This window comes from Pyrus communis, chromosome 9 (assembly GCF_041283825.1).
Source record: "Pyrus communis isolate YQ-2024b chromosome 9, ASM4128382v1, whole genome shotgun sequence".
NCBI classification, from domain to species: domain Eukaryota; kingdom Viridiplantae; phylum Streptophyta; class Magnoliopsida; order Rosales; family Rosaceae; genus Pyrus; species Pyrus communis.
The window spans coordinates 12,842,254-12,913,083 of record NC_142573.1 but is presented as its reverse complement, the minus strand read 5'-3'; the positions used below and the strand labels follow the sequence as shown (position 1 = coordinate 12,913,083).

The 70,830-nt window shown below is 35.9% G+C and overlaps 7 protein-coding genes across 12 annotated transcripts; 3 read left to right on the top strand and 4 right to left on the bottom strand.

Annotated features, from left to right (window-relative positions):
• Window positions 1–12,343: 12,343 nt before the first annotated feature.
• Window positions 12,344–13,550, top strand: LOC137739161 (Late embryogenesis abundant (LEA) hydroxyproline-rich glycoprotein family). Its single transcript, XM_068478676.2, has one exon. It carries the CDS (start codon window positions 12,521–12,523, stop codon window positions 13,283–13,285), a length of 765 nt encoding a protein of 254 aa, XP_068334777.2. The 5' UTR covers window positions 12,344–12,520; the 3' UTR covers window positions 13,286–13,550.
• A 4,996-nt stretch (window positions 13,551–18,546) lies between these two features.
• Window positions 18,547–23,944, top strand: HSP60-3A (heat shock protein 60-3A). The gene is made up of 17 exons (XM_068479151.2): window positions 18,547–18,765; window positions 19,174–19,305; window positions 19,586–19,745; window positions 19,868–20,043; window positions 20,452–20,547; window positions 20,656–20,760; window positions 21,115–21,201; window positions 21,320–21,409; window positions 21,660–21,740; window positions 21,822–21,890; window positions 21,963–22,040; window positions 22,332–22,427; window positions 22,503–22,602; window positions 22,685–22,788; window positions 22,883–22,988; window positions 23,407–23,485; window positions 23,576–23,944. Exons 1-17 carry the CDS (start codon window positions 18,718–18,720, stop codon window positions 23,679–23,681), a joined length of 1,713 nt encoding a protein of 570 aa, XP_068335252.2. The 5' UTR covers window positions 18,547–18,717; the 3' UTR covers window positions 23,682–23,944.
• Window positions 23,945–30,578: 6,634 nt separating this feature from the next.
• LBD7 (LOB domain-containing protein 7) lies at window positions 30,579–31,648 on the bottom strand. Its single transcript, XM_068478370.2, has one exon. The coding sequence runs from the start codon at window positions 31,643–31,645 to the stop codon at window positions 30,689–30,691; it is 957 nt and encodes a 318-aa protein (XP_068334471.2). The 5' UTR covers window positions 31,646–31,648; the 3' UTR covers window positions 30,579–30,688.
• Window positions 31,649–32,519: 871 nt separating this feature from the next.
• On the bottom strand, window positions 32,520–34,248 carry LOC137740263 (uncharacterized). Of its 4 annotated transcripts, none has more exons than XR_011069155.2 (6): window positions 33,850–34,248; window positions 33,672–33,734; window positions 33,473–33,553; window positions 33,152–33,210; window positions 32,931–33,038; window positions 32,520–32,737 (listed from the first exon to the last, which is right to left on the bottom strand). XR_011069155.2 is itself a non-coding variant. In XM_068480112.2 (6 exons), the coding sequence occupies exons 1-5, from the start codon at window positions 34,231–34,233 to the stop codon at window positions 32,981–32,983; spliced, it is 645 nt and encodes a 214-aa protein (XP_068336213.2). In that variant the 5' UTR covers window positions 34,234–34,248; the 3' UTR covers window positions 32,520–32,737; window positions 32,940–32,980. The 4 variants fall into 4 exon arrangements, 2 of the variants coding, with proteins under 2 accessions (XP_068336213.2, XP_068336212.2); XM_068480112.2 differs by having other exon boundaries at window positions 32,940–33,038; XM_068480111.2 differs by having other exon boundaries at window positions 32,520–33,038.
• Window positions 34,249–34,334: 86 nt separating this feature from the next.
• LOC137739696 (uncharacterized) lies at window positions 34,335–35,483 on the top strand. Its single transcript, XM_068479367.2, has 2 exons — window positions 34,335–34,471; window positions 35,126–35,483. The coding sequence occupies exon 2, from the start codon at window positions 35,141–35,143 to the stop codon at window positions 35,318–35,320; it is 180 nt and encodes a 59-aa protein (XP_068335468.2). The 5' UTR covers window positions 34,335–34,471; window positions 35,126–35,140; the 3' UTR covers window positions 35,321–35,483.
• On the bottom strand, window positions 35,445–41,008 carry BGAL17 (beta-galactosidase 17). The gene is made up of 19 exons (XM_068479366.2): window positions 40,732–41,008; window positions 40,253–40,363; window positions 39,872–40,067; window positions 39,431–39,519; window positions 38,953–39,033; window positions 38,668–38,762; window positions 38,360–38,430; window positions 38,152–38,242; window positions 37,968–38,085; window positions 37,789–37,884; window positions 37,651–37,699; window positions 37,363–37,541; window positions 37,186–37,260; window positions 36,895–37,044; window positions 36,723–36,773; window positions 36,403–36,574; window positions 36,138–36,283; window positions 35,963–36,028; window positions 35,445–35,803 (listed from the first exon to the last, which is right to left on the bottom strand). Exons 1-19 carry the CDS (start codon window positions 40,942–40,944, stop codon window positions 35,699–35,701), a joined length of 2,154 nt encoding a protein of 717 aa, XP_068335467.2. The 5' UTR covers window positions 40,945–41,008; the 3' UTR covers window positions 35,445–35,698.
• Window positions 41,009–59,867: 18,859 nt separating this feature from the next.
• LOC137739217 (protein indeterminate-domain 7) lies at window positions 59,868–63,274 on the bottom strand. 3 transcript variants are annotated; one of them, XM_068478766.2, is made up of 4 exons: window positions 62,915–63,274; window positions 62,133–62,304; window positions 61,632–62,028; window positions 59,868–61,129 (listed from the first exon to the last, which is right to left on the bottom strand). In XM_068478766.2, exons 2-4 carry the CDS (start codon window positions 62,284–62,286, stop codon window positions 60,121–60,123), a joined length of 1,560 nt encoding a protein of 519 aa, XP_068334867.2. In that variant the 5' UTR covers window positions 62,287–62,304; window positions 62,915–63,274; the 3' UTR covers window positions 59,868–60,120. The 3 variants fall into 3 exon arrangements, with proteins under 3 accessions (XP_068334867.2, XP_088556423.1, XP_068334866.2); XM_088700297.1 differs by having other exon boundaries at window positions 62,133–62,301; window positions 62,915–63,259; XM_068478765.2 differs by lacking the exon at window positions 62,915–63,274 and having other exon boundaries at window positions 62,133–62,487.
• Window positions 63,275–70,830: the final 7,556 nt, after the last annotated feature.

Sequence of the window (70,830 nt, the reverse complement as noted above, 5' to 3'; positions counted from 1 at the left end):
TGCAGGTGGGGGAGAGAGCTAAGGGAGAAAGAAGAGTCGGGAGAGGATAGAGAGCTGAGAGGGTTAGAGGGAAAAAGATGAGTAGGTAGTCAGTGAGTAGAGGAAGTGAGGTGAGGGAGATTAAAAAAAGAAAAGAAATGAGATTGTCCTAAGAGATAGGGAGACACGGAAGAGAGGTGGAGGAATGGGGCGTAAGCCTCACATAACACACAACCCAAAACATAAAAAGAAGAAACAGGAATAAAAATTATCTCTCGTAAATGTGAAATTACTAAAACGCCATTTACGATCGTAGTTTCGTAAAATTTTAATTGTAGCTCCGATTTTGATTCCGCTTGCGCCTACGTGTTCTTTCTGACGAGCATTACGAGGGTACGCTAAAAGAATGTGGCATACATCTCTCTAAACAATGGTCAACGGAAGTCAAAATCTTTGCCTGTAGGGTCATTTCATCAATTCACACTTTTAAAATTTATAAAAGCGTAGAATTAGGGACGGGTTGTCACAATTTACCCACCTAAAAAAAATTTCGTCCTTGAAATTTGAAATCATTTGTTATACAAAAATAGTGAAAAGACAGCAGAAAAATAAATATGTAAAGAAGATATCAAGTTAGAGCGGCTGTAAGAAAGAGAATGTCATTCTGTCGCGATTGGAGTGCAATGATTCCTCTTTGATACCTTCAAACTCATACTTTCCTTCTCATTCAGCACAATACTATGGTACAATACTCTTTATAAAAACATAAAGTAAAAAATATTTATATACATATAATAACCTCACGTCAAAATACATATATAATAACGTAAAGTTAAAATAATTGTATTGAAATTTAAACTGAACATAGAAAGTTTTTCACCTACGCACTCGTTGCATTACGTACTCTAAAGATAAATGTGTAGTATCCTTGGGTTAAGCCTAAACAATGAATAAACAACTAAAAATGCTAACGTAAAAGGTATTACTTGTCCACTTGCTTAATGAACCCAACAAATAAGTTATCGATATTACAGTTTGCAGCCTGCAATACCAACAACTTACTGTTGTCACGATAAGCAAGCAACAAATTCTCAAGGGTGCAATATTACCATCTTGTCCTTCATTGGGAAATACATACAAATCATCTGATTAACGCCTCGACCACACTCCCATACTACCCTCTTGGGTGACAACGCAATTAGCACATAATTTCCTAAATTGTAATCTCGATTATTCAAATACATGTTCGTAATACTCCTTTGTCAATCATGTATTATGCATAAAGTCTCCATACAACGTCTCAAATAATGCCATACCCAAAATTGAATTGTAACCGTGGTTACACGCAACTCTAATTGGGATAGGTATTATTCATAATTATACTAAAACTGTAGAACGAATAAATGCAACATGTCCACTAAGGTCTGGATAGTTCGTTCAGACTAGCCATTAGTCTGAAATTTAAATGTGGTATTGGACAAAAATTAGTACCCATGGTTTTCAAGGAGATTTCCCAAGACTTGGGAGTGAAATGCGCATCACAGTGAGATACAATAGTGACTTGCACACCTTGTGGCCTAACAATGTAGTTCACAACACTTTAGCGAGTAGATTTATAGTGAATTTCTCTCGAATTTAGTGAAAAAACCTATGCCGAGAAGGCTACAAAAACACTCAAGAATTTGAGAGTCAAAACAAGATCAAATCTAAAGTACAAGATAATTGGATAGAATGCATAACATCTCACTACAATGGTAGTTTTCGAAATATTCGATCACCAACGGTAACGATTCGTTCAGCAGAGTATTTGTTAGGCGATTGAGAAATTAATGGTCACAACTAAAATTTAAATGTTCGAGCGATTCACCTAAACGATATGTCTACTTCAAAATTAATACGAAGTGCAATAGGGTAGACACATACCCAAGGTTGACTGGAATTTTCCAGCACAAGATGGTGAATAGGGAATCGCAGTCAGAGTATGCTAATCAAAACGTTAGAAAGTCTGATAAGTTTAAGAATGAGAAATTTTGATAAGTGGTCTAAAATGTAGTCTTTCTGGACCAACAAAAGGTGAGCTGATTGGTTAAGTCAATAGATAATCACCGAAACAGCATCTTAATATCCATATGTACAAGATACCTCGCACTGGGAGCTTATGGTGATATTTTCACGGCTTGGAAAAATCAAGCCAACTAGTTGAGGAGGCAATTGTGCTACTTAATGACATTGTTTCTTCATCGAAGATTGCGCTCAAGGAAACTGCAAGTACGTGTGACACAATCTGGGGGCTGGTTGAGGCCATTGAAGAGGAATCATTCAAATACAATAAGTGATTATAACCACTTGAACGATTTCTTAAGGATTCGTAAATAACGTCATATCAATACTCGTGAATCCCAACTGAATTGGGATATGACAGGTTGAAAGTGTTCAAGGGTAGATACATCTATTACTACAGTGAACAAAAATTACGTTTGCACAACTGAGGTAATACAAGATAGTGCAATCGCAAACGTTGATTTGGTTCTTCCATTGTCGCTGTCAGAAATTTAGCTTATTTCAAATGACGATGTATTTGAGAAGTCTAAGGTTAGTAAAGATTTTGGACACGTTTCTCCATAGAGAAATGTCACCCAATTTTCAAGTAAAGATGATAATTGTTGACTTTAGGTCATAAGTAAGGTGGTTCATTTCGTACGGTTCCAACCATTGGGAAACATAAACAATACTTTGTCATACTGCATTGGTACGCAGCCAAATCATTCAAGAAACGTCGTCATGGATTTTGAAATTCTCAATGTTATCAAAAGGTGTGCAAACAAGGGTAGGAAATAGACAACACCTTAGTTGTCACAACTTAAATCATATTCCACATCTCAGCTAAACTGATTTTCCTCGGCCAACATGAAAGGAAAAACACAACCGCTGAAAATTCACTAACAAACTGCCGACAAAATCAATAAGGCCAAGGATATTACATAATTCACAACAATTTGTGGAATACAGTTTTTTTCTACATTTGCAACCTTTTTGGAAATTGACAAGAATGTCATCTGCTGAGATCATGTCTCCTAAGAAAAGTACCAATTTAATCAAAGTTAACAATTGAGGAATTTGGTATAAACTTGACTGTAGGTGTTTAGAAAATTTGCTCTCGTTGCTGAGGTAGGTGAGAAAGTCATCAGTAAGACCGCTACGAAATTGACAAGCTACAGAAGAAAACTCGAGTTCTAAAAGTTGGTCAGGTAGACCATCAATCCGAAGTATGGGTTAGCGGTTTTAATCGTCACCTGATTGAGTTGTTAAAATCTAGGTATGATCTTAATGTTCAGTCTTTTGCCTTTGCGGATAGGTTTGAGGTTCCCCAGATAAAGTGTTTGGTTAGGTAAATTCCTAATGTGTAAGCTTTTGTAACTAAGTTTTCTTAATAATGTAGCACTCATTTGAAAATGCACAAGAAAAACTGGTGTAGTATGAGAAAATGGATTGATGGTGTACTTCATTTCACAATTTGGTGATGTCTTAAGTAAAATTTTGAGAAATGACATCAGAGATATTCGTCTTCGAAACGTACCATACTACTTCATTTCTATACGCCATGTACTAAAAGGTCTTCACAATTTTCTCAATGCTCATTTCGCTATTACAGAGGGAAAATAATTCATGCTTTAATTCTAATATTTGTCTGTGGAAATGATCGGAAAAGTGACTGGTCAAAGACGTTTTAGTTACCTAAATGGGTAATATGGTTAAAACAACTGTGAGTTTACGGTCCTCCCACAAGGCTTGTTCCTAAGTTTCCACGATTTTACTTTCTTCAACTCAAGTTGTCATTGTTAATCAGTCTATCAGTCGTGCTACTAATTAGCACATTTATGCTATTTTGATATTGTTCGTTACCCTGAAATTGTAAACCAGCGTCCTGACATAAGGGTATCACTCCCAGATACTAGTACCTGTATCCAGTATCAGAAATCATACCACTTGAGTACTGGTTGACAGTTCCTGGATATTGGACAATATCGTCAATTAGTAGCGTCACTGTAGGCTGATTACAGATTAGAGCTCGCTCGGGTGGATGGTTTCAGACGGATGGTAAGGAATTGGTCATTTGAGGTGGTTTCATTAATTCCAGGGAATATACTTACAACTTTGGGGATTTCTACTAACCGTACGTATAACAACTCGTACTTTCATGCTTATACTCATTGAAATAAACAGTACAACACTAACAGAAATTATGGGAACTAGTATTGGTTGGGATATCTCAGGGCCGGAAACAAAAATTTGCTAATAATCTACTTTAGAACGGACTTAAACCGAAGTTGATTTTCCTCCTGAAGATTCGGAATGATCACTAGTGCGTTTGAAAAGATTAATGCTATTGCGGACCAAAAGTGGATGTCCCTAGATGTTCTTCCGTCGAGTGCTACCACTTTAGCACCAGGTTGTCACTCAAGACATTTCCGGAATCTTGACGAAAGTAAACTTCATAGGAATTATGATAGATGGTATGCTAACAGATATTGCCAAGGAACTAAAACTATTCTTGGTTTCTTAACTCGAAAAGTTTAGTAATGATGTCGGGATAATGATGATGGAATTGAGTGGTAAGTCTTTGGTGATACAAAACTATTGATACATTAGCCCTGGTTCAGGGCCTTTAACTTATACCAAATTGGGATTTTCCTTGGCAAGCAATTTCTTCATTTAATGTCTAAAGGCATCATCCAAAATGATGTTCTGGAATGTCGATATGTCATCTAAGTCACTCAAAACTTAGAAAAAGTTAACACATTATTCGTGCTCGACGAGGTGGCAATATTCAAAAATTAGGCTCAAGAACTAGGAATGTTTACATCATGCGTGTGATGAACGCAATACTTCCTAAACTTATGCTCTAATACAAAACTGATACACCCCGACCCAGAATGTCCACCTGAACTTTAAATTGAGCTGCGCTAGCCGACACCAGGAAGGTGACAAAGCCATAAAGTGTAGTGATGTGGAAAATGTGAATAAATTTAAACCTAAAAGTGCCTAAATATAAGAGTGCGTTTGTGAGCGAAATGAACCCATTTCACACGTGATGTCAGAGTATAAGTAAAGTATAGTAAAGTACGATGAGAATTATACCATCAAGCGTAACCTCCAATACCAAGATTTGCCAAGAATCCTCGTCGACGTGAAAGCTCAGCACTAAATCCTGAAGGAGCAAAAAAACAAGGGTGAGTGGGCTTAAAAATAAAGTTTTATAAAAATCTTTTCGAAAACATAATAACCCCTCGCCATAAAACGAGTATAGTTTCCAAAATATACATAATATGTATAGTAAGAAAATACTTACTGTAGCCTGCGATATCTCAAGAATTCAATACGGCACAATATTTCGTAAGTAGACACATGATGTCCGTAATCACATAATCTCGCATAAGCAAACATATCATATCGAGTGCTTATTGACACATGCTGACACACGAGTTCATGTAGAGTTATTATGACATGAACATGACTGGGTGTAACAATGATATACGCTCTAGTACTACAATTACGTGAAAACTGGCGCTATGCGTAGCACATACGAGTCCTAATTGCCTATAGCAATCTAGAACAGGAGGGTACCTACAATGGATCCAAAGTGAGCGTACGGTGCGATGTGCACATACACGTGAAAGACTGGCATTGGCCCGGGTGAGTACTAACACTGGTGCAGCAAACGATGAGCAAATAACATAAATATAGTCATGCCACAATGATTAGATAATTCTAGTCCACATAATATTAACTATAGCTGTAATTCTAATTGAGGTATCCCGTATGATTTATAATGATTTCCTAATTCTCATTGTTACGTCATTTCCTATAAATGTTAATTTTAATTACGACAGTCATATATAAAATTCATTACTAGATGTATATATGGAAACTAAATAAATATATGTGTATATCAAAGAAAAGACCCACTCACAAATCATGTCGTCGAGTCGAACCCACCTTGCGGCATTGAAGATCCTTGCGATGCATTTAACCTAGAAATGAAACCATTTACGTAAGTATAGCGTACTAATGTAATTACATGTTTTTGTACAAAGTACGGCTAATAAAGGAACTATTTTAAAATGGTCGAATTTTGGAAAACGGAAGACGGATTCGGATTCGGCACGTCGAGAAACCTAAGGAGGGACCACGGGTTCCTCCACGAGCAGCCACAAGCAGCCACAAGTGGCTGCACTGGCAGCCACGCATTGACGACCAACGTGAGCCCACGTGCCTGCGAGTACCATTGTACTTGCCTTCCTCGCGAAGGCCTGTGTTTTGCAAGTTTTTTGTCTGACTTCCAAAGCTCCTATTGAGCTCGATTCTCCACCAAAATCAATGATTCAAAAGCCATTTTGAAGTTAGAAATGTAAAGAACAAAACCATACCAAAGTGAAGCCAAGTTAATGTCGGTGTTGGTTGGAAAAATGGCTTAAAGGTGGCTCGTCAATCACCCAAAAAACTAGGGAAAAATCCTCTTAGTGCGTGTTTTGCATCAAATCGTCCCCCAAACTCATTTTTAAGGTTAAAACAACATAAGAGCTTTAAATAAAAAGGATTTGAGGGTCTCGAGACTTACCATGGTCAGAGAAACGAGTGAACAATGATGAAAGTCATTGTGCAGATCCATTTTTCCCGCTTGGGTGCTCTGAGCAAACTGGGTACAAAGGTGGTGGTCCTCCGCAAGGTTGATGGTGACGATATAATGGTTGTTTAGTTATGAGGTTTGCCGGAGTACTGCGATGTGGTGGTGGTGCAGTGCACGGCTGCATTGGTTTTCACAGAGGGCGAGAGAGTTTGAGATGGGGGAGAGTGGAGCAAGTGGCAAATGAGTAGACATGGTGAAGGTGTCGGCTCACCGTCATGGTGAGTCATGGCTTGCCTCACGGCCCATCAATGCTGCAGGCGGAGGAGAGAGCTAAGGGAGAAAGAGGAGTCAGGAGATGAGAGAGAGATGAGAGGGTTAATGGGAAAAAGATGAGTTGGTAGTTAGTGAGTGGAGGAAGTGAGGTGAGGGAGATTTAAAAAAAAAGAAAAAAAAGAAAAGAAATGAGATTGTCTCAAGAGATAGGGAGACACGGGAGAGAAGTGGAGGAATGGGGCATGGGCCCACGTTGCACACAACCCAAAATATAAAAAGAAGAAACATGAATAAAAATTATCTCTCGTAAATGTGAAATTAATAAACACCCTTTACAATCGTAGTTACGTAAAATTTTAACCGTAGCTCCGATTTCAATTCCGCTTGCGCCTACGTGTTTGTAGTGATGAGCATTACGAGGATACGCTAAAAGAATGTGTCATACATCTCTCTAAACAATGGTTAACGAAAGTCAAAATCCTTGCCTCTAGGGGCATTTTCGTCAATTCACACTGGAAAGTTTATAAAATTGTAGAATTAGGGACGGGTTGTCACATAAGGGAAGGAGAGAGATTAGGAAGGGAGAAAATCCTTCTTCAAATGTTCCCCCCTACGTGCATGTAAGTCAACGATTCCTTTTTGACACTTTTAAACGAACATGCTAAATAATTAGAAAGAAATTGGTGCTATAACATATACTATTTATTAATAAATTCCATTTTATCAACTAAAAGATGGTAAAAAGACAATTTAGTTATTTATCCACAATTTAATAAAATATTTAAAGAAATCATGGATATTAAGATAATTTCTTTTGCACAAAATTTTTTTACTGATTTTTTTCTTCCCTCACTCACATGTCACATCACATCTCTTTAAATCCCAAAATATCCCACCCCACATCTCTCTCCAAATCCCACGTTTTTTTCTCTCTCCTCTCCCACATTGCTCTCCTCATTTGCTCTCATAAAATTTCCAATTTTCACACACATAATGTGTGGTATTTTCTTATATACATATATATATATAATATTCTTTAATTTGAGATCAGAATTAAAAATAAATTTCATTAATTAACAATAAGAAAAGTAATGGATAGAAAAAGTTGGGGTAGAGATAGTCTTGCATAATCAAACCCAAACTTTTGCTTAAAGTTTTGGTCAATCACTAAAGGGAAAAGGCAAGGCAAATAAGAAGAGAAAAGTACTTCAATCCCTCGGTCATGAACGTACTGTCGGTCGAAGACTAGGCATATATCTTTTGATTGAAATTAGAATATTGTCCCAAATCCCAATCATAAGTGGAAAAATTATAAAAAATACAGTGGTGTGTAAGTAAATGGGATATTTTGTTTTTGTGGAGGCTTGAAATAAATCTTCTTATTGTTTCTTATTTGGAGATAAATCAATACAAACACCAAGGACATGTTAAACAAAAGGAAATAAGTTACTCTAGCTGGGCAAGGTGATCAGGACTTAATTAATTAATTGGGTAGTGCTTGACTTACATTTTGTCAATGAGTTATATTATCAATACGTAAGTTGCAAGTATTGTTGTTGGGGTCCTTCGAGTTGTTAAGAGATCAGACATTTTCAACACATATTCATTAGACAATAAATCATACCTTAGAGGACTTTTGGAGGTGGTAGTTCGAATTTGTGTGTCATGAACTTGATATGTCGCATTCATGTAAATAAATAAATAAATAAATATATATATATATATATATATATATATATATATATATATATATAAAAGTGATGCTAGAGAGCTTAAATTTCTATCTTTTGTAATCACATAATATGATGATTGATGGTTGGACTAATTTTTTAAATAATTAAAAATAAGTCAAATCATCAATTATCACATCATGTATCATGTGATTTGGAAAAGATGATCTAAAAATTTGATCTCTATAGTATATTCATATATATATATGGCTATTGACTAATGAGTTGAAATATGCATATCAATATCTGTATTTGAACAAGCATTACAGATTTTTTAGACTTTGTTGAATCGTAAATAGAATGGTTGTTCTTGGCGTAACTTTGGTCATTATCTTAACAAAGGATTACGAAGATATTCATTATGATTAATCATGCATGGATGAATGCTTTCCCTTTATTGAATTTTTTGTAAGTGATTTTATGAGGGTAAAGTTTTAACCACGTTAGCTTGCCAGTTTGATGTATGTGTTAGGTTTGATGAAGGAAAATTTATATGTTCTCAACACTTCAAAAGCAAAAACATATACATTGTAAATTTATTCGATTCTCTACATTTAACATCGGTGCGTGTGATTTCAGTAAGAGACCGGTGCAGGTGAGACTGACGAGGAAAGAGGGAGTAGAGGTTGGAGTTGGAGTTGTTGGACCGTTGGAGAGAGAGTTGCAGCCATGGAAATCTGGAACAAGAATTTGTAAAGTGCGATAGGAGTCGTAGGGATGGTAAAGGGAAAACTGAATCATTAGGGTTTGTGAAATGGGATGGAACGGAGTAAGTGATACGGTACAGAAGGTGAATTTTAAATTTAATGACTATGCAGATGTGAGATAGTTAGAATTAATTAAATAAATCAAATCGTTATGATTTTATTAAATGCAGATAAATGCACCGATGTTAAATGTAGAAATATAGAATATTACACGTAAATATACGGAATATGCACATGTGAGTAAGTGGCCCTTTTCCACAATGGTAGAAAAAAGTTGAGCCCTTGCATGATGGCATGGGTTCGAATCTCATCGATGACTAATCTAACAAAATATGTTTTTTGACAAAAAAAAAATGATAGTGTTCATCAATTTTCTCATTTTTTTGAACTCAATTAGATGCCTCAAATATTTCCGATTTGGCTAATAACTTGCAAGAATGATCTATGAGGTGCAACTTGAAAAATAGACAGTCTGGATTGTTGAAATTCGATATGATGTAGGCGCCACAACTAATCGCAAAATTTTTGCAAAAGAAAATGAGGATCCTTCGTTTTTTTATTCTCAGTTCTCCCCTAAGTTTAATCTCAATTTTCCTTGACCCGAGTCTCATATGTCCCAAGCTTCATGCCCTTTATACGACGTTTTTCATCTACTTTTACTGCTTTCTGTCTTTTAATTTTCATTCCTACCCTCCCTAGCTGTGATACTTCATCCCCAACCCACCATGTGCTCGAATCGCAGGCTTCGATCAAAAATTGGATATCAAATCTACTTCCCTCCCTTACCTCCCCTCCCCCAACTGGCGTGCTGGATCCCCATTGAGGTCAAGTGTTGGGTGTTTACATACCCCTAGCCCCACTCCCTACCCATATGTTACTTTGTTTGTATATATTTGTAGGGTTCAAGAAGGGAACTTGGTTCTGGTGTCTACTTTATTGGTTCGGAGTTTGGCTTCCTCCAAGAATGTGACGACGGCAGCATTGTGGTCTTTGCTATTGGAGAGTATGGTTTTTATTGCTTGTTTTTGCAGCTTTCGGGCCTAAGTTTGTGTAAGTCTCCCGTTATATCTTGGGTTGCCTATCTCATTTTTCTCAGACCTTTTACTTTCTATGTAGTTGTTTACCTGGTTCTTTTTTAGCCTTGTACTAATTTTTAATATATTGAAAGTTATCTTCGTGACACAAAAATAAAAAAATAAAAAAAAGGCTGACCTTCCTATTTATGATTACTATATACAAACAGGTAGACGATAAATCTTCGTCATGGAGAATTTGTCCTCCACTTCCATGATGAACAGTGAACATCAACTTCACGCGTGCCCCACGCATACCCAGCTTTTTTGTGTGCGTGAGAGAGTCCAATCCAAAGCAGGTAGAGTGGAAATATCTGTGCGTACGTTTTCTTCACTTCATCCAGGCGCGTTAGGTGCACACCATATTTACCAACCAATTTAATGTTGTGGCACATAGATTAGTTAAATTGGCTTTTAATTATTTCATATGTGATTTATTTTGGTTTGAAGGATCTCTCATTCGTGAACTCCTCTTATTCTAGTTTGAAAATAAATCTTACATTAATGAGAAGGAATCTTGTATAAGTTTATAAATAAGTTGGAATACTGTTTATTTTACCAATTAGTTTTAGGGAATTGTTATTAGCACTCCAAAAATCTCATTTAGCACTCTAAACTTTCTATAATTAGAAAGAAAAATACACTGGTAATGGAGTGTAGAATGAGATTTTTAGAGTGTTAATAACATTTTCCTTAGTTTTATGGTGGAATCTCAACTTTTCATGGTTTTAGAGAAAGTTGTCCCGCGTGGGAAGCTCAACAGCCCCACGTGCTCCACGTCATCCCGTTTTTATTGTCCACGTATTAGGCTTAAAAATTCGCCACACGTGATGAGGCGTGTTGAGAATAAATCATCATTTATGGAAGGAGGGACTTGTGGGTTATGGCTTATAAGTAAATTGGCTACTCTCCATAAGGAGGGTATACGTTCAATTGGGATTTTAAGAGATTATTCACTTTACAAATCTAGAGGTATTCAATTAAGATTTTAGGTATTTCTCTCAAAGTTTAGGTGCATTCAACTAGGATTTAAAAGAGTTTATAACATTCCAGGTGTATACAATTAGAAATTGATTTAAAATTTTTCAAAAAGTTGGAAATTTGAGAAATTTCACAGTGTATTTGAAGCATTCTCAAGTTTTATCTCTCCCTTGAGAATTTGAGGGGAATTCAATTAAACTCCATCAAAATCTATAGATTTATAAATTCATTAAAATCCTTTTAAAATCTCAATTGAATTTACATGTGTTGTAGGGCCTACCTCTATTAGAAAAGTGGTACAAATGTGATATTAAAAATATGGTAAGCTAGATTTGTGGTTAAGAGGAGGCTGAAATGCATTTGTGAGTTTTTTCAGCCTTCGAAATGGGTGAATAACCGTGGTTTGTCATCAGTTGTCCCTTAAAAAAAAAAACAATTCTTATATTAATATGGTGTGTATATATATATACACACTAACGTACACATAATGTACACATGAATTGATGCTATAACTTAAAAGGGCATGTTAAGTTCCCCATCAAATTGATCTTGAACTTATGAAAAGTTGTGGAAACAATTCAATTTGGAATGACCAATGTGTACAAGAGAATGTAGGGCACTAGAAACGCATGCAAAGCACATCATGTCATTGGAAAATCCAAAAGTACAGTTTTAACGAAAATCAAGTACGTGCAAATTTATTTTTTTAATTTTTAGTCGGTGATACTTTACACATTATAATTGTGATAGATTCAAGGTAAGTTCAACGTAATAATGTGATATCAAACTGATGATTCATATAATTAAGTATAAAACTTCTTATCTACAAGATATAAATGAAGAAAAATATTAAAAAAAAAATTACTTTTAATTTCTTCCCCACGCGCCGAGATAGAAGTGTGGGTATGAGCTAAAGATTCTAATGAGGCTTTGGTTATATGTTGCTGTCCCTCCCCTCTTTTCAATTGCGCTATTCCACCTTACATCACCTCCCCACCCCATCTCTCTCTCGCTCTCTCTCTCTCTCTCAAAATCCCTCTCTTTCTGAACCAAGCAAACACTTCGTCCCCCTATCAAAAACTATCTTCGAGTATTCTCCATCAAAAACTATCAAACACCTTCCCCATCCTTCTCTCCCATAAACACACAATGGCTGACAGAGTCTACCCTGCAGCCAAACCCCCCACCGACGCCGTCCCCACCGCCACAAACCCCGCCTTCCCCGCCACAAAGGCCCAACTCTACAGCAACACGCGCCCAGCCTACCGCCCCCAACCACACCACCGCCGCCGCAGCCGAAGCCGCTGCTGCTCCTGCTGTCTCTGGATCATCTTCATCATCCTACTCCAACTTGTCATTGCGGCCATCTTTGGTGCAGTCTTCTACGTCCTCTACCGCCCTCACCGCCCCACCTTCTCCGTCACCGCCCTCAAACTCCAAACCCTAAACATCACCACCAACAACCAGCTCACCTCCAGCTTCAACCTCAACATCACTGCTCGAAACCCTAACAAGAAACTCGTCTTCTTCTATAACCCCATCGCTGTCTCCATCTATTCCAACGACGTAGATGTCGCCGACGGAGTCATTCCCGCCTTTGTGCATGGGAAGAAGAACACGACGCTGCTGAAGGTTAAAATTTCTAGCAGCGGCAAAGACCTCGATAGCAGCGAAGTGAGCACTTTGAAGGCTGACATGAAGAGCAAAAACGGGTTGCCGTTGAGGGTGAGGTTGGACACCAGAGTAAGAGTGAAGGTTTTCGGGTTAAAGACCCCGAAATTGGGGATTAGGGTTAAGTGTGACGGGATTAGGGTTACTTCTCTTCCTACTGCTAAAGCTCCTGCCACTGCGTCTACCTCCAACGCCAAGTGTAAGGTTAATCTTCGAGTCAAGATCTGGAAATGGACTGTGTGAGGGGAAAGTGCTTAATTGAAAAATTAAAGAAGGAAAAAGGAAAAGGTGTGTGATATATTTTCTTGTATTTTAATTTCAAAGTTTTTATTGTTCATGATTTTGTTATATATATTTCGAATTTATTTTCTGTAATTTTTGTTCTTGAGTTTTGTTATTGGAAGAAATGGAGGTGGGGGTTGATATTGTATAGTGTGTTAGGAAAGCAAGTTGTTAAATTTCTTATTATGTAAATGTTATTTTAAGAAAAAAATTGGGGTCTTATTAATTAGTATTGTCTGTTTGTTTAGAGAAGTATATGTTAGCTGATAATTAGAAGTGTGTAGCTGTACATTTTCCATTTTGTCATACTATGAACTGTAAATGTGCTGTCAGCTGTGTTAGCAAAAGTCAAATATTCTTATTAAAGGTGAAAAAAACCCATAAAATAATGGGTAATGTTAGGGAGATCAAAATTTTAAAGCAAATTTGCAAATCAAATGATGTGTTATCACCAATAGAAAATAAGCACGTTAATCAACGCTTAAGTAATAATCTAATCATCAATAATCATTGTTTTTAAATTTGATTTAAAAAATTTGGTTTCTCTAACATTATTCTAAAATAATTTGCGTGTTTGAACGAGAAATTGTAAAAATTTAGAAAAAGGGATTAATTTGAAAATGACTAGATACATTACATTTGAGAATCCAAATTAATGACTTATTGAAAGGTGTCGTATAAAAGTCTTTTGTTTAGTGTCTAGTGCATTAGATAATCCATTGATAGTAATTTTGTTATTTTTATTATTAGTAAGAAAAGCAGAGGGTGTTTTTTATTTATTATTATTAAGGAAAGTGGTAAGAGTTGAAAGGACGCATGGATATAAACTTTTATCTACTATAATATTGGACAACATGCACATTATTGATGATACTTTTACAACATATTTTTGACTTTTACGATTCTTTGGTATACGAAAGTGGTGAGTAAAATATTGAGGAAAATAGTTGAGTTATATATATATATATATATATATATATATATGTATGGCATCGAAACATATAGTTTCAAATTTTTGTTCTACTTGTTTTCTTCGTGTTTTGTGTATGGTAAAATACAATTCATCAATTTTGTGAGTAATGAGATAACCACTTTGTCGGTGTCGGTGATTGAAGTTGAATTTGGAAGAGTTCAAGGTAGGGAGGGTAGGGCCCCGATAGTATTTTTCAATTTTGGCCTGCATGTGTTTGGAAAAGTGGGAAGCACTGACTCTCTGCTGCCAAATGACAGAATTCCATACGTGCGACAAACGTGTCATGGCTCATGATTCATCATGTATCACTTAACCAGTAACTGGAAAAACTTAAGTTTGACTTATCGTCAAATGCATGAACAAATACCCTACTACTCAATTGAGCACAATATATTGTTTTAAAACTCCCATCGTCTACAAACTAATCCCTTCAAGCTCATCCAATTTCATCCAATAGCTGCTAGACTGTACGCTTAAGAGTTCTGCTCGGTAGTCACAATTAATTTTATGATCTAACAGTATTCTTTTCGACCTATAAGATGTAGATTTTTTGTTCAAATCTTGTTTTTTACGAGTTCAATATTAATTTATTATTTTTGACATGTTGTGTGGCTTAATTCAAATCTCTCACCCTCTTAATATAATTATAATTTCATTTCGTTATATTAAAAAAGCAGTCTTGGTCGGTAACTTTTTCGATTATGTTTCTTAATTTTATGGGAGAAAGAGAAAAAGAGAAGGATGGTCGGTGAAAGTATGTGTAAAAAAACTATAATTGAAGTGAACACTAAAAGTTAAATTCTAAAGCCAATTACAAGTTCTTTCAATTTCTAAGTTTTTATTTCCTCAATCCATCCTTTTATGCCTCCCCCATAAGGAGATGATACACCAGACGATCCAAATGAGATAATAAAAATAGCAATCGTTTTCCTATAATCGTTAACCGAGTTTATAAGTAATAAAAATGGTGTTTGGTGACAGATGCCAATCATAATCGTAACCTTGATTATGATGTTCTATCGAAGATGAAAGAAGCACTACCGCAACTAATTAATTCAAGTTGTGCTTTATCTTATCAGGAAGACCAAAAGGATTGTTGGAACATAAATTATACATCATGCTGCATAAAGATCCACATGATCCTTGTAGTCGATATGATGCGATGGTCCTTGGCTTATACAAGGACATACGAGAAATTGGTTAATCACTACTTCTTTCAGGAATTTGACTATAATATTTAGGGTGCTTTAGATTTTGGCCCATACAACTCATGATTTCTAGATAAAAACTCGTTTATCTTTAAACTTCCAATAAAAATCCAAATTTAAAATTTGTAGCCACATCAAATTACTATTGACCTACTAGTATAATGTATTTATACCCATACCACTCATACTTTCTCCTCCATTTTCCAAATCTCTAAATTTATGCCAAATTAAAAGTAACAGAAAAAGTAAAATATTGCATTAATTGTTGCATCCTTGCCCGGGCTCGCGTGACAGCCAACACGCCTTGATTTTGGTCGGGATGTGTCATTAATTGTATTCATATCATACCACAAATTTACCACTGTTTGTGGTACAGTTTGCATTAATTATATCCGTATTAATTGGGTGGTAAATTAATTTATTCTAATTATTAAAAAAAATTATATAATATATTTTGAATTGTCTAAAATTTCTCTAACTTGCAGGCAAATTATTTTTTATGTGTTGTTGTATATGTTAGGTGCATTTTGATTGTTGTATAAACATAGGCGTAACATAATTTTTTTTAATATTATGCATGAAACTACATTTCTTCTTGTTACAGGTAGGTAAATTAATTTGTTCCAATTATAAAACAATATGTAAATTATAATATAAATACATTATTTTGGTAAAAGAAACAATAGGTAAATTAAAATGCATAAACAAAAAGCAGTAGATACATTATTTTGAATCAAACAATAGGTAAATTGTAGATACATTATTTTGAATCAAACAATAGGTAAATTGTAGATACATTATTTTGGTAAAAAAAAAAAAACAACAAGTAAATTAAAATTCATAAACAAAAAGTAGTAGATACATTATATTTGTAAAAATTATATTGTAGATACATTATTTTGATAAAAAAAAAGGTAAATTAAAATTCAATAAGCAAAAAGTAGTGGATACATTACTTTTAATCCAATTACATTCCTTTATTTTGTTAATGACACATTTTATTACTAATACACATGTGTACATATTTTACCTATATTGTAATTTAAAATATAAGTGAATTAATTTTGAATGAAACAGCATTCCTTTAGATATTTTGCATGTATTATTATCTAAACTGAGCAAATTTTATGATAATACATATGTTTAAATAATTTACCTATATGTTTATATAAAATATTTTTGTAGTGCCACTTCAGATTTTTATTTGGTAAGTGATAAACAATTACGAGTCTTAAGAAAAGTATAGCATTAATGTTTCTTTTATTTTTATTTTTGACATAATCATCTATCTCTAATTTTTATACTATGCAATAAATCTAAACATTATCGCATTTTTTAGAATCATTAATCCCTCCCTTAAAATCTACACAATTAGAGTTAAAATTGTAATTAAGGGTATTCTAGTCATCCAAAAAAAAAAAAAAAAACAAAATGTGTGAAATCAAACCCAATTAATGAATTTTCTTATGTAGAGCTTAGTCACTGGGTTTTGTTTAGGTAAAAAGACCGTATTGGGTTTTATGTAAAGAAACTTGAGTTTTAGGGGCTAAAGTCATATTTTTAGTAATATTTACATGTATTTGATACGATAATCATCCCGACGGTTCTAATGGTAATTGTATTAAACACATATATTCATATGAGTTACATATGATCATCAAACAATGATTGTATTAAATACATGAAGTATTGTAGCCAGTCTTTTAACTTTAAGTAATAATTTCTAGATTCTTCTTTATATTTTTGTGATGCAAAGTGCATTCCTAATCTCTTCTTGCATGAGGTAACACTCGCTTTAAAAAAAAACCCCATTAGTAAATTAAATTGTACCTACGATTAAGGAAATGGCGACAGAACAAAGTTATTTAGCTATTTTTTTTTTAAACAAATGATATTATTTACTATAAGGAGTGGGATAGTGGGTTAAGCCTCACAATGGACTAGTAATAATGTGATTCAAATTCGGCTTTGCACGAGAATCGAACCTAAGACCTCTTACTAACAAATGAAGATGAATATCATTAGACTATAGTGCTAAATCACATTTGGCTTTAAATTATCCAACAAAATACTTGTCCTCGTTAGTTGGAGGCCTCCACACGGACACAAGATGAAGCTGAATTTTAATGGTTCAGTTGTTACTTCTCACCAAGCTAATTTGTGCCTGGGTGGTTCTAGTTCAAGTGGTATTCCTGCAATTACTCCGCGGAGGATGGACAAATCAAATATTTCAAATATTCTTGTTGCAGAAGAACAAGTCCTAGTTGATGGTCTTCAAGCGGCTCTTTTAAAGGGTTCATTTACTCAATGGAGGGAGACTGCTCAAGGTCCCTATGTTGTTAACGGGACCATCACTAAGTACATGTGTTGAGCACCCTGGTGTATAACATCCACAAGCTTGCTTGTAGATTCCAGGACATCTCGTTTCATCATATCTATCGGAGGTCTAATTTTGTAGTGAATGAATTTGCGGACGTGGGTCATGCTTCTCCACTAATGGTGTTTGGTTACAAATCTCGCTATTAAGGTGAGCGCAGTGACATATAATACCGTATGTTTGAACCAAATTATTCCTCTTCACTAAATACTACGATCTAGTGACAATTCTCTTCGCTCTTTACTTGTAAGTGAGAGATCTTAAGTTCGATTCTCGTTAAAGACAAATTCAAACCAAATTATTATGTGGCCAGCCTATTGCGAGCTTAGTTTATTCCCCCACCCATAGTGTAGATAATATTGTATATATTAAAAAAAAAAAAAGAAAAAAAAAAGAAAGAGATTAGCTTAGTAATGAGACTTACAAATTTTTATTTTTTTTTGAACAAATGATATTATCTACATTGAGAGGGTGGAGGAGTGAGCTAAGCGTCACACTTGGTTAGCCATAATAATGTGGTTTAGATTCGTTTTTGATGATAATCGAATCTAAAACCACTCACCTACAAACGAAGAATAATACATCTAGATTGTAAACTAAATGGCATGGCTTATAATTTTAGCTGGCTGGTAGGGTTTTCTTTGTAATTTTATTCTTTCCTAAAGGGCCAATACTCCTTAAAAAAAGGCTTACAAAGCTCAATGACCAGCCCAAACCCATATTGCCTCATCATCCTCAGAGGCTAAAACCCTACTAAATCCCCTCACTTTCAAACCCAAAGATACTGAAGGACACTCAACTCAGTTTCTCTGCAGAAGTGCAGATCCTTCCGGCCATGTATCGAATAGCTTCAAAATTAGCCTCCTCTACTTCCAGGAAACTGGTACCTGCACCCCTTTCTCTTTTATTTTCTCACAATATTTCAATTTTCCATTCCTTCTTCGTTTCGTATCGTTTGCTTTTCATTTCTTTCTTGTTCTTAAAACACCGTTTGGTTGCTGGGAAAGTTTGCTGAGAAAAAATGTTGCATTTTTAGTTTTCATGCTGTACTTTTGGTTTCTGGGTTATGAAATTTGTCCACAAAGTTTATAACTTCAGTTTGATTTCTTCTTTTCCTGCATTTTGTTAGCAACCAAACGGATCATTTGGTCATTAATTGAGTGGGGCGAATCAAAATAAAAGAATTCAAAAATTTGAGGTTTTCTTTATTTACTGTATTGTTCTGGAAGGCTTTGTTAATTGATGTTCATAAACTCTTTGTTTTTGTTGGATGATGTTATGAATTGGAAAGGTGGGCAGTAGGGTTATAAGCAATAGGAATTATGTGGCAAAAGATATCAGTTTCGGGGTTGGGGCTCGTGCAGCTTTGTTGCAAGGTGTCTCTGAGGTTGCCGAGGCTGTCAAAGTTACAATGGGACCAAAGGTATTGGATTATGATTCTTAAATTTTTTGTGTGGTTGTGTTGTCATACTTCATTACTATAATGTCTACCAGCAGACCTCAATGTATAAGAAATTTCTTTACTAGTATATAAGTTGCAAGTACAAGGAGCAAAGGTGGGAACGAAAATCTCGAAGTGGCTAAACGTTGATTTGGAATCCCTTTAGTCCTACATGTGCCTTTGATTTGTTTCAATAAAAGTGAACAAAATGGTACACTCACTAAGGTTTTATCTTCTATATCTTGCTGGCTGATTGATATAGGGTCGCTATGTGATTATTGAGAACACTCATAAGGATCCCAAGGTCACCAAGGATGGGGTTACTGTTGCAAAAAGCATTAGTTTCGAGGGGAAGTACAAGAATGTGGGTGCAGATCTTGTGAAACAGGTTGCTAAAGCTACTAATACTGCTGCAGGAGATGGTACTTTTTTCTCAATTGAAAGCCTCGATACATGTTCTAAATTATTGACTTTGAAGAGCAAATGTTGCTTCCTTTTGAAAATCCCTCAACTTCATGGCATGGTGTTAACCATCTGATTGCAGGTACGACTTGTGCAACTGTCCTGACCCAGGCAATTCTCATAGAAGGTTGCAAGTCAATAGCTGCTGGGGTAAATGCAATGGATTTGCGCATTGGTATCAATGCGGCAGTTGATGCTGTTGTTACTGATCTGAAAAGCAGAGCATTGATGATAAGCACACCGGATGAGATTACACAGGTGATGTGGGTTCTTGGATAAAAATGTTGAATTGCTAAGTCATACTTTATAGACCTTACTATTCTGAGTTGAGGGCAGGGAATAAATGGGATATACTTCAAAAACCTCCTTGTTTTCGTAATTGATTGAGTCTCCTTCCTATAAGTTTGTGAAAGCTGTGTTCTTTATACTTCTTGCCCACATTTTCTTTCCAACAATCCATAGCATTATGAGGGCAGAGTGAAATTTTGAGGCATGCTGAGGATCTTAATTGTTTTTCTATTGAATACCAGTTAATACATAGGTGGATAGTTTTCAGTGTTTGTTTTCATGCATGTTGTTCATTGATCTGACTAGATTTTGATATGATAAATAAGTTGCACTGAATCTTTTCATTGGACATTTGTGTTTGAATATGTTATGAATTAGGTTGCAACTATTTCTGCAAATGGTGAACAAGAGATTGGAGAACTGATAGCAAAAGCAATGGAAAAAGTTGGGAAGGAAGGAGTCATTACTGTTGCTGTGAGCATCTTTTTATTTTAATTTTATTTATAATAATATAATTATTTTGTTTGACAAATGTGTTAAGTGTTTGTTATGGCTGTTCCTCTAATTTGCATATTTTCGTAGGATGGGAACACTTTGGATAATGAATTGGAAGTGGTGGAAGGGATGAAGCTAGGCAGAGGTTATATTTCTCCTTATTTTATCACCGACCCAAAGACTCAGAAATGTGTAAGTTTAAATCTTTGTAACTCTACTTCACGTAATGGTTAGCTCCTAATCATAATACAACATCATCACATGTCTGTTTATTCTTTCGAAAGTAAATTATCTTTTTATTCCCCTGAGCACCAGAGAAGCTGCAAACATCTCAACCTTTATCCTATTATTCCTGTAATTAATGTATGGTCCTGGTCACATAGTCACTTTATTTATGGGTTGCCATCTTTATTGAGTTGGAGGTTTATCTCATAGTCTTAGGGTTACTCAATGTGAATTTCATATAAAGTATATGCTTTCTTCTTCCGTCTTCACCCATAATTTGATTTGACCTGCAATTGGGAAACCATAATTTTTATGCTGCAGGAACTGGAAAATGCACTGATCCTCATTTGTGAGAAGAAAATTTCAGACCTGAATTCACTTGTGAAAATACTAGAGCTGGCTGTAAATGTAAGCTTCCATTTTCTGATTGTTTACCTTTTATCCGCAACGGTAAGGGAATAATCATTTGAAATTTGTAGATAAAGATAGTTATCTCTTATTCCTCCTTGTATCCAATTTTAAACAGAAAAATAGACCACTTCTTATTGTGGCTGAGGATGTCGAAGGTGATCCACTTGCTATGCTTATACTCAACAAACATCATGCTGGAGTTAAGGTATGCTTTAGGCTTCCCGTGCAAAGTTCATCATGTTTTGGATAATACATGAAGTATACGTGTTCTTATTTTCAATTTCAACTATCAATTGGTTAGGTAATTAGATGTATCCAGATGTACATAGACATTTCTTTTGTACTGTTTCAGTTGGACATAACTATTTGATTTTTCCTTATCAGCACGATGTTTTAACACAAATTGTGTACCTTTTCATGTCAACATGCACAATTGTAACTAGTGGAATATGCAGGTTTGTGCCATCAAAGCTCCCGGTTTTGGGGAAAACAGGAGAGCTAGTTTAGATGATCTCGCCGTTTTTACTGGGGGAGAGGTAATAAAGTTCTCAAAACGTTAAATTATATAAACATTGACTTGTAGGTAGTAATGGTGTATTTATGTACTCATTATGCAGGTTGTCAGTGAAGATCGTGGTTTGACTCTTGACAAAGTCAAATATGAAATGCTTGGCTATGCAAAAAAAGTTTGCATTTCACCTCACCTCGTGTCATGCTTCACTTGTATGTCTTTTACATCATGACCAAATTTTTAACAGGTGACTGTCTCTCTTGATGACACAATCATTCTACATGGAGGAGGGGATAAGAAGCTGATTGAAGAAAGATGTGAGGAGGTATATCTGAATCACGTAGATTCTGCTTTGTAAGGTTGTTGGTCAAACATCTTTTGATAAGTTAATCATATGAAGATTTTCCAGATTAGTTATTCAAGCTTTTTCTTTGCAAAAAGGCCATGTTTCTCGTATTATACATTCTGAAATCGTCAATAAAAATATAGAATGTTTTAAGTTGTGCTATTTTGGGGAGCTGCTTAACTCTGTTATTGATAACGTCAACCCATAAATTAGTGAAGCTCTATCAAAGGTTTTTGAGCAGTCTAAACACCGTATATATTTTTTTTACAGTTGAGAACAGCAATGGACAAGAGTGATGCCATGTTTGACAAGGAGAAAGCACAGGAGCGGCTGTCAAAGCTATCTGGTGGAGTTGCCGTCTTCAAGGTAAGTTATTCACCTTTATGAATTGCACTTGTGTGTTTTATGCTCTCACACGCTAGTATATCTTTTTCTTAACAGGTTGGAGGGGTCAGTGAGGCAGAGGTTGGGGAGAGGAAAGATAGGGTAACCGATGCTTTGAATGCTACAAGAGCAGCCGTGGAAGAGGGAATAGTGCCAGGTTGGTTGATTTTCGCAGTTGGTTGGTTAAATATATTCTCATATATCCCAGCTGAATAAAACCATATGATTGTTATATTTAGGGGGCGGTGTTGCTCTCTTGTATGCTATAAAATCCTTGGAGAACCTTCACATGCAAAATGAAGACCAAAGAAGAGGAGTACAAATAATCCAGAATGCTCTTAAGGTTTACTGATCGACTGTATCTCTTGGCATTAATTTTTTTGGGGCTTATTTTAGGTTGTTTTACTGACCTCGTGTATCATCGTTACTTTAAACAGGCACCTACGTTCACTATAGTTTCGAATGCTGGTTTTGATGGTGCACTTGTTCTTGGTAAATTATTGGAACAAGATGATCTTAAAATGGGTTACGATGCTGCCAAAGGTTTGTTTTATTCGTCCTTTTTGTTTTCATTTATTTCTAAACTAATGTTTTTGCTAACTTTATGACATTTATTCACTGTGATTGAGCTGTATTGGCCTACAAAGTATTGATAACGTTCTTATTTGGTTCAATTGAGTAATATGGAGGATTCAAGCTTTAGTTGGCTAAGTTGAGGTGCTCTTAAACACTTTCCTCCCAATTAGAGGTGGATAAAATTTTAAATATGTTATACATCCATGATAGTACTCATCAGAAAATAACTTCCAACTTCCAATACTCGCCTTCGTTTTTATTTTTCTTTATTTTTTTTGGTGGTAGCTTCTCAAAGTTTCAGTGTACGCATTTTTTCCGTATGTTTGGCTGTTCTAAACGTTCTCTGCTGCTATCCCCGTCACTTAACCACTGTGCTTGTGAATAGGCGAATATGTTGACATGGTGAAGGCTGGAATCATAGATCCTCTAAAAGTCATCAGAACTGCCTTGGTAGACGCTGCCAGGTGAAATCAGTAGTCGGTTTTGTGATAAATAAAAAGCTTTAATCATGTGGTGTTCTTGTATCTCAAACCAGTATGTGTTCTCTGTTGCAGCGTCTCGTTGCTATTGACTACAACGGAGGCTGCCGTGGTGGACAATCCAGATCAGAAGAAACCTCCTAGCCGTGTCCCTGATATGGATGCTTTGGGAGGATATTGATCGTAGAAGAGATTCTCAAAAGCTAGTGGTGGTAACTTGGTCTGGATACAATACACCGGAATTCGCCAATTGGATCCGGTCCAAGAGTTGGATTGAACGGTTCTGAGTGTCGGAGTATGTATGCGTTTTCCGGTGTTCTAGAAAATTTGTCAAACGTGAACTGTTGTGTTACAGTATCTGGGGACTTCTGTCATCTAATTTTTTGAGAACTAGGAAAAAAATTGTACTTTGGAAATTCAATAGAGTTTAATTTTAAAATATAATAGTACTCGGCTACCAATGTTTTAAAAGGCGGAGGCGTGGATGAGGCGTCTCATGGATAGCCCCGCCTAGGCGAAAACCTTGAGGCGTGAGGCTTTGCCTCATGAGACCTAAATTTTATTACTATATATTATACACAATTATATATAATATATAATATATAAAATATAATACTTTGAAAAATAAATATTCATTGTTATTCAAAAGCGCACGTCACAAACAAATTGAACCCACATCACAAATAAGTTTAACCAAGCAATCAAATTAATCAACAATCAAACAAATAGAGTGGAAATCAGACATTTAGTCTTAAGTAAGTACATATTTATATGAATTATGAGAGTTTTGAGTAATATTTGAATAAGATATGTAGTCTTAAAAAAAAAAAATAAGGATAAGATAACTTATCTTTTAAAAAAATATAACGTTAAAAAAAAATTAAAAGCAAACAAATGTTTATCTTTTTTTACTGCTGGCAGAATATTTAGGAAAATATGCTTCTTTATCTTTAAAAAAAAAAAAAAAAAACTAAAACTAAAAGATGCTTATCTATTTTGAATATGAGAAAAAAAAAATACAAAAAACAAAAAGTGAACATAAAGGAAGATAGTGGGATAATAAATGACAGAAAAGTAGAGTCATTTTATACTTAAAAAGAAAAAAAAACATTAAAAAGGAAAAGAAAAGGCGCTCACGACTTCATCTTCTTTGTGGAAGACTGCAACTTCTTCATCTTCTTCAGACAGACGGCCCCCTGATCAGAAAATTTCAGATCTAGGCAACTCAAAAAAAGAAAAAACGAACGCCCATTGAATGCCTCAGGCGCGCCCCGACGAAGCCTAGGCGATTTTCGTCACACCCTGCCTCCAAGGCCGCCTAGGCACGCCTTGGGGCAAGTTTTTTAAAACACTGTCGGCTACACAACTCAATTATTTTATTAAGATTTTAGTGTCACAACAACATTATAAAGGAACTTGTAAGAAAGTTTTAGGCAGGAGTGAAGCTTCGGATGCTAGGACATTGTCGAGTTTGAAGAGTCACGATTATCATGTCTTACTACAATGGCTCTTTCCGATTGGAATTGGGCCTTACTTGGACCATGATGTGGTTGAGACGGTTGTATATTTGTCTTAGTTATTCTAGCAACTATGTGCCAAAACGTTGCGAAAGTGAGTGTTAGGGCCCACAAATGTCACACACCAATCCAAACAAGTCTCAAGGCCCAATTGTCATGCAAAACCTACATTTAAGCCTAAATACATGCTAAGGCACGAGATTGACGAGGAATATATTTACAAACATGCCATGCCAATTAAGCCGGATACTCACTCCATGCTTCCTCATGCTAATCACTACCATACTAAGCCCAAGTCACATATTCGGGGCTTGTCAAGTGGATTATGGTGTGGATGGTTACGGAAGATTATCGAGCTTACGTGGAATCAAGGTCATGGAAGAGTTTGGGCTACTTGGGAGCCCAAAGATCTAAGCCCATACCCTTTGTATCTCATGCAGGCCTCATTGAGAGAGAATTAGCCTAGTTTACCCCTTTCCCTAGCAAGCCAACTCCCTTGGTTAGGACTAAACTAGGTTCTTACATTCAATGCATGTTAAGCCCAGCAAGTTAGACATTTAATGATGACTTTCCCTTCCCAGCCTGCACAGACAGCCAACATGCGAAAGCTATGAGGCGGAAGACTGCCCTGGGAAAGCCATATCTCAAGAAGAAGCAAACTGCAGGTCTCAACAGTGTAGCTATCTTACACCAAAATGGGAATAATAGGAGGGCTAGGGAGAAAGAAGGGGAAGACCAAGCCACAAAAAGAGATTCCTTTGAAGCCTAGATAAAACCCTTCATCTACAAAATGAGGGAGAGAAGCCATTAGAGGGGGGATTGGAGGAACACACAGAGTAACACATGGAGAAATAGAGATAACATAGTAAGTGAAACCACCCAGGAAGAAGCCCATAGAGTTCTATTTAGCCCAAAAGCACACTCCAAGTCTCAAGAATCACCATTCATGCAACCTTAGTGATTCCTACAACCTTCCATCGAACATCTCAGCCATTAGAAGCCTTACTATCACCCCGAGAAAGCCCAAATCATGCAGCTAAGAATGCCATGCAACCGTGCAAACCCTTTCTCTTTCATGTAAACTGATAATCTTCTAGCTTCCACACAACGCTTCACTTGAGCAAGTCATTATCTTGATCAATCATGCTATCTTCGAGTCGTTGATATTACCGGGGTATTTCTTAAGACAAGCTATCTCTTTCGAGATATTCCGGGACGAATCCACACTAAGTAAGACAAGAGGACATTCTCAAAACCCAAGTCCACCTCAACCTAAAAGTCCCCCAACAGTGAGAAGTAGATGATATGATCGAACTTATTGTGTACATCCTATGCTGGCTAGAGCAAATACATCAACCGGCATTTTTTCACAAGTATGGTTCACGGAATGATGCATTTGTTATATGAGAAAAAACTTGTTGACCGGTAAAATTTAACATGGTTACAGAATAACCATTACATAAAATAACAAGTAAAACTTTTGTTTTTGCTAAACAGTTAGAACTTTTATTCATAAAACTGATTTCCTCTTATTACAAATGAAAAAAAGTTGCATGATAAAATTAACCTAATAGAACAACCAAAAGAGAAACACAACAAATCAAACGGGACTTCTAAGTCCAACCTAAACACAGCTCCAACTACTCAATTTTGTGTGCAAGCTTCAGTGTTGAATGATGCTTCCAAATCACATTTTGGGGCATATATTGAACCTCTTAGACCCAACTCCCTCGGCAGTAGGCTTTCTCATCGCTTCTGGGCACGTCACTTTTTCCGGTCTGCTTCCCTTAGTTTTTGGGGTTGCCGAATCTATTTCTTCCATCTCGGTCGCTAAAATCACCTAGAACACCTACACTACACAGCAACAAACTAACTCAAGATAAATTGAAGACGTAAGTCCAAAGCAAAATACTCGACGAGGTTGATGGTGAGCTCGTTGAGAATACAAACGCCTATATCTATCTATCTATATATCTGTATATCTATATATCTATATATCTAAATTAGTCTCTCGTAGGTTAGTTTCCTTTCCACAAAACAAAGCTAACTCCTATATAGAACTTAATTCCACAGAGAAAGGGAGAAAAGAACAAAAGTAAGATGTGAGAGGAGGAAGAAAAAAAAAAAAGAATAAAAGCGGCAAAGGGAAAACCAGTGCGCACCGTTACAGCGCTAACTCCTTTTTCTTCCTTCCCCCTGTTCCCTTCATCTCCGTTTCCTGCGTTTTCCGGCAACCAAACGCCAAGGGCAGTGACAGATGCAAAATTTTAAGGTCGTGGGTGCCAATGTAAAAGGATCAAAGATAGTAATTACAAGGTTTATATATAAACGTATTTTTTTAGCACAGCAAGGGCATTAGAAAAATCTGTTCCTCAATTTTTGAGCACATTAATAGCTACTCTACATTTTATGGGTGAAAAAAACAAGAGGGTTTTTTTTTTTTTTTTTTGTGTGTGTGTTTAAAAAGAAATTAAGATAGTTGTTTTTTTTTTTATTTTTTATCAAATGAAGATAGTTGTTCTATATTAGGATTTTGTGGTATTAAAGAAGTTTTTCCTATTAGTGGGATAATGTTTTGTTGTTGTTGTTGTATATTTAATTAATTAAAATGAACTTATTAACTAGGGCCCTATCACTTAACTTAGTTGGTCAAGGTAAAGTGGGATTCCATGTGTTTTATTTATTTATTTTTTTTTGTCGTAATCATTGTGTTAAAAAGCTCAAACGTAAACGTACCATTTCATTAAAATTAGTATGACAAACCAAGAAACTACGACGTTCAAATGAAAATTGAGGGTTTTATGTGGGTCTTCTTTCTCACAAGGAGTATGTTGTAAGCCTGCAACTCATTCACCCTCATTGAATGAAATTGCTTAGACTGTAGAATATATAGCCCTAATACTAGAAATGTCCTTCCTGCCAAACATTTGGAGAGTCCTCGAAGGACCTTAATAAAAGTTTTTTCCCAGACCTCGGTGGTCCTGAGACCACCCCGGTCCCTCTATGAATCTGTCCCTGCAAGGGTGAAGCGCCCCAATCAGTCGGTGCTCGCTAAGTTTAGAATTATTACTCGGTTTTTGTACTTTAAGGGTCTATTCGATTAGGAGTTTAAATGATTTTAAAAGAGTTAACAAATCTACATGTAATTCATCAAGATCTTAAATGAATTCGTGGAAGTCCATGGTTATATATTCAATCAAGATTTTGAAAGACTTTATAAAACTCAATAGAAATCTGAGTGTATTTGTTATGGATTTGAAGTAGTTTATGAAGATCCATATGTGTTCGTTTAGATTGGATGTTAAAGTATTTTAAAAGATGCAAGATTTTAATGGATTTGGAGGGATTTAATGGTATTTTTTTAGGCTTTAGGAAATCAGGTCACTCCCAGAAGATTTCTAAAGATTTCATCCAAAATTCAAATGGAGTACATGTAACTCCATTAATCTTCATGGATTTATCTTTTTTAAAATCTTTCAAAATATATAAAGCCATTTCTGATTTTTGCTTTGTTTTGGTTGATGTGTTCTTAAAAAAAACTTTTGGTACAAATGTTTACTCAAATACTTGTACTTGAGAAGTGGAACGGGTTGTCAAGCGGCCGCTACTGGTTTGTGCTTACTGTGTAGAGTGAGCCATTGAACGGTAAGATAGTTCGTAGAAGCAATCATACGATAACATAACAGAGTCGACTATATTACAGGCAGCCCCACAAAGTAACCTTATGCCAGTTTTCCTGTAACTATTGTACAATGATTTCTGTTACCATTTATGTACACACTTGAGGCTCATTTTGTACACATATATAATTGGATTCGATACATGATTGCTGCTACCATTACTGTACACATGATTGCTGTCTAGTGAGTTGGTGTTGGTGGAATATGCTTAAAAAAAATTTAAATGTTTAATCCCAGGTTCTATAGTACAAGTTGTGCACGTGTGAGTTTGAAACAATTCCCCTAATGAAAGTTATTACGTGAATGTTTTACGCTGGTCTTTTAATGTTCCCCCTCCTTCAGGTGTATGCCTGGAAGGAAAACGAAACAAATTTTCCAATCAAAATTATCACTTATCGTATATTTTTTTCTTTGTTTGTGATAGTGGCGGAGCCAGAAATTGTACAATGATAAGGTTATAAATAGAGCACTACACGTGCATGGTCTCGACCGTGCTGGGTTATTGCAGGAAGGAAGCAACATTGTGAAAAACATATCAATGGAACCCAATGCTTGTGTTTTTGGTGTCCTTAATTCTTGTAGGATGCACAAGAATACAGATATTGCAGAAGAAACCGCCATCAACGTTATCACTATGAACTCCGAAATGACCGCGAACTACATTATGCTGTCGATTATATATGCTGACTGCAGGAGATGGGAGGAGTCATCAAAGTTGAGGATCTCAGCGAAGACAAAGGGGTTGAAAAAAATCCGGGGCGAGTTGGATCAAGGTGAAACGATAAATTCTTTATGTTCTCGGCAGGGGACACTATGCAAGTAGGCTTTGAGTTGATTTGAGGTATCCTTCAAGACTTGGCGCTTCAGATGGAGAGTGAGGGTTATTTGCTCAATAAGAGAATGATTCAACATAACTGGCTACAAATGTAAACATTTCCAAATGATAAATTGGATTGCGTTATTCTTGGAGACTTCAGTTATATTGTCAATATCAATGTCACCATACTGTATGCATTGTTGCAATTTGCCACCCCCTACAAAGAAAACTAGTCCATTAATTTGTTATGTTGTTGCGGTATGCCACTTAAAAGCCTAACTCCATCTATTCTTTCGTCCAAAAAGTTGTGAGTGATTTGCACTTGACCTTTTTATTGATGTCTAGAATATCGGTACCAACTTAGTTTGAACATTCATGCGTAAATCACATGCAACTTTATGAATGGAAAAATTGATGAAGTTAGCCGTAGGTGGCACAATGCAACAAAAATTTAACTGAGATCTGTAATGTTTAAGTGGTGTTGGTTTAATTTTCCCATTGTTTGGAGGGCCAAAATCTGTTTTTAGATGTCCTAAATTTTGGGTTTAGACCTGAGCATTGGACATGGTCTTATTCTACAAAATTAAAAACTTCTTTATGGGGGAAATTGTGCATTCTCACATCCGTTTACCAAACCTAATAATACCAATAGGAAAAACACTAATTAATTAAAAGAATTGAGCTAAAAAAAGATGACTGGTTCTGAGTGAGCTCAACAACTGGTAAAATATGTGAGGATGAATGAGAAATTCTGATCGTGTGCATGTTAAAAGACTTTTAGATATTCGTTTTTATCAAATTTTAGAATTTGAACCACTCAAAGGGGCTTCGAACGCTTCCTAGGGGGTCTCAGAGGGGGTTCAACCAATCATCGAGGGATTTTGAGGGGTTAGTTGTCTAAATTTCTCTTTGTAACGCAATTAAGAATAATGTTAGACAACTAACTCTAATAAATTTGGATATTGAACAAGAAAAATAAAAATAGGAACAAGGTCATTTTATTGACTCAGTTCTTAAATCACAAAGAAGAATAGCTAACTTACAATTAAAAAACACCTAGGGATTTCTAGCTCAAGGGGTAAAACAACCTTACCCTCGAACCTAACCCAACTATCTACCTCAATTTAAAAATAAAAACTAAATAAATAAATGAATGAAGTTAAAAAAAAAAACATTAGGATGACATGAGTAATTCTGTGTTTGTCACTAATAACCTTTGTTGATGATCGCCATTAATATCGATCACCTCCCCATTATTTCTCTCATGATCGTCACCACAAGCAATCTGATCAACGAACGGCTTCAAATCCTCACATACGTTGGTAATCCCATTCATCCCACCACCACATTGCTTGATATCCAAGCAAGACACAGAATCCTGCATGGCCCACATGCTCAAGTCTTCATACAAATGTTGATGTGGATATGGATGTGGGTCCCCATTGGTACTGTCACTATTGTTGTTGCTATTAGTATTGTTTTGAACAAACACATAAGGCACTCGTTGTTGTTGTTGTTGTTGCGGTTGTTCTTGTTGCAGTGCAACCGCATGGTGAGGAGGCTGAGGTTGTTGAATGTAATAAAAATGCCCCATTGGGTTGCCGTACAAGCTCCAAGGATCCACTTTAATGGACGGATCGCACGCGTTTTGATCTCCGATTTCCGGCATTTGAATCGGGTTTTGATGTTGTTGTTGATAAACTTCTTGTGCTTGTGCTCTGCATATGGCTAGCTGGTGAAGAACAATGTCAAGCTCGGCCTTGTTGTACTCGATCAAGCGCTGCAGCTCGCAAATGATTCTGTAGCAACCGCCAACAGGGTCGTTGGCGCGAACGTCAGACTGGAAGATGATGGTGCGCATGGCATCGTCCTTGTCCGGCTGGTCAAGGTGTTTGATGATTTTCTTGATGTTGCTGACACCGAAGAGCTTGTGAGCGTTAAGAAACTGGCGCTGGCGGTCGTGGGGGAAGTAGGGGGCTAGAATGCAGTCAGAGGCGCACTTTCTGCGCTGGTATTTGCACGCAGCGCAAGCCTGCGTGTTGGCGTTGGCGTTGCCTTTGGTTGGTGGTGTTTTGGTTGTTGTCGTGGAAATGTGATGAGTGTGTTTATGGCTATGGCTACTGCTACTCATGATAAATTTCTTTTCTTTTTTGGGGGTTGATGCGTTGTTGGTGCTGTTGGAATCGGATGCGTTTCCGGCGGGGGTGGTAGAGGCGGTTTTTTTTCTTGATGAGGCTTTTTTTTCTGGGGGGTTTCCCTTATTTTCTCAATGGAAGTGAAGATGGAAGGGGGAATGAGGGATGGGGAGAGATGAGAGGAAAGGTGGGCACACAAGAGAGACAGAGAGGCAGAGATCTTAACGGTTTCTGTTGGGAAGTTTTTGATATTTTTGGCTAATGAAATGTGATTAATTTAGGTTGGTGTCTTAATCTGATCATTAGCCAAAAAATAGAAAGAGGTTGTTGGTCTGTTTTTTGGGTAAAACCAGATAAGCATTGCACAAATCAGAACTATCACACAATATGTGCATGCAAGTAATCTTAATTTCAATAAAATTTATGATTAACAAGTTAATAAGCGTCAAGGTATTGAAAATATTACTATACGTTTCACACACGGTCTAACCCCTTGTGAGCGTGCTGGTGTTTAAGCGCGGCCGCACATAAGAATTTCTCCATGCGCAATGTATGTTAAGTTCAAAGCTTAGAGGAGTGTGCATAGGAGTCAGTCCAGGTCTCCGGTCTGATGAACAAAGTAGCAAACTCGAGTGAAATTATAATCGGCTTGAGTTTGACAGTACATAATGCGAAAAAGATGAGAGATTAGGGCAAGTTTTGCGTATGTTAATGCATTTCAAATCAACGTTGGCACCGTGAGGGAGCATTTTGACATGAGGTTTTAGACTAAATGTTTGGGATTTATGTTCGTGATTCGAGTATAATCGGACTAAAACGTGCACAAAAACAACGGCAGGAGATTTGATGGCTTACGAAGGAACCAAAAAGTGTCGGTAAATCTCCATCTCATTCCATGAAATTGTCTATAGACACAAAGAGCAGGGGAAATGACAACACAGTGGCTAAAATCAGATACAGAAATCAGCCTCAATGTACAACAATAACTTTAACAATCTGCTCAATAACTAATGAACATACGGTACACCAGAAAACAAAAACTATCCAAAGCTCGCCCATGCTTCCTTTAGAATTTCGGCAGTTGTGACCTGAATTCATGTTTCAAAATGGTGGTAAGTAGCTTGTCGCATAACGCTTTGGAGATCGTAAACAATAAACACACAATTCCTTATTCTGATTTCTGAGACGGGTGAAGTCAGAAACAGCAAAGAACATATATATAGTTACTTGATCGAAATTCTGAAACAGCAGGGTGCTAAATGCCAAGGAAAAAAAAATTACGAGTTCTACTTTTAAAAGGAAGGAAAGATGTCATTGCAATTCACAAACAGCTACGGCTCAGACTTGAGGAGGTCTTCAACAGATTTTCTGTACTTGGTCATCAAGTCCCTGGAATTCAATTCGATAACGAGAACAAAAGCAACATGTCATATAATTGAATCCAGAAACCAATATATTTACGTAGTCTTAGTACATCCAACAGAGCACTCGAGTGTACACACCTCCTCTGATGCAACGATTGCTCACTTTCTTCCAACTTTCGCTTCTGTCCCTCAACCGTCTGCAACCAAAAGCCACACAAATCTTCAACATTCCACTCCAATACTAAGAAAATGCTACCATGCTATAGAGTGTGGCATGTTCTGCTACCAAATTATTAACCCGAATCATTGGCCATGTTTAAATTCATGAACCAAATGGACTGACAACATAACATGCCGGATACCTTAAGCAAGACCACATTATACATAAAACTATCACACTAAACAATGTCATACCCCATTGATTATTCTGCAACCAAACAATCAAAACAACTCAATTACCATAGCCTTGGTGCCGATCGATCCAGATATGGAGTTGAGCAGCTGCTGGCACTTCTCAAAATGGTTCTTCAGATCGCTAACCTATCAGAACCCATAACACAATTCATAAATTCAGTCCTAAATTCATCACAAAACTTCAAAATAACAACTTTAACAAAAAAAAAAAATTCATATAAAAACCCCAATTACAAAATAATACCAATGCATCAGACTGCTGATCCCTAGTTCCATTCTCGATCGTGTCAGCTAATTTCTCCACCAACTGCATTATACCATACCAAACCCAACAAAACTAAGCAAAAATTCACAACCAATACGCATTTATGATTGTACATACATACATATATATAAATGTTAGGGTTTTTGAATTTGGGTACATGGAAGAGATGGAAATGTGAGGCGAGCGACTGGTGATGCTGCTGCTGCTGCTGTTGTTGCTGTTGCTGCTGTTGCTGCTGCTGCTGTTGTTGTTGAAGAAGAAGACGCTGCTGCTGCTGTTGAAACTGCTGTTGTTGTTGCTGCTGCTGATGATGGAGGTACATATGGTCCTGGCTCGACGGCGTAGAGGGGTTACTGTGAGTCGGCACGCTTGGGATCATATTCCAGCTTCCTCCTCCTCCGCCGCCACCGGAGTACGAATGCTCCATTCTCTCTCCGCCGTACAGATTCTCCGGAAATGGAAAAAGGTTTGAACTTTGATTTGTGCACCGCAGACTGCAGAGATTGAATTGAACAAGAAGGAACCTGGTACGGTTCGACATGTCGTACGATTATATGATTAATTGGGCTGATAAAGATTGGGCCTTTAGCCCAAATGCAGCCCGGTGCAGAAACTACGTCGTTTGTAGGAGAGAGGACTGAGGCCATTGCCTTTGTGAAGAGTTGGGAGTTGTATAAAACGCGGGGCAGCGTTTGGATTTCTCTCTTCCCCAAATTTTGCTTGCAGACAATAAAAAAGTTTTCAACTTGCGCAGGAATCGAGCTTGTTTTCTTTGGGAGGTTCGTTTTCTACCTCCATCATGTATGTATGGATGAATGCATGTATGCGATGTTGGTATTGGGAATTTTGTGATTTTGGGTGATGAAATTTTATGATGATATGTGAAATTACCATCTGGGTATTTGTGATTTGATTGCTTTATGCAAAAGACACCTCCTTTTTGAGGTTAGGAATCTGATTGAAAGATGGGAAATTGTTGCAAGGAGAAATGTTGTTGACCCATTTGATTTCTCTGTGATTTTTTATTATTTTTTTATGTGATATTTTGCATTGAGCTACATGTTATGCTGCAACATTATGCCAAGTAAAATTGCAGTCTGCAACAAACACTATGCCTGCGAAAGTTGTATGTTGATGGACTCTTTACCATTTTGATGTTTCAAGTAGTTTGAAGGCTTTTGTGTTGCTGAAAACGCCTCGTCCAAGAGACCAGAAATCTCTTAAATTTCGTAACATGAGAATATTTTCTAGGAGTAGGAGGTCCATGAAATGAAATTCTGCAGAAGGTTAGCATTTATAGAGATTTCCATTTGGGAGATGCGTTCGGTAATCGTGCATTCATGTATCAATTCCTGGTGTGGAATGCATAATTTTCAAGTTGAGGTTTTCTTTGGCCCAACAAGAAAGAGTCTAATACCGATGGAAATTTGCAGGTAACGGGATAAGATATGGGAGTAAAACCAACGGTTGCCCTGAGAGCTATGTTAGTGGGAGGGATAGCTGCATTTGCCAAAGTAGCTGGTGCAGTCAAGGCTGCCGGTGGTGCCAAGGTGGGTGCAGCAGCAGCTGCCATGACAGCAGCAGCAACTGCAGCTGTAGGAACAAGACAAGATGACGCGAAGAAGTAAACGGAATGAGTTTTTTCTTTAGATGTAATCTGTAATTTCTGTAGCATTTAGTGTTGGCTGTCCCAGTGCGTCCCGGGAACAGATTTGCTACATTTGATATGGAATTTTTGAATGTAAGACAATGTTGAAACACTTGAAATAAACGAGATGACTTCTTAATTAATCTCTAGTTACTCCACATACAATCTGTACAACACAGGTTTCTTTGATTTTCTTGTTTTTCCTATCGAACATGAAACCTTGTAAACTGCCACTCTGTTAATTATAATCGACAAACACGACAGTAAAATTTTTCCAGAGGACCAGCATTTCTAAATGGAGATATACAGTCCGGTTCTCCATGTTTTCATTCACGAACATCTCATGTTAACAGTGGCACTAAAGCTGATGCACATTCGATTTCCCTGGACCACAAGTGAAGTCTGGCTGATCAACAAAGCGTACCACAAGCTCCGGGTTTGGGGACTCTAACTCAAATATGACCTGTGCGATCGTAAAACAGAAACAAGTGGATGTTCAAGCCGAAGTAAGCAGTGAAAAAAATAGGAGAAACGATATGTTTTTTTGTTGCAGCCACTGGAAACAGAAGAAGATAACTCAGCTCAAAATAAGTGGCAGAAAAATAACTTTTGGATCTCATACCACAACATTATTCCCACGACGAAGGACAGGAGCAGGAACATAGAGGTTGCACTGCGGTCCCTTTAACTGCAAAATGCACCATATTTCAAAATCTTAAGAGTAAAAGAATTAATGTTCTGTAACCAACATACACAGGAAAATTTGTACGACAAGGGAAATGGAAGCATTGTTTTACCGGCCAAAATCTTCCGATGTTGAAATTGTTAATAGTTACTATCCCTTTACCCCAGCCACTCAATGATATGAATGTATCTTTGATTTCGTCTTCTTTGCTGATAGAAATATATCCAGCATAGAATGCTGGCACGTTCGAATCATTCCCTGAAAAGGAAAGCAAATGTTTTTAATCATCGTTTCTCTTGATTACAATTACCTAGCTTATGTCGTGGTTTTGCAACATGGTACGGGAAAGAACATGGACAATGTATTTGGGACCGTACCAGACTTTTTCGGTTTTAATCTTTTGCGCGCTGACATAGTAATGACTCCAGAATGTGAAGCCTGAATTATGGGATTGATTTTAGGAACCTCATTCAGATTTCCTATAGGTATCAAATGCATTTTCCATCTTCGGAGAATTCTCCCATCAAGATAAACAGGAGACAGAATACCCTGAAAAAGAGAGTACGAAATACCAGTCAAATATCGTCAATTACGCTAGGAAGCACCCTGCTTTTCAGATGTCAAGAGATAAACTGACAGAACTGTAATTCTAGACTTCAGTTAGATGCCAAATGGTACAATTGAGTAGTGACTTTACCTTCCTGTCAAAGATATATGGTCCATAATTTAGACGGCCCATGTTTTCAACCTATAAGAACAGAAGAACAGAATATATCAAATTAGGGGGAAAAATCTGCTGAGGCATATTTGACGTTAAGAAATGAAAGTACGAATGAACAGAAAAACAAATAGAGACAATATTCAAGTACCAACACAAATAAGCTGATGTTAGAGCGGCATTTCGTATTAGGAAGGGTTAGAGGTTGATTTGACCATCTTTCAAAAGTGCCAACATATTTTGGTCTTCCATGACCATCTTCAGAAGAGCAGATTACAAAAACTTGGGCTCTGTCATGCACCTGCAAGTTCAAACCCAAACAAATTAGTAAAACATTGTTGGCTATTTTATACACACTCAACATATAGTGGATAGATGTGTGGCTTGGACTCTGAATAATTTGAACAGGTAATTAACTTTATATAGTAAGGGAAAGCTGCACCTTTGGTATGGATACAACTCCGCCACCATTGTCTTTTGCAGCAAACTCAGTCACATATAACATAAATCCAAACATCTGAAAATAAGAAGCATTCATCTCAGCGTACTAATTATACCACATGATCACCATGAGCAATTGCAAACAAGTATAAAGCTACAAAGACATAATTTTACACACCTGTCCCGCTGACTCCATAGATATTGGGCTCTCGGATTCAACCACATCAAAGTAATGGATCATATCAAATAAAGTCCTTGTTTTAGTTACGTGAATGGATCCATATGATTTCTTCTCATTATCGGCTGGAACTGCAGGGATAGATCCTAGATTGTGTTGCTCTACGACCCTCCTAATTGCTGAAAGCAGTACAATATTTATGATAAGCAATCTTGTTGCAAATTTTCAGTATCACATAGCAAGAGGATTTCACTCTTGTATCAATGAATTTACAGCTTGCAGCGATACCTTTGAATTTTGCATTGTTTACATCCCCAGATTCCCTGATCGGTGCATCCTGGGAAAATAAGGTGTTTCAGTTGTGAGTTTATAGTTTGTAGCTCAAATTAATATCAAGTTACAACAAAGAAGAAAAATCTTCCCCACATAATCATAGGAAGTGAGGTCGGGCTTGTAATCAGACTCGTCTGAACCGGTATTTGCTCCATTATAAAACCCAAAGTTTGTTCCCCCATGTGCCATCTGGAATTTAAAATTTTAAAGTTAACGAGCTTTGCCATAAAGATTTACTTGAAAGAAGGAAAATTATGATTTTTAGAACATACATAAAGCACTGCAGAACCATTTCTTTCCAAAATCTTTTTCAAGGCAGCTGCTGTAAAAGCAGCATCAGTCTGCGCATTCTTCTCTCCCCAATGTGTAAGCCAGCCTGTGTAAAACTCTCTGATGCAAACATTATGAACATTTTGACTGACACCAACGAAATTATTTGACCAACAAGAAACTTACGAAGAAAGTGGTGGTGATTTCCCGGGGGCATTGAACTCCCTTTGCAACTCAAATATAGGCCAAGGATCATCACCAGTAGTGAAATCAACAGCTGCAAAAATAAAGGTCAGGTTATAAGCAGAACACACACAATAATGATAAACTAATGATCAAGCTATATGCACCAAGGTGTTTAATGTGTAATAGTTTACGTTGAAGTTGAATTTACCTGAAAAGACAGCATCTCCACGAATTGTTCCTTTCTCTAGTGTTTCCCTAGAACCGCCATCTGTAGTATACCTAAAAACCATTCCATTTTCTCTAAGTCGTGTAATTATAGCACCTTTCTTTCGTATATTTTAGTTGGAAATCGGAATCTAAATAGCTGGATAACGGTTAAAACTTAAAACTAGGTCATATTTATAGGCAAAATTAGCAAACACCATGAATGAATCATGATTGCTCTGTGGCATACACATCAAAATAACAATAAAACACATCTCCAAAGAACAATGAACATAAGGCTGAATGACTTACAAAATTGCATCTTCCCCAAGGTGCTTTCTAGCCACTGACACCAGGTGATGAAGATAAGCTTTGTCGTTCCCATATGATCCAAATTCGTTTTCAATCTGTCAGAAAAAAATCCTATTTTACTGTAACTTTCCAAGATTACCATCTCAAAGTATCAAAGATTTTGAACCTAATTTGACAACTTTGAACTATAACTAAGACACCTCTAAGATGATATAAAGATCAAAGTAAAGCTATCTGTTAAGCATCATGGAGAAAGGCCAAGCCGAAAATTAAAGATCCACATACCTGAACCATTATAACAGGACCTCCACTTCCATAAAGAAGGGGAGCTACCTTTGGAAGCAGGATTCCCCACCATGTATCAACCTTAAAGTTCACGTTGAGTCCCGTATCAAAACAATGAAGAATTATCAGAGACATTTGCACCAAGAGAAATGATCAGAGATATGGTGCACAAAGATTCTTTTGATGAGTAATAAGTTTACTGAAATGTGCCACGGTGTTACAACGCCGGAATAAAAACAAAGAAACAAATCGGAAACTAAGAATAAAACCACAAGAGGATAGAATCTAGTAAAAAGTAGCAATTACCATTTCTTTTTATTTCATTATTTGTTTATTTTGGTAAGTACTTGAATATCAAACTGGAATCACCAGAATTCAGAAGACAGTACCTTTTAATGAAAACTTATATTCACTAGACTAGACCAATTTTGAACGAATTTAAAATGTACAAAAAAGATAATCCAAAAGGAAAACATACCAACTGAAGGAAAATGGGATCTGATGATCGTAGTCTGGGAGCTGGATTGATGGCAAGTAACCAAGGAGGGAAACCTCCCAAATCCCACTCTGCAATATGAGCACAAAATTTATTATCAACAGTTTGGTTATATCATCACTAACACAAAAATTAATGGCAAATAAATGATTAACAAATGCAAAAACAACAGGGACTGAAATATCCGAATAATTTTCAGACATTCAAGCCTGGCAGTAGAACAGTTAGAGCTATGAATTAAAAGACCAATTAAAGGATTCCATTTAGGTTCAATACGAGAAACACTCCAGTAACAAGATGCATAGTAGGGTAACACACGGGCAGATGGCATGTATATATTTAACCTAAAGAAACTCACCAATTTCAAAATCCCCTTAACAACAGACAGATATCCTAGATCTGACACAGTCAGTCACTACTAACCTGCACATATATATGGTCCAGGTCGAAGCATTACAAGAATACCCAGCTTCTGGGAGAGTTTGAGAAATGCAACCAAATCTGCAATACCGTCAAAATCCAAAATACCAGCTCTTGGTTCATGTAGGTTCCAGGGAACATAAGTTTGAATCGTATTTAATCCCAATGCCTTTGCTCTCAACAACCTATCTTCCCAGTACTGCATCAATAAAATATAATGTCCCAGATCACCACACCAATATTAGAAAGCCTTCACTAAACATATGCAGGAAAGCCACCAGGGACATAATTACTAGGATTCATTGGCAAGCAGATATTTCCTTGCAGTATAAGGTCAAATAACATATGCAGGAAAGCCACCAGGGACATAATTAAGATTAATACCTCAGGAAGAACCCGGAAATAGTGCAAGTCACCCCCAATGATCTGGAAAGGCTGACCATCCTTCCAGAACTTGTCCTCTGAAATTTCAAACTTTTTGGCATGATCCTGATTCTGAAAAAGAATCAACCAAAGTCCTCAGTCCTCAGTCCTCAATCACTAGATGATCAACTGTCACCCGGATATTTTTTATTTTTTTATTTTTTTGCTAAACATACAACCAGGAAATTCTTACTATCATCCCTCAGTTCAAAAAGTAAAATCTCAATCTCAAAAGTCGTGTTTATAGTTTCAAAACTTCAAGTGGAAAAAATTAAACCCAATTGGGCAAACATGTGCTTGGATTGTCAATCGGTTCAAACTTCAAATGCACTTTCCTTTTAACCCAAAAATCAAACAGACCCGGAAATCAAAACCCAGAATCTATTTCGACTCAATTTTCCAACTTCCAAAAAATACCAGAAAATTTTGAAAAGACTTACCCTTTTGGTGCTGGGATGGTGCTGCAGTTGTTGTTGGTGGGGAGAGTGGGAAGAGAGAGGAGGTAGAAGAGCAAAGACAGGGACAAAGATGCCAAAGGCTATTAGAGAGAGAAAGATGAGGAAAAACCAGGTGAGTGTCGTGCTTCTCCTCCTCACCATTGTTGACAATTTGGAGCTTGACGCTGAGGTATGATTCTTCTTCTTATACTTCATTACCTATTGGGGGACAACTGGGTCTTACTTCTCACATGTTTCACTTAACCGTCAAGTGTGTCAACAGTCAACTTACCTTAACCGCTAATGCTCCGTATCAGTAATTCCCGATGGAATGAGTATCCTCTCCGGATACTCAAGATGTTGGAAATTCTTAAATTATGTATGTTCATCGTATGTTATGTTGTCAAAAATTATTTTAAATTAAATATAAATAACAACTAACAAAAACTGGTCACACGATATACAATAAATAATTTGAGAATCCTAAAAATTGTGTTTGTTCATCGTACATCGTGCGGTTATAAATTATTTTAAATTAAATATAAATAGCAACTAATAAAAATTGGTCGTACAATATATGATAAACGAACATAATTTGAAGATCCGGAGAGAATCCTTCTGGTTCCGTATGAATTTTTTTATTGGACAAAAGAAAAGCCTTGTTCTTTTTTATTGTGAATCTTTTATGTTTTTGTGTCTGACATTTCAACTAATCTTTTTGTCCTTTGGAATTTTGTTGCAAATGATATTTTATATCATGAAATATGCCATTTGTATGGGTTCGATTTGTGTTTCAAGTTGATCCATCCTACACCTTAGCCCTAAAATGACCACTATAAGGTCATAAGGCAAAGGTTAGAGCATTTTATTCCGTCTTATTAGCTCAAAATCATCACACCAATCTTTATCTTTATGTTCGGTTTATCACAACAGAAGAAGAAACATGTGGAGAAACTCATGAAGGAAACTCCACGTAATCAATTCACCGCCCTCTGTTTTAGGTGTGTACACGAAAGTTTAATTTGTGTGTTTTTATTCGTGGGATTGCTGAAAACACTTGTAATCTTAAGACAACAATCCAAATTCAAAGAATTCCGCTAAATAATCCTATCTTATCTTGAGTCATATTTATAGGCATGAATTTCCAACGTTGGAGGATAATGACATTTCAAGCTTTCCATTTTATATGTCTCTACATTTGGATGAAGGTGTTCAATCCTATATCCTTAAAACGCTCCTCAGTTGTGGGTTTGATGATGATAATGTTTGCGATGTACTAATGGTGGACAATAGCAACTTTTCACTTTTTGTCTTCCAATAGCAACAAATTTTAACTACATACTAGTGTAATTCATATATAAGTGGGAGGTCGAAATTTTCACTTTCGTGAATGATAAATTAGACATCAATTTATTATGTTGACTCATTAGGTGACTTACCCAAATTCTTCACCTTCTGATGGCTAGTTTAGGATTGCTGTGTTTTTTCTAAACTGCTCATATTGTGCTGTGAGAATAAATAGTTGTAAAAAGGAGTAGGTAAGTGTTTTGTAAACTATAATGCTAAAAGTGCTTTTAGTAAAATATTAAAGACGGCATAAGGATTGTCAATAAGAAAGTTTTATTAATTGGGACTGTCCACCTGCCTCCTATAAAAATAAAAAACAAAAAATGAACATTTTTTTTATAAGCATGGGTAGAGATGTTTCTGCTTTCTGCTGCTTTACATCTATGATTTTGAAATGGATACATTTTTTTTTCATTTACCAAACATAAATTTAGCCCTAACTTTTTTAAAAATTTGCTTTTAAAAAAATTTAAGCAACCCCAGACCAGTCCTAAATCTTGTCTCATTGAGACATATAGTTAGGGATGGCAATGGGGTTGAGGATGCCACCTCCATTGTCACGCCCCGATCCCTAGATATGTCCAAGATCGACACTTGATGTCACCAAGTACCTATACGTATCTCTTGTCTCGCCTCTGAGACATGACCAAAACACAATCAATTCCACCAAACAGTAACTTTTCTTTTATTTCATGGTTGCATCTAACTTTTATGTTAGACTGCCTACGTGGGATCAAGTCATTTGTCGTTCACCCCTTCATTTAAGCTCTAAAATTCTCAAGGCATTAATGGCAAGAACATAGAGTTTCAGAATCACATAAGGGAGCCAATTGAGCAGTCTCGCTAGAATTTAGTCTACATAACAAAATCATATGTGAAAATAGATTGTCATTCACCTATATCACAATATTTTCCTATACAATCTACAATCAACAATTAATTGATGCAATCAACCAAAGAGGCACAATCTTAACTTTTAACTACGTTAATCAATCCAACAAAATCACATATCATTTCATGAAATTTAGTAAAGGAATTCTCCATAATTCCCTACCTAGATTCCAAGCAATAACACGTAACTGTTTGACTCGAGTTTTTTTGTAAGATCCCACATCGCTTAGGGGAGTGATCCTTATATGTATATTCTCATCTCTACCTAGCACGAAGCCTTTTGGGAGCTCACTGGCTTTGTGTTCCATGGGAACTCCGAAGTTAAGCGAGTAGTGCGCGAGAGCACTCCCATGATGGGTGACCCATTGGGAAGTTCTCGTGTGAGTTCCTAGAAACAAAACTGTGAGGACCTGGTCGAGGTCCAAAACGGACAATATCGTGCTACAGTGGTGGAGTGGGCCCAGGATGTGGTAGACCCCGGGCCGGGATGTGACATTGTTAAACAAATCTTCAAACCCGCCCCATACCCATTTATTGTCCTCCATAATCACTTCATTACGGTCTAGTATCCATGGATACCCAAACTTATGGAGATTTTTGTCATCCCCACTTATAATTGACTCATCTGCTACAATACTATGGTTTAGTGATATTCTTTATAAGTAAGAGACCTTATGTCCTACTTTGGTGAATAAAGGCTCAATACTAAATTATTATGACCTACACATTTAGTGGTTTAGCCTAAATTCCGCCATAGTTGACCCATCTATTTTAACCCAAATGAGCTGGCCAGTCAAGCTGGGCCAAGTCTAAAAGCATGGGCCGAAAAGAACTAAAGATTATAGACTAAGCCTGTTTCTTATGACTTGTAAATGATCACCTCTTTGCACAGGTTTTGGGATCAGTCGGCATTTGTTATTCCAATTTTGGGGCTCAGTTCACATCAAATACAAACCCTCGCATGTTGCTTCAGGCTTTATGCTGGAGCTAGAAAAACTGGAGAAACTATATGAGTAATGTTAGAGATACTGCATAATTATATTATATTGGTGTGTCATCTGTTGTGAGAGTGATGTATAAAATCAACATTCAATGAGATAAATTCATTAAGTGACGTTACATGTATACATCACTTGCCGTATCAGATGGTACACAAATGTGGTACGGAAATGTGAGTCTCCTAGTATTTTCTAGAAATTATTTAGCTTCTAGTTAAAGGCTAAAGGCCACTCCTGGCTTCTGCCCCTCCAAGGGAAGCAAGACAACAGCCCAACCCCAACCAAAGGCATTGAATTCTACCAATGCTTGGGCTTGAATAGGCTGTGGCCCATCTTTTGTCCGTCCATTTTTCTGCACCAACTGTAAACATTCATATACTCAATTATTCGTTTGAATATATATTTCATTCGAGGACGTCCACAAGAAATCAAAATTCAGTACTTATGCTATTACTAAATTGCGTGGTCAGTTAGATTTTGCTCATAAATGGATGCAGTGTTTTCCAAATTTAGACCTACTCTTCACGTGACCTTTCTGAAGGAGGATCCCCCTCGCGATTTTGTGTTGTAATTTAGTCCGTTCTTATTTATTTATTTAATGACAATAGCATTAGTCTGCAGATAGTGATGATATGGAAAATATAGCAATCTAACAAAAACTTCGAATTAAAAAACCCCAGCCACTAGAGAGAAAAAAAGCCAAAGATAAAACTTACCGCCGCGGACTCTAGCTTTTGGTTTTGGGATCGGTAGTGATCCTTCTTGATCACTTCCTTCTCTTTCTTTTCCTCTTTTTAGTAGTGCTCACTCTCTCGCTTTGTCGATGAGAGCTTTTGTAATGGTTATGCCTTATTGCTCAAGTCAAGATCTTGATTTTGTGGTTTATGCACTTAGCAAATGATTATGCGGAGGAAACTTGACATTTGTTGGAGGTCACTCATAGCAAGGGGGTTTTGTCAACGATTGCAAGATCATCAAGGGGTGGTGCGGCCTTTTACTCTTGGGGTCATTGCAGTGGTTTGAGGGATTCACAATCATGGTTTTTTGTCATTGTAAAGTCTTCACGTAATGGTATGGTGTTTACCTTGTGTGTCTTGACAGTTTTAGGTCCAGCTCATAGGGTTTAGGCATTGTGAGCTTATCTTTCTTGTTGGTGGTGTCTCCCATGGTTGAGGAATCGTACCTCTGAAGAGTTTATTTTGTATTGTGACTTTTTTTTTTTTTTTTTTTTTTTTGGGTTGTGGTTTCATTTTCTGTTTGCCTGGCAAATGACTATGAAGGAATCTTCGTACTGTCTCATAACAGGGTTTATTTGCCAAAGCGCATTGTCTTTTGCAAGTTTATTAGAAAGTGATGCAATTAAGGTATTTGCCTCATGGTTGTTATGTCACATCCCAGCCCAGGATGTGGTGGGGGCCTGGGCCAGCCCAACCTAGAATGTCCACTAGAATCCCGAATCGAGCTGTGCTGGCTGACACTTAGAAGGTGACGAAGCCAGCACAGCTCGATTCGGGGTCCTAATGGACATTCCGGGTCGGGGTGTGTCAGTTTGGTATTAGAGCCAATCCCTGGCCAGATGTGTGCCGACGAGGATGTCGGGCCCCTAAAGGGGGAGGGGGGATGTGTCATGTTATGTTCCATTTGGTTAGATGTATGTGGGCTAAGTTTTATTTATCTTTCTATTGCGTTTGTAATTATGAAATTGTATTCCTAATCAATGATGTTCCTCATTTTATTTGATTATGAAATTTTTATTACCTTAAAAATTAATGATATGAGAAAATGTCTCCTTCGACTTCAGTATTATCACAGCTCAAAATACGTAAACATACGTAGCCAATTGATTATATCATTACAACTCCAGGAAGAAAATGAAAAGAAATATGTGAGAAATTACCAGCTATGGTGACGTAGGTAATATGGCGAGATGAATTAATGATCGTTGAAAGACGCAAATCGAGCATCAAGAACAAGGCTTTGCAGATTTGGGTTGTTCGGTTTGGGGCTATGATCCCAAGTTTTAAAGAGAACAGCGACGCGCATCAAACCCAATGTTTTAATGTACATGTGGTGTATATGTTTTTCAACCAACTCTTCATTTGTAGTATTTTATTAAGGTTTTAAGTTTTAAGGATATTTTCAGAATTTTGTTAATTAGAATTTGGTGAAGAGGCTTTATAAATAGAAGTCCTAAAACTCTTAGAACGTAGGTTTAGGCATTGAGTTTGTTATCTTATTAATCTTAACTAATTAATAAAACACTCATTATCAACCAAAATCCTATGAAATTACCAGTTTAACCCTCTAATTAAAACATAATAAGAATAAGAAATATGGGGCAGAAATGTAATTTCACACAACCAAATTTTGTTGTTTTCTTTCAAAGCCTCACCTACATGTAATTCTAACATATCTCTAATTAAATAAATAAAATAAAATAAATAAAAAACTTCCCATTTCCCACATTCTCTATTACTTTCTTCCTCTCTCCTTCTATTTCAAAAACAAAAATAAAAAATTTCTCACACATTTTGTGTATGCCCATATGCTAGTTATCATTTAATATAACTTTGAGGAGCGATTCTCATACCGTTGAATATCCTTCTCTGTCAGCTTCGTCATATGGGATTTTCACATCAATCATATGTGCTTCATTACCAAGATAACTAACCATTTTTGAACTTCAATATATCACCACTTGAGGATCAGTTTAAACCTCCACAAAAATAAAGAAATGAATAGATGTAGGTTAAATAACGAAAAGAAGATGTGATGTCCTTTTTTCCTTGTAGATAGTTAGGGTTTAGATTTTTTCTTCAACCTACTGAGTTTTGAGTAAACTCTTTGGGAAATGTTATTAGTACTCCAAAAATCTTATTCTACACACTCCTCACAAGTGTATTTTTCTTTCTAAATATATAAATTTTGGAGTGTAGAATGAAGAATTTGGAGTGCCAATAACAATTCCCAACTCTTCATGCACTAACATTTCTTTTAATATAAATTATGGTAGAATATCGATTGCACTAAAAAAACAAAAAAGTTTAACTAAGCATTCATTGTATTGTCATTTATATTTTCATTAGACCTGTTGTTATTGCTAAATAAGTAAAAGAGAAATATCCATCATTACATGTGCAACAAATTCAGACCAGTTTCCAACCATAATTCAACAAAATGATTGTTCATGAGAAGATTGAGTAGTAGCTGGCCAGCCTGCTCTTTACTTTTTGAAAAGAGAATATAAGACAGATGAGGATCTCTCTCTCCCTCTCTCTCTCTCCCTCTCTCCGTGCATCCATGTGTGTACTGTGCATGTTAAAGAAAGCAAGCGACCCAGAAAAGCATAGAGAGAAAGATGATAAGTCAAAGAAAAAAGGTGAAATTATTAACACAGGGAGCAAAACATCTTTACAACGACAAGTCAACTGGTTTTTAGCCATGCCAACAATAAAAATACGTAAACAAAAAACAAAACAAGTTAACCCATTTGCCATTCCATACATATGGTCTTGTTTGGCAGCTCGAACTGTATTGATTATTTCAATCGGATTGGATAAATAGTCATCGGAGAATATTGACTAAATTAGTCGGACGTTTGGTGCAACATCGGACTAATGACCGTATTATTTATACTATATTTGGTACTCTGCTACAGCCAAATCACCGTATTATTTATACACCGCAACCAGCATGCTCATATTATTGAATTCATCATGCTTCATCATAGATGCCAAGATTCTATAAAATAAATCAAATGCACTTTCAATTTCCCTATTTTGGATATAACCTGCAATCATGGATGCCTATTTAGCAGATTAACACAGAGATAATAAATACCCCAATTCACCAAAAAGCTCAAGAAATTGGGAAAAATTGTCCAATCCATTTCTTCAACTGGGTACGAATTTTCAACATATCTAACTCAGGATCTTTGCAATTCTTGCAAAAACCCAACCAAATTGATTTTTTTCAAGGATTCGACTCATGCCAGGAAAACAAACCCAGTGGGTAGTGTTCTTCTGTTAGGAGAGATGGGGGCAGAATGAATATAAAAAAAATATATATATATATACATGTCCATTTTTTTTAGATCTGAAAACTGACAAACCCTAAAATTTTAATTAATAGAAAAATTTATAATCAATTGCAAAATTAGGAAGAACAATAACCAAATTCAATTAATTGAAAGGAAATTGCAAGAAAAGTAGATGGAGGAGGGCATAAACTGATAGAGAAGAAGAAAGATTGCAAGAAAAATAGATGGAGGAGGGCATAAACCGATAGAGAAGAAGAAGAAGAAGAAAAATTGCAAGAAAAAGAGGAAGAGGGCAGCGGAACAGAGAGAAGAAGAAGAAGAATAGGAGCAGAGGAGAGGGCGAGTGATGCAAGTGAGACAGAGAAAGCAAGAGAAGCGTGTTTTCTACCTATCTGACTAAGGGCTGGTTTGGTATTGCTGTGCTTTGAAAAGAAAAAAAAAACTGTTTCTGTTGTGTTGTGAAAATAAACTCATTTTTGCTGCTTCACGTTTTCAGTTTTTTTTCATCTAAAACTATGAAAATAAGCTGTTTTTAAGTGTTTACCAAACACCTTTTTGAGCTCAACCTTTTTTTATTTTTATACCCACTTTTTATAAAAGCACCTCAGTACCAAACTAATACTACATAATACCGTGTTCTGGGAGAGTATAATTAAGCGGGCATGAACTGGATAAAATGGATAGGCCCGGATTATTAATCCGGTGACTATTTAATACGTACGGGCACCAAACATCGGACTCCGTATTATTAGTACTATTCGGTGTTCTATACGGCGTACCAAACAAGGTCTATATTTATATGATTATGAACCTAGAAGAGACACAAGAGACACACACTTTTGAGATATAGGAAAAATTAGGTTCTCATTCCTATTTTTCCTACTCCATTGATTAAAACCTTATTTCTTTTCAATTTTTAATCAAGGTCCTTAGATTTTAATAAACTTCACTAATTATTCTAATAATAAAATATTTTTTATTTCTAAATATATTCATCTAGTGTTAGAAACGTTCCATTTGGTATATTTATATTTATGGTTAAAATTTTTGTCATATATTTTAATTTTTAGTTCATACCCATTTTTAATTTGCAACCTTTTTTTTTTTTAAATTTGTACCAATTTTCCCTTCAGTTATAATTTGTACCCATATGTTAATTCCTTTTTGTGCCCATATTTTTTAAACTTTTATTTGTATTTGTACCCATATTTTTTAATTTATTTGTACCCATTTTGTAACGACCCATTCCCAATTTTACGGTTTATATAATTTTAATAAGTGAATTTACAAAAATGCCCTTTGAGGCGAAGTGTTGACTTTTGTTGACTTCTGTGTCGTGTCATGTAAGACTTGTTTTCTTGGTATATCCTCATAGCGCTCGTCGCTACGAACGTGTAGGCGCAAACGGAACGTGATTTGGAGTTATAATGAAGGAGATATTAACATTTAAAGTCGAGGGCATTTTAGTGAATTAATTATTTTCTAGAAAGCTCTAGATTTTTGGAGCTTAATCTGGAAAGCCACATGTATGGCCCAAATTTAAAGAAAGAAGAAATGGACGGTTGGGAGAAGAGATAAAGGAGAGAAAGGAGGGGCGGGACGCCCATTCAGAAGAGGAGAGAGAAGAGACTGGCCAATTAGGAGAGAAATGAGGGAGGGAAGGTTTAGCCAACCCAGACCCTAACTCATTCACAACCGAGACCAGGTCTCTGACTCGGTTTTTCACAACCTTTCTGACGCCTTTCATGGCGTTTTTTCGGTGAACCACCTCCATTTATCACTTGCATACAGCTTGGCGACCTTCCAGCTTGTATCTCCACCCAAATTTGATGGGTTTTGGTTTTGGTTTCTCCGAGAGTGACCTCGTCGGGTTTTCGGTGTATACAACGACAATTCTGCTGTTCCCGATGCAAATTTTGTCAACCACCACCATGGGTCGACTCCTCTTGAGGTCAGGAACAAAGCCCACACGTTGGTTGGGGCGTTGGAGTTCGACTTGAGGACAGATTGAAAAACACCCAAATTCTAGGGTTTCGGCCGGTTTGAGGGAAATTGGACCTTTTCCTGGCCAAATTGGCCTTAGCCACATGCATGAAAATTACTCCCCTCATTGAGATCTACATTCTTGTAAAATTTAGTAATTTTTAGAAATAGTTGATTTTTTCGGTAAGTCGGGGTGGCCGACTGCCGTGTACGGCTGTGTGTGGGCCGAGACATATCTTGACCTTCCTAGACTAAATTTGATTCTCCAATTCTGTATGTGAAGTTCGATTAACGAATTTCCATCGTTTGAACCTAGTTCCATTAATGTCGGCCACTTGATTCTCATAGTGATCGACAATTCGACCGTTGGATCGTCACCAAACCTTGATACGTTATAGTACGTAATATTTGAGGATATTAGAATGTATAGATCTTCTTGAATAGGATATGTAAGTTACGTGTTTTATTGATAAGAATTCTGAGACGTGATTTAATAATTGTTCTAGGCGCCGATCGTTTTTGACGTCTCGATATTTGTGCTAGGGAGTTGTAGCGCGGACTCCAAGTGAATGGGTCTTTTCCTTTTTATAGTGTATGTATAAGTGTGTGTGTGTGTATATATATGTGTATATAAATGGTAGCTTCCACAAATGCTCTTGAATTGATTCATGCACTTTATGCCATGTCTAAAATGTGTGATACTTTAAATGTTGCATTAGTATGAATTATATTTATATTGAATGATGTTGCGGAGGCTTATGTAAGCTCTAGGTGAGTATATTGTGATGATATTGGTTGCATTGCACATTGTTATGCATAAATGCATTTAGATCTCATCATTGCTGCACCCTGGTGTTAGTGTTCCTGCCCGAGGCCAGGGCACAGTCCTTCACGTGATGTTCACCTCCCACACTGCACGCTCACCTTGGATCCAAGTTTGGTGCCAGCCCTATTGTGCAGACCACAATAGGTGGTTCCGACTCGTAGGTGACCTGTGATTATTGCACAGCCTTCACATAATCGTAGCACTTGAACGTACATATTTACACCCAGCCCTGTCATACAGACCATAATAGGTGGTTCCGACTCGTGTGCTAGCATATATTGATGAGCTATAAGTCCAGTCATACAGGTTACATTAGGTGGCTCCGACTGGCATATTATTTTATTTTGATTTCACCTGGCTTACATCTTTTAGTGCTGAAACGTATGACATGGCATGCTTTAGTTTTTACTGACCTTATGCATTGGTTTTTGTATGTATATACGTAGTATTATTTTATGGAAACTATACGGGTTTTACGGCGAGGGGTTATAACGTTTTCAAAAGGTTTTTATTAAAACTTTATTTTCAGACCCACTCACCCTTGTTTTTGCGCCCTTCCAGGTTCTAGTAGCAGAGTTTTAGTACCGACGAGGACTATTGGCAAATCTTGGTGTAGACGATTATCATCGATGGTATAATTCTCACCCTACTTTACTGTATTGTACTTATGCTTGGACATCACGTGTGAATTGGGCTCATTCCCACTCATAGTGCACTCTGGTATTTAGGCACTTTAGGATTAAATTTATTCATATTCTCCACATCAATACACTTTCTGGCTTTGTTACATTCCTGGTGTCGGCCAACACAGCTCGATTCAGAGTCCTAGTGGACATCCGGGGTTGGGGTGTGTCACATTTTTAATTTGCTAAATGTACATATGCTAATTATATGCATGTATTTTATGTTTTAAAATATGTTAATAATTATGTGGGTACATTATTTTTTTGCTATAATTTTTGTGAAGAACAATATTACTCTAAAATTGATTTTTAAGTATTTATTATATTTTAAAAATATTATTTGAATTTGTTTAAATTTCATAATTGGTTGGACATTAAATGCATAAATGCATAAGTTAAATCTATTAAATGAGGCTAAGGACCTCGATCAAAATATTTAAACAAACAAGATTTTAGTGTAACAATTAGGTTGATTAAAGACCGGAACCAAAATGACCATTTGATATATATTTTAATATCATTTTGTAGCGTTCGTTTCAATGTATTTTAATGATCCGAAACCTTTACATTTTAGTACATCATTCATAGATCAGCTTTATAAAGATTGGACAAATCCAAAAGTATTATTAAGACATCATTTGTAGTGGAGAAAATAGATGAATAAGACTATAAAGAAACACTGATTTTAATTTATCTACCATTTGATTTTGGATTTAATCAAATTTTTTTGTAGAAATAATCTTTGAGGAAAAACCTAAAAGATAGAGTGTTTGTATAAATCTATATATCCACATCGGATTTAGTCGATTTTTCAAAAAATGGGGACTAGTTGTGGGACTAATTTCACATTGAACTTTAATGATCCGAACAGTCTATTTTGTAAGTCTTGATTTATAAATCATCTATGTAATAATTTAATTCAATCTGAGACCATTTGCCCAATTAATTGTCACAGTGAAATTTCACTGTTTCTTAATACATAGTGTTCGTCAATTTCTTCGAATTCAATTAGATGCCTCAAATATTTCTGATTTGACTAATATTTTGTAAGGATGATCTATGAGGTGCAACTTAAAAAATAAGCAGTTCGAATTGTTGAAGTTCGATGTGGTGTGGACTCCACAACTAATCCCCATTTAAAAAAAAAATCCCTTTCAATAAAACCAGCTCCAACCCTTAGGTTAAAACCTAAAGTTTTTAACCCAGAAACGGTTTTATTGATCTAAAACTTTTAGGTTAAATTTTAGTCTGGGATTATTAAAAAATGAATTTAGGACAATTTCTTTTTTTCCTTAAAGTAACTTTTAAAAAAGAAAATTATGTAGACTATTCTAATTTAATTTTGTATATGAACATTTTAACTAAAAATATTTAGATTCCGATAAATTATTGAAAAATCACTAAACCGACACCATGAAACTTGTAGAACACTATGAAAGAATATGAAACACATGAAAGATTTTTTAAAATTATTTTAGTCATTGAATTTAAATTTGGACCGTTAGATCTTTTTTTTAACATTGGATTTGATCAAATTAGATCTTAGCAGTTGGATTTAATGAATTTATAAATATAAACCTAAAAAATACATATATATGGTGGACCAGCCCAATAACTAGGGGGGATTCTTGCTTAAATTTGTCTCAAAAATGAGTTTTGAGTTAAAACTCATACTTGGCTTAAAAATTGAAGCAAGTTCGAATAAGTTAAAATTCATAGTCTGCTGCAGCTTTTTTTGTTGCCACTTGGGGTGGGCACTTAGAACCGAAAACTGAAACCGAAACTGAAACACGAATCAAATTGAATCGCACTGAACGGTTTGGTTTTGCAGTTTTGAAATGGTTTCAGTTTTGAAACCGAACCGCAACATAGAAAACGGTTTGGTTTCGGCTTTGGCTTTTGAAAACCGCACCGAAACCGAATCGCACCGCAAATATTAATTAACATTTAATTAAATGTCCATATTAGATTTCATGTTTTAATTGGTTGTTTGTTAGAATCTATACACTTTGTATGGACTCAACCACACTTGAATGTCATCATTCATCACTTTCTTTCGTTCATTAACTTGAAGGACCCTAGTTATTTTATACCATCACACACACACACATATATGTGCAAGGGTGGACTAATCTTGTTATCAAGAGTCGAAAAATGATCTAATGAAGTCCACTTATTTGAAGCATGATATCACATATTCTAGTATGAAAGTTTCGCTCACGTTTCATGAATTCAAAGTTATTGAACTTGTTTTATGTTATACCTTGTATGGGACATCCTTTTGTTGCACAAACATATTTTAACATCACAACTTCATGCAACATGCTAATTGTTTACATAATCAATGTCTTTTTCCTATAGCTACTCGGAAATGCTTATTAATATGTTAAATTGCAAATTGTACATTTTTTCTTAAAAACCAAACCGAAACCGTTTGAAACCGCACTGAACCAAACCAAACGGTTTGGTTTCATTTGGTTTTGGCTTCAAAACCGCACCGAACCAAACCGCAAAAAATTTTGATTTTGGTTTCGGTTTCACTCAAAACCGCATTGAACCAAACCGTGCCCACCCTTAGTTGCCCCCACATCTTATATATTTTTTATTTTCTAGCTAAGTTGAATCCACCAGACAAAAAGCATGCACCAAAGCATCCAAATTATGGAGAAGGATTATCTCCCCTCTTTTTTTCCCTTCCCTTCTCTATCTTCCTATTTGAACGGTCACGATTAAGCCACGTCAACATCTTATATTAATTTTTTATAAAAAGAGAAAGACAAAATAAAGAGTATGAGAAGAGGAGATGAAAAGAGATAGAAAGAGGAAGGAAGAGAATCATAGTCCCTAGATTATATACACACTAGCTGCTTAGCTGGGGCGCCAGTCAGGGCAGCTTTCAACCAAAAAACAAAAAAGCTAAGCTATAGGCAACAGCCTTAGGCATGAGACCGAGGCCCACCTTCCCTACCTATTTAGTGAAATAACAAACATTCTCTACTGCATTTCTCATGCTCACAGCAAACATGAAAATGGAATTAATGTTGGTATATGTGTCCTCCTCTCTCTCCCCTCTCTCCCTCTCTCCCCCTACCCATTTTTATAAAATATACATTTTGAAGTCCTGCATGAGGAGGTTAAAGAGAAAGTTAGAGAATAAATGGATCACATAACAAATCTTTCTATAAGTTTTTGAAATACTAGAAATTTGATAGAAACTTGTTTTTTTTAATAATAAGATGAATAAGATAAATAAGATAAGTAAATTACAACTCCAAAATTTGTTTAAATAATCTTAAAAAAAATTAGTCTTGAAAAAAAAAAAGCCAAAATGGAAAATTACAAAAATTTCAAAATCAACTTTAAACCTTAAAAGTGAGTATTAACCTACTAAACATTATTTAAATGATAAAATTCATCTTGTGCTATATATATAGTTGTGTGTTGGACTCGTCTAATCATTTCTTTTCCAGAACAGTATTTTAAATGGAAACAGACACCAAAAACTTAAAAATTATCTATTAGAATCACTGCTCACACCAAAATTTCTTTTCTAATAAACTCTTATATTATGCTAGTCACTTTTCTGAAGTGTCAAATCTGAAATAAAAAATGACACATATTATTGTATCCCTAAACCCTAAATCATGTTGACGAGACGAGTCTAACTCCGGGTTCGTAGGGGAGGGCTTAAGATTTATGGTTCATGGACTTAAGAGTGTTATAACCATAACCATATATACATATTATGAGTTTGAACTATAATTTTAGGTAAGTGTATAACAATCGTATTGAAAAACTTGTCTCGTTGCACCTCATTGCCGTGTTGATGCTAACCATGCCTAGATAAGTGGGAATTGGGAGGAATTTTTTGTTAATCTAAATATGTTTACTTTTTGAAAACCAATGAATAGACAAGTACCAATTAGACCACTCTCAAAGTAGTCTACAAATTGACCTAAACAATTTACAACGACCTTTAGGGATGAGAATCTCTTAGGTTTACACCTTTTGATTTTATAAAAATCTACTTTATCTGATGATAGGCTAATCATATCTTAATTGATTACTCAACTCAACACATAAAATATTAATTCTCTCTCTCTCTCTCTCTTCTCTGGGGGTCGCACGTGGACACACACAAAGGAACACCAGTAAGATTCATATGAGTCCTTCGCCGCATGAACCTTGAGCCTCTGGGGAAGTTGTATCAGGAGGCAGTCAATCGTGGCTGGTTTGTTAACAAGCCACTTAAAAAGAAGCACTAACTTATCATGCACTTATAAATATATACCACAAACCAGAAAAGGGAAATATTTAATTTCTTTGAATTATTATCTTAATAATGGCCATACATAATTAAGGCTTGCATTGAAAATATTTTCCTTGATTGATATGTGCTTACGTACAAAGATTATTGAGGTTGATTAATATAAGCACTGATCATAAGTTCTAATTATTTACTGGCTGTTGCTATCTAACACAATACAATATCATCTGGCAATAAAAGATCATGAAGGTAAAGTCTGCAGGCTACACTTATATAGAATTATATTCCTTGCCTGCAGGTCACATCAAATTTTCAATTTCTTTCCACTTTTTGACGAAATATTCTCTCAATTATACTATGTAGAAAGGAAAAAAAAAACCGTATGAATTGATCCCACTAATGTAACTGCTGAACCTTAAATCATAACACTCAAAGTTTCTTGGCGAGTCCTGTCAATCGTTTATATTTCTTACTTGTCATGTTAAGAAAAAAATCAAATATCACTTTTCTTATATTTACGAAGAAGTAAATATAATGACATATTGATTTTCTACGTTAGGACATAAATATGATCATTTTTGTGTGTAGTTTGCTAATTTGTAATTTATTTTTTTAAAATTTATGCATATCCAAAAACCAATTCTCAACTTCTCTAATATCTCTTCAGAGATCATTCGTTGGTTTCCTCCTTCCTAAGATTTTGTTAAATGAAATTTTGATGGATCTGTTCTAAATGAGTCGACTGTTGCAAGTTTCATTATTCGTTTTCAGATGGGTTCTCCCATAATTGCTAGAGCTAAACCTCTTGGTTCTACAAATTAATGTGCTTTTAACCAGCTGCATCGCTCCGTCTAGGCCTTCCTCGAGCAGTTAGGGCTGGTTACTAGAAAATTGTAGTGGAATGAGACTCAAAGATTTTGATTGATTGTGTGAATGGTGTTTACTCAATTCCTTGGAAAATTGTAGTGGAATGGGGACATCCATAAACTTTCCCATAATTTTGAGTGTATTAGCTTGTTTATGTTTATCGGGATGCCAACTTTTTGGCTTATAAATTTTCTGTTATAGGGCACTCTATTGTTTCCTCATTGTATTATAAGGAATGCCCTACACTTTGATAATTGTGTTGTACTGGTTGCCAAAGGTACTATGTAGAAATATGTGTGTGTGTGTAAATGAATGAATAAATATTTTAGACATCATGCAGGTGAAAATTACTATTTGATGAAGATAAACTATACAATTAAAGAAAAAATAATTTGTATATTTAGCAAGAGAAATGCTAATTAAGGAAACTCTCATAAAGTGAAATTCTCTGACATCTTATATTTTAACATCAATTTACATGCTAATATTATAAAATATTATGTCAAAAACATAATACAACGACGTGGAGGGCTCCACTTTCTAGCATTTCTCATTTTGCAAAGAGTGATGTTCCCTCGGGATTGAATCCCACTTGCATTGCACCCACAACAGGTGTCAAACAGCATCTCTCTTTTGTGTGTTGATATGAGCAGCACAGCAGCTGCAGCAATATCTAAACCAAACGAAAGCTAAGTTGCTCAGGTTTTACATGTTACATGTACAAACCCTTTCTGCCTCTCACATTTTACGAATCTTTCTGTATTGGAGAATCCAATGCTTTTTTGTACCCATAATCCGTATATCCCCCCTCCCTTACCTTTTCCTAACATGCATATATGCGCATATTCAAAGTCTCCTACTTTAATTAAAATAATTAGATGCATCGTTAGAGAGAGAACCAAGACGTAAGGGAGGTGCCGACCATATCATCTGTAATTAAAGCACATCTCACAGGATATACAATTCCTTAACTGTATTTTGGTCAGACACTACACTAATCTCACTTGTTGTGAGAGCTCGCTCAAGCAGCCTTACCAAAGCTGTTTTTTTTTCTCTCTTCCTGATTTCTCAGAAGTGCTCTTGTGGGTTAACATGCATTGAGGAATAAGGATTAAGCTAATATAATGTGTACACCTTTGAATCATTAATTAATATAAACTTAAGTATATGATCCAATGATTAAGACAAATAATTCCTACTTTTTACAAATTTTGAAGTGGGTCCACAAATTGGACCACCATGATTTTGGGGTTAGTGGCTAGTATAGTTTATTATTTTGCCTTTAGTGGTGAGCACCAACAAAATATAGGAGAGTGAAATTTAACATAGAAGAAAAGTATACATACCTACTCAATCTCTGCATGGTACTCTTGTTTAGCAAAGTAAATAGCTAGCTTAGTAACAAGAAAGTGACTCGATGCACTAATTTCAAGTCTAACGCACACTAATTTGTAGTCAAACCAACTTTTTATTCAACATATTGTTTTTAATATTTGTGGAACCCATATAAGATTAACTGATTAAGACTAATTTAAGAAAGTTAATAAGGAAAAATGGTTAGCTCCATTCCATCGCATGGATTAATTTTCCTAAACATTAACATAATTAACATTTGCATTTAATGAATTCTTGATAAGAGCAAGAATCATTTGTAAGTAAGAGATTTTAAGTTCAATTTTCACCAAAGACGAATTTGAACCACATGATTGCTAGCGCCCATTGTGAGGCTTAGCCCACTCCCCCACTCCTTACTATAGATAATATTGTTTTGTTAAAAAAAAAAAAAAAGACTATGTACGTATTCATAAATATCGTAATATGACAGGAAAGGCTAACAATATATACATAATCCAACGTGTAAATTGGGGTTAATCATGCACGCTAATGGTTGATTCGTTATGGATAAAAAAAACTTGGTCCTTTGAGAATTAAAACCCTAAACCCTAAGAAAAAACAATAAAATTTTCAGCAATAAATCCTTAAATTGTGCCTGACATGAATGGAATGGGGAGTAAAGGATGTTCTTATTCAGATCAAATATAAGACATCAGCGTTTTGGATTTTTCTTCAATACGGCTTCATCACATTTTATAATTGAAAATAGAAGATCTAAACAGTTGTGAAAATCAAATCTAATGGCTAAAATGCGCGTAGCACTGAAAGATATATAGAAGCCACACACTATGTTCATTTTAGGCTTATTTTTAGTTACGTCTCTTGAAACTCTATTTTTATCTCACTTTGCCCTTTGTAACTCAAAAGTCATTATTTTACTCTCTGAAGCCTAAAATTCGTTCCACTTTGACTCGTGGTCTTTGTCTTGTTTCTGAAACATATAGTTCGCGCGCCTCATAAAACATATGTTGGACCAACACCCAATAAAACTATGTCACATGTGCAATAAATTTGATTATAAATATCCATTATGTGTTAACAATCGAGAATATTAAGTTTAAAAGAGAAGAGATTAAAAAAAAAAAAATTGATTAGCCTGACGCACCTAAACCAAACCCACATAAGAAATTAATAGATCTAAGGCAATGTGGAGCGAATTTTGAGTTCTATAGAGACACCATTTAAGTTTCAAAGGCCAAAATGGGATCAAAATCGAGTTCCAGGGGGCAAAGTGAATCGAATTTTGAGTTTTAATGAATAAAGTGATGATTTTTGAGTTACAAGGAGCAAAGAGATTAAAATCGAGTTCTAGGGGGCGTAGCTAAAAATAAGCCTTAATTTTATAGTAAATTACCAATAAAACTAAGGTTAGGAATAGGAAAATTCTAAATACAATAATGTATAAATATCGTTTAACGATTAGATGTGACGGATTGAACTTTTCTTCATAAGGTATAGACTAGTAGATCATCAATGTATCCATACACTGTCGTAGGGTAGAAACCCTAAGAAATGATAGACTTAAAAATCGAGGGCCGAGATCATAAACCCCTTTTTTTTTTATCGATGGGAAGTAAACTTACTATTTTACATACTAGGAGTATATTATTAATTTGGCTTTAGACAAGTTGATTATATAGTTGTGCGATGCTCCTTCTGCCTCGGAATTAAATCGTCACTCCCGCAGTTTAATTTAATTTAATGTGGATTATCACTTATATACAAAAAAAGATAGTTTAATATGAACCATTATATTATTGTTTTGACAAAACCTAAACCCTATCATAAGTAGAAGCACATAATATGATGAATTACAATTAAAAAAAAAGAAAAAAAAAAAAACTGAAGCAAAGGCAATAGTTACGTACTTCGTAAAGAAAGCCACATGAGCCATCAAAATGTTGGCATTTCGTCAAGTTTGATCACGAGGCCTTTAATTCCCTTTGGGAAGAAGATCGAGTCTTGAGAGAGTAATTAACAAAGAGAAAATTGACTATATAATTAACAACCCAAAATTATAATTAAGTAAAAAACAAAAATAGATGTCTGGTCATGATCCGTATGTAAGAGCTTAGCTCAGCCAATAGCTAGCTAGCTTAACCTTGCCAAGGTTTTTGGTGGTCACGGGAAGCAGTATTAGCAACAGCAGCAGCAGCATTAGCACTTCTGACACAGTTTCCAATACCAGCAATGTTCAGAATGTCACTGTGAGACAGTGCTCTCAGTCCCAAGAAATCTCGGGTCAAACCTTCACCGTTTGCACCGCCGTCGTCGCTACCACTTCTGTTGAAATGGGTCGAATTGGTCGAGTCTTTTTTTGCATTGTTCAAAATATTAGGGAGGGAGCCGAAAGCCTCCAGCTCAAAAGCAGCCCCTTCGAACCCAGTTCCGGAAGACAGAGAGTTCATCATATCATGGAGCAGAGACGCTTGATGATGTTGGTTTTGATGGTGATGATGAACACCTGAGACTGCAGGACCAGTTGTGCTATTAGTAGCATTGGCCCCTGCTGCTGCAAAAGCAGACACGTGACCACTGAACTCAGACATGTGACCCTGGCTGTGCTGGTGGACCCTCACCATGGGCTGTGGTGATGCAGAGGCTGCAGCTGCTGCTGCTGCTGCTGTAGTAGTACTATGCTTGCTGCTCATGGTTGCACCCATCTGAGCTGCCTTCTGTAGCAATGCAGTGGCTGACATGTGAGGGGAAGGTGCAGGGTGGAAGGGTGGGAGTGTGGGGCCCAAGCTGCTAGGGCTAGGGTTAGGGTTTTGTGATGTGCCATTATGGGAATCATCGAGGGATAAATCCTGGTGGTGGGTTGGGGAGAAGAGTGAGGAGGATGAGGAGAGGTCAATGGTGCAGTTTGGTGGGCCCAACCAAGGTGGTAAATCTGGCCTTAGGGTTGTAAAACTCTGCTGCTCTTTTTTCAGTGAAAATCCATGGATGTCTTGATTAAATTGGTGCCCTAATTGCACTTGGTTAAGATTCATCTGTTGTTGCTGAGAGATGAGAAGATGATGTGGGTTGTTTGCTGAGGTGATGGCTCTTGCACTCTCTTCTGCTAAAGCATCACAGAAGGCTCTGTGAGTGATGAAACTATCCCTCCTGTTGTGATGAAAATCCCCAAAAGCAGACAAAACACAATCAAACAAAAGCAAAAAACCATGTTATAAAAGTGCTTTTGCATAAAAATACATTTTTTGCTGAGAGAAATGTATTGACTTCCTTCCCACACACTCCCTCTTTTGCTCTCATTTCTTTCTGTTTTGATTCATTTTTTTCTATTTCAGATATCCAAACATAGGACAAGACTGTCCACATCAGGCCAGGTGCATTAAAATGTTTCAATCTTGGTTCACTAAATGAACCAAATAAAGAATGTAACTTGATTAGTACCCAAGTAACTTATTTGAAGTAAATTTACAATTTTGAAATCTGGGTTTCTGAGAAATCATCTTTTCTAATGACCCATTAATTCATAGATGAAGATATGTGTCTGATTAGCTATTGCTTGGATTAATTACTAATTAAGAGAGTGTTCTTGCACTTTCTCATGAATGTAAATGCTTGGAAAGATGAGGAATTTGAGGGTAATTAATCAGTTTACCTCGAGAATAGGGTTCCACAGTCACATCTGTACTCCCTAGTGCCACAGGTTTTGGAATGAGCTTTCCAATCCGATTGAACCGCATACCTCTTTGAGCACTTGTCACATTTCCACTTCTTCTCACCGTGCTTTCTGCAAAAGTGCTTCTTGATCCCAGTCAGGTCCCCAAGAGCCCTTGAAGGGTCATGGTGGACACAGCTGGCTTCTGGGCACACATAAACCTTCTTCCTCACCTCCTTGCTTGTTCTTTGCTTGAGCTTCCATGGCAGGTTGTGCCCTCTTCTGTGAAGCTGCAGATTCTGGTCTCTCTGAAACCCTTTGTTGCAGATCTCACAGATGAACCTGTTTGTTGCCATGAGTGTCTTGGGGGACAAGGCTATCACTTCTGCATCTGGGTCTGATCCAGAAAATCAAACAAAACATCCAGAAATTAAAGAAAAGATAGAGATTAAGAGGTGATTAATATTAGGCTTTGATAATAATTTGATTAATTAATTATACCTGGATTGCCTGGTAAATTTCTCTTCTTTTTGAGAGCGGGTTGAGCTTGCGGTGGTGTGGTAAAAAACTGCTGAGAAAAGTTGGTGCCAATTTCATTTCTGTTGCCAGATGAGACGCTAGCAGCTTCACCTGATGCTGAAGTTAGATTGGACATGTTCTCATCCACCAGCTGCTGCGAGTATTGTTGTTGGAAGAGCATCATTTTTTGTTGGGTATCAAAATTCTTGGATTAATAGAAAGCTGGCATCTCTAGGTCCCCCATCTACATGTGTGTGTGTGTGTGTGTGTAAATACATATGGATCTTGATTTCTCTGATTGATGGTGAGGAGAGTCCAGGATCTGATTAAAAGACAACAAAACCAGGAAAACAACTAGGGAGAGAGAGAGAGAGAGAGAGAGAGAGAGAGAGAGAGAGAAGAAAACCTAAGATGCAAAAATGATGTTTGAAGTTGTAGTCTTTCAAACAAATAACACCCACTATGCACACACTCACACCTTGATTGTTTCTTACATATATTTGTTTGGCACCGACCCAAGAGACAATTTTTGTTTTTCTGAAGGTTGAGAGAGAGAGAGAGAGAGAGAGAGAGGAGCAGCGAAACCAGATCCTGTATGTCTAGGTAGGTAGCTACTTTTCTCTCCTTCAATATAGTTCAGTAGCCATCTTCTTGAAAACACCAAGAAAATCCAAACTATGGCCACACGATTATATATGAACACAAAAGATAAAAACTGAGAGAGAGAGAGAGAGAGAGAGAGATGTGGATGATAAGAGAGATACCTCTGTAATCCTGAAGCCACAGTCCAAAACAACAAACTCACAAAAACCACAACCGAAGGGGAAGCCAACCCTACGGCCAAACCTCTGACGTCTACACTTTCTGTCTTTTCCTCTGTTCTCTTTCACACAAACCCCAGAAAGAAAATAAAAATCTCTCCTCCCTCTCTCTCAAGTCACTCACTTCTTTATTATTTGTATGCACAACGAAATGCTTTTTTTAAAGTTTATATTTTTTTAGAACTAAAAACCCTTTAAACTAATCAACTACTATGCTCTCCAACCTTTCCCTTCTATCTCTTATAAATAAAGTAAGCAGGAGAAAAAGAAAGCATAAAAAGCAACCTTGTAAAAAGGAGTATCATTTGTACATTTATATACACATATATATGAGAGAGAGAGAGAGAGAGAGAGAGAGAGAGAGATTGATTTTGAAATCTATGTTTTACATCATGGGCAGTAGACCCTTTTATCCCAAACTTTCTACAATTACAGTGGTATGATTGAACCATTGATTAATTTGTATCAGGGAATGGCTTAAAAAGCTCTTTCAGCTTTTTATTTATTTATTTACTCTAATTTTCTATTTATCACTTAAACTATTACTTACCAAGATAAAAGATGGTTGAATATATACATGTCTGTCATTTTTGCATGGTTCGAAGAATAAAAAAATATATAAGATCGATGCAGATTTGATCAGGTTATGAATCTCCCCTCCAAGCTAAAGCTAATACACAGCTGCTATTGGCCGCCTGTTTTGCTTTATCGTAAGATGCACTACGCATATTGTCACAAGAGCCGTAAAACGATGGCTAGGCTACTAAACTAAAAAAATTCTCATGAGTTAAAAACTAATTGGACTAATTCAAGCAAAGAGCTTGGAAGAATGATCCTATAGCTATAGAAAGGCATAACTGTTGACTACAATGTCAAGAGAGAGCTAGAGAACAAGAGCATGCATGACCCTAATTAATGATATTAATTGACTTTTAATCATGTGGTAAGATGTGTTTATGTTGACTTGAACCAAAGTGTAGAAGGGATGATTTTCTTCTTCCCTTGTAACGGGAATTAATGATTTTATAAATATCAAGAAAAATATCACAAACATATATAACACATTTTCTTTTAAATTTAGTAATGGGAGAAAGATGATCTAACACAAAAAGTATATATATGAACATTGGATAGTAATGCTAGAACATCAATGAACTACATCATCTTTATGATCACATAACATGGTTAAATTATGTGTAATTTTATGTCACTCTTCACATTTAGTCCTCCATTTAGTTTCTAATTGTCACTTCACATTGATCAACGCTTTTCTCACTTGGGACCCGTGATAAGATGATGGATGAGCTTGATATGGACAAGATGATGGATGAGATTGATATGGAGTGATGCAAAACTAAATAATGGGTTTTTGCATATTTATGCAAATATGTAGGGAGTTTTTTTTTATTTTTTATTTTTATTTTTTCATAAAACACGTTTACGTATTTGTAATCAAAATTAATTTACAAAATTGAATTCTGATCACATGATACTTCTTTGTTTACTGAATTTTGTAAAATAAAAATATATGTGAAGTCCACATGAATTTAGGAATTCAACTCCTCATTTTGGAGGAATTCAACTCCTTTATGAGGGAGGGATTGAATTCCAAGGACATGTGGAGAATCATAATGAATTTCTTTTACCAATTATGTCTTCACTTGGTTTTGATTATTCCAACACTGCCCTTCATTCCACAAAAACTCTCAGAGCTACCATTATTGAATACTAGCATATGGGCACACACAAAGTGTATAAGAAAATTTTTATTTTTGTTTTTGAAATAGAAGGAGAGAGGAAGAGAGTGATAGAGAATGTAGGAGTGGGAAGTTTTTTTAATTTATTTTTTATTTTTTTATATTTTATTTTAATAGAGATATGTTAGGATTGCATGTAGGTGAGGCTTTAAAAAAAAAAAAATTTAGTTGTGTGAAATTACATTTCTGCCCCATATTTCTTATTCATTTTCTATTTTAATTAGAGGGTTAAACTAGTAATTTCATAGGATTTTGGTTGACAATGAGTGTTTTATTAATTAGTAGAGATTAATAAATGTTTTCTTTTAATTTGACTATAAAATAATTTATTAACAAAAAATTATAAAGTAATTTATTAACAAAAAAATTATAAAATAATTTATTTACCAAAAGAATTATAAAATAATTTGCCAACCATAAAAAGGTTATGGGGAATTTTTTGTAAGCCATGATTATCCATCCCTTCCCATAAAGGTTACGGGGAATTTCACCCTACCCCATGACCACAATCAAACAAACTCACCAACTCAGAGCATCGATCGAACCGGGACCTCCCACATTTTTTTTTGTTTATTGAGGAGCGTAGTCCGCGCCCTTATCACTGGGGCACTTGCTGTGGTTTATTCCGATGCAGTTGAATTAGTAACAACTTATATAGAATTAATATCATTCCTATTCCGATTCTAGAAAGTTTTAGTAAACAATTTCAACAAGAATTTGATTCTAACTCCTCCCTATTCCAACTCTTCCTCAATTCAATTCCTCTCATTTTGATTAAGGATTAGCAAACGAGCTATTAGTACTGTTTAGTTTGTTTTCAGTATTATTACACATAAGTATGGTTGAGGTTGATATGTGTTTTGTAGTCTCTCTGACATATAATGCAGATCAAAGAGAAACTACAAGTGAACATAAACAACTCACCACTATAGAAATCCACCAAAGAGATAAGAGTTTAGGGATAGAAAGAAGACCCTCTTTCCTAAACAAGTTCAGAAATAATTCTCAAATTTCTGGATGATACATTCCATACACGAGGAAGGCTTTAAATAGTGCGGGCACCCTCCATGAATGGGTAACCCTTATTAATGATCATACATGAACCATATGACTTAAAATTATGTATGTATTTAATTAATACCAAACATGAACTTAAATGAAAACATGGAACTAAACTTTGAGTTAAATAAGATGAATGCACCATGTGAGAACTAGATGAGACCAAATTCGGTGTCACTCTCTGTGTTTTTTTTGGTATCGATCTATCGGTTTATGATGTTATGCGGTCAAATTTGTATCGATGGCTTGAGCAGGTGTGCTTTGGTGGCTCAACCAGGACTTTTTCTATATGTTGGTTTGCGATTGATTCTATGTTGATCATTTCGACTTTGCAATTCAGATTCATTATGAAGGTGATGTTGAGACTGGTCATTAGAGAAAAGGTTTTGCACATATTTTTGCAATTGCTCTTCGTGTTGACGACTCTTGCAATTAGAATGAAATACTACCCAGCTTTTTATGTTGTACAGCTTAAGCATTGTACGTAATCCTTATATAACTATTAAATATGAGAAATGTTATTGACACTCCAAAAATCTCATTCTACACTCCTCACAAGTGTATTTTTCTTACTAAATATAGAAAGTTTGGAGTGTAGAATGAGAATTTTGGAGTGCCAATAACAATTCCCTTAAATACATTGTTTCTTTAAAAAAAAAAAAAATTTAAAGAGAGAACATTTTGAATAGTTTATTATTATTAAAATTCTCAATAGTGCTAAGTCAATTATTTAAGAGATTCATTTCGTCCAAAGAAAAAAGACAGACCTAAGCACAAGAGAGGGTATCTAACACCATCCACACTTGATATGGTGCCATTGACACCAACCAGTATTCCCATTGGAATAGGAGAACTTTGTTTCAATTATTGAAAGAAATGTCTTTATTAATTACATATATCTTTGTCTGCATTGTTCTGCTGAGGCTAAGATGGTGAAGGACACTAGTAGTGTACTCACCAGATCAAACACAACTGAATTTTCCATCAAAATTTACAATCAGATAGTACAGACAATTTTGAAAGAAATGTTGTAACCAAAATCAAATGACTACCATAAAAAGATATTTTGTAACCAAAAACGAATAGTTGAATATATAGTAGTTGGTACTCGTGTATGTGTGTGTGTGTGTGTGTATTCATGTCTGTCTGTGCGTCTGTGCAGAATTAAATAATGCAGATACATAAGGAGCTACATCATCTCAATGTTTTAGTTCATGTTTTTCGATAAGCTTTGTGTAAAATAAGAGGTTTTAAAAAGGACCAGATATAAAAGAAATATTATCATTTTTGTCATTTTCTTGTTTTATTCCTCAATGATTTAGTTTTTGAAATGGGATCTGGCTCGACCAAAGTCTCAATATGCTCTCCCAGCTCATCTGTGTGATTATATTAATCCAAATGCATGTTTATATTAAAGAATGAAATTTAAAATTTATGAACGCCATGAAAAGTGTGAGAAAAGTTTCCATGCACACAAATGCATTTGGAACCATCTGGCTTTATGTATGATGCAAACGTATGATGAGATGATGATATACATTGTATTCTCAGAGTACATGTACAAAGGAAGTTGGCCTAGATAAAACACAGCCACATGCATGGTTTCTGCACGAGTGATGCTAGAAAAACACACAAAAACTAGTTACAATTATTTGAATTCGAAATATATGGGTAGTGTCAAGTAAAATATTGTTAAGTCACATGTCGTAATCTTAACACGCCGTCTTCACGTATGATGTTATGTTAACTTAAAATTCGACAATATATATTAGGTGACCTGCAAGCACATGAACAATTGTGATACATGCATTCACCTGCTTTAATACCATAAAAAATAGAGGGGCTTAAACTCCCAAGGAACTATATTATAAAAACTACCAATGAACAACGTAAACGCTAAAAAGTTACTCGACATCTAGAGCACTACAAAGACACTAAGCAAAAGGATTTCAAAATGACACCTTAATTAAAATTGATTTCAAACGTATATATGGCACCAAAGTCATTTTCAAAGTCTCTCCACATATTGTTTGTTTGTTTGTTTGTGTGTTTTTTTTTTTTTTTTGGGTAATGCAAAGGAACTTCAAAACACCTCAACCAAACACATCCTTAATTCTCAGATGTGGGATTTACACTCTCAACAAAAGAAAATTTTGATTTTTTTAATGTAATAAGAATGAAGTAATTCGTATATCAGCTATATATATGTATGTATGTATGTATGTATATGTGTGTGTGTGTGTGTGTGTATCTGTGTATGTATTTTGATGCTCATACTTCATAGTATTTCGAGAAATTTTATGTGTACTCAAACACATGTTACGTATTATAACATGAATTGATGACATAATTAATATGTCCAACTTCTAAACTTTCTTAAAATCAATACGGATGTAATCATTTTAGTTCAACAATAACACCTCAATTAAAAACTCATAATATTTAATCTTGAGATTGAATAAACGTGTGAGCTAAAAGGTCAAACATCAGCAAATAAGCACTAACTAGAACCATACAAAATATCACATTCCATATGAGTTGGACATAATTAAATTTTATTGCAAATATTTATAATATCAAATTAAGGTCGGCAAGCCTATATGGACTCATAAATTTACTCAGTGGTAGGTAGGCGGGAGATCCAAATTTTGCTTTCTTACAAAGCCCTAGAATTGTACTCTGATGTAAGTTGTTACCTTGAGCTAATTATAATTAGTAACCTTTAATCGTAGTAAAAGTGCAACAAGAGGTAAAATGTTGGGGCTAAAGAGGTGTTTCGTGTTGTTTCGAAAGTTGCTATGGTAACTTCCTCCTCACATGCATTTCTTTTCTTTTCTTCCTTTTCTTTATTTTCTTTCTTCTACTATCCATCTAAACAATTAGCCTCGTTGCAAATTAACCCTTAGCACAATTAAATTAATGATTTTTTGTGCTAAAAACATGTATTTTATGGGATATATATTGAGCAAGGCCAGTCTTATTCCATCAGTTTTGTGACACTGCTTTTGAAGTTGTTGAGCACTATAATAAGTAGTGTCTCTTTGCTATTAAATTTAGGCTAATTACACTTTAAAGTTTCAAGACTTGAAGTGATTTAAATTATATTTTTGACATTGCACTATAAAGTTTTTGAAATCATTCAGTTTTGGTTTAAGCATGTTTGATTGTTTCATTAACACAAGCATGAGATTTATCTTTGAGTTGATATAGAAGCCACACCCGCACCACATGAACCAAAACTAGTCATTATAGAGAGATTCAGCTTCTCCATATCAATGCTTCATATTCCAAAACGATAACCTATTGCACAGAGTGAAACTAATGTGTGGCTTCTAAGCATCCTAAGAATGAGTCCTACATCTGCCACAACAACGATTTAATGGTGGTACGGTCAAATAGATGGAAGAAAATTAAAACGGTTTCAAAACCATAGCCCGTGATCTTTTTAAGAAATCACGCATAAAACATAACTGAGTAGAGTGTCTTAGAAAGTGCGGTGACTCAGTCACTTGAGTAGAGTGTCATTTTTGTTACCGACTATTTTAACATGCATAGTTCTAAGGTAAAATTTTTATGTTTAGCTCTTATTAATATATTACCTTCTCTAGCTAGTCATTAATTTCACTTCTCTGGCTAGCTTTGAAATTATAGTTCCTTAGAAAGTTCTGTAAATCAGCCGCTTGAGTTGGGAGTTTTACCGGCTCCCTTAACATGCATGGTTCTGAGGTAATTTTTTCACTGTTACGAAAGGAATTTCATATTATATGTTCAAACATTTTATATATAACTGCTTTCCAACTTGTATATTCGAACGTTTTAACTCTCCTCCATGAACATGATGTGACTGCTTATGTTGTATCACTTATACTCATCGATCACATGTGCGTGTGAGTGTATACACCCTGCATCTAGTACGAAATTGCACCATATGGCAAATCATGTAAAACACATCAAGCTATGGAGCAAGACAACCCTTTGACACTTTTGCCAAATGTTTTAAAGCTATGACTTGACAATTCATGTTTGTTTGCCATTTTTGTATACAGAAAAAACTTGCCCATGAGTTTGATATCCCCATATAATTCACAAGTAGAGGAGCTAATATTCGCTCAACCGGAGCCCAATAAAAAATCTCAAATGCTTTTTAAGGGATTTTCATAAATTACTATCTCTTACACTTTCTTTTTCATTTTTTGTCATTAGATTAAATAATTCAAACAAAAACAATGAATATAACTAAGCAGAAGTGTGTAGAAAGAAAACAGGTGTTTATAATTTCACATAAATTATTTTGAGTGTCTATGCACATCACTATACACTTATTGGATAAACATTTACGTTTTCTTAGTGCACATGCATTAAATCCTTACAACATTTGATGCACGTCCTTAATTAATTACTTGCAGAAAGATGTAACACGAGTCTATATTTTTGTTTAGATTTGTTTTTGGGTCAAAATAAAGAGAGGGGGATGGGGGGATTTAACCTCATTGTGTTCATGCTCCCAAATGCCCCCAAATGCTCCCCTTTTACGCGATTTGATCGCATGATCGACATGCATCGTACAAAATCTGAAAGCAGGTCATATATTCGTCGATATAGGCTCGAGGACAAATAGAAAAGATAAAAGAGACTCATTGGAAATTATGGGTGCTAGGTAAGATGTCCTTAATCCCTACATGTATAATGGCCGATATTTTTTTCTCTCCATAATTTCAATCCTTATGTAATCAAGATTAGTATTGTTGTTGTTGTTATTATTATTATAATATTCGTTGTTATGACCTTATTAACTTCAGCCAGCAACAAAGTTGCAATTTGCAAGCCTAACTCTAGGTAGCTAGATCAAACTTTCCTTATTTTCGAAGACAACCCTATTGATTTAACTTTTCGAAAGGCACCATATAAGTCTTATCTCTCACTTTCACAGGCTTCACTCTCTCTCTCTCTCTCTCTTTTTTTTTTTTGGTAAATGCCATAGGCTTCTCTCTTCATCCTTTATTGGAACATATCAATCAATTTTTTGTGTCTAAATTCATCCTC

Coding starts and splice junctions, on each gene's coding strand:
- BGAL17 (XM_068479366.2), bottom strand. CDS start 40,944: ATGAAGTATAAGAAGAAGAATCATACCTCAGCGTCAAGCTCCAAATTG. Junction 38,086..38,151: donor AAATCACCACCACTTTCTTC/GTAAGTTTCTTG, acceptor TGTTTGCATCAG/AGAGTTTTACACAGGCTGGC. Junction 35,804..35,962: donor GTCGTGGGAATAATGTTGTG/GTATGAGATCCA, acceptor ACGATCGCACAG/GTCATATTTGAGTTAGAGTC.
- LOC137740263 (XM_068480111.2), bottom strand. CDS start 34,233: ATGTCGAACCGTACCAGGTTCCTTCTTGTTCAATTCAATCTCTGCAGT. Junction 33,211..33,472: donor CGATCGGCACCAAGGCTATG/GTAATTGAGTTG, acceptor TTTTGGTTGCAG/ACGGTTGAGGGACAGAAGCG. Junction 33,039..33,151: donor CAATCGTTGCATCAGAGGAG/GTGTGTACACTC, acceptor ATTGAATTCCAG/GGACTTGATGACCAAGTACA.
- LOC137739161 (XM_068478676.2), top strand. CDS start 12,521: ATGGCTGACAGAGTCTACCCTGCAGCCAAACCCCCCACCGACGCCGTC.
- LBD7 (XM_068478370.2), bottom strand. CDS start 31,645: ATGAGTAGCAGTAGCCATAGCCATAAACACACTCATCACATTTCCACG.
- HSP60-3A (XM_068479151.2), top strand. CDS start 18,718: ATGTATCGAATAGCTTCAAAATTAGCCTCCTCTACTTCCAGGAAACTG. Junction 19,306..19,585: donor AAGTTACAATGGGACCAAAG/GTATTGGATTAT, acceptor TGATTGATATAG/GGTCGCTATGTGATTATTGA. Junction 21,891..21,962: donor TGCTTGGCTATGCAAAAAAA/GTTTGCATTTCA, acceptor AATTTTTAACAG/GTGACTGTCTCTCTTGATGA.
- LOC137739696 (XM_068479367.2), top strand. CDS start 35,141: ATGGGAGTAAAACCAACGGTTGCCCTGAGAGCTATGTTAGTGGGAGGG.
- LOC137739217 (XM_068478765.2), bottom strand. CDS start 62,334: ATGATGCTCTTCCAACAACAATACTCGCAGCAGCTGGTGGATGAGAAC. Junction 62,029..62,132: donor AAATTTACCAGGCAATCCAG/GTATAATTAATT, acceptor TTTCTGGATCAG/ACCCAGATGCAGAAGTGATA. Junction 61,130..61,631: donor TGTGGAACCCTATTCTCGAG/GTAAACTGATTA, acceptor TCATCACAACAG/GAGGGATAGTTTCATCACTC.